A 72,089-nucleotide genomic window follows, 5' to 3' on the forward strand; every position below is an offset into this window, starting at 1 on the left:
CGTAGAATACTTATGATTATGAAAAAAACCCAAATTGAAATTTTAATTTTTGATAATCGGTAGCTTTGCAAATTTACGTTACTACTGATTTTTAAAGCTGCCCCAAATGAGAATTTTCTCCAAACTTATAATAATTGGTTTGTTTCATATTTTACAATCGGTAAATTAGAAAAAATTTCAAACTTCCGATTTTGATTGTCGCCCCAAAATCTACTTCCTCCGAAATTGAAAAATTTGTAATTTTTCAGATTTCATAATCAGTAGTTCATAAGATAATTTAACTGTCGATTTTATCGTAATCGGGAGTTTGTAAAAGAACAATGCCTCCGAGACTTTACATAGAATATTGGTGAGATATCAGAGTTACAAAAACAGAGAAGAAACAAGTCGCAGAATAGCACAGGGATGTCCGTTTATGTGGAAATGAATTTGAGACTTCAACGAAATCATGGAATGGAAATGACTTGAAATGTTACCGGAACGGAATCACAGTAGCATATGGATAACAAACATAAGACCATAGTATGGTTGAGAAAGAATTTTTGGGAGGGAATAATTGCATCTATGGACTATGGCTCATCTGGTGAAGAATCAGTATAATGATGTGGCTGTATTACATATTACTATCGGATAATCTCCTCAACTTATGAGGTGTGCTTAATCAATTAAAGATTTTTATAGAAAAACTTCAACGATCCCTTATTTCTAATGATCACTTGTTACGGCCTGGGTCATATACTGGTCTTTTGATAAAAATTAAAGTGTAAAACCAAAGTTTTTTTTTTTTTAACGAAGGCCTTCAAAAAGGCTAATGGTCCTCCTCGACTATTGGTAAGAGCCAAACAAGAGGGGTAGACCAGTACAGAGTTACAATAATGAGGTTGAAAACTAAAAATACATGCAACTAATTTAGACGAGAAGAGCTGGATGTCCTTAAAGATAGCATCCACGTGAGTTCCCTTCAAAATTTCCTGCTGAAAATTGGTCGATAAAGGATTTCGCATCACTCTCTATGATGATATGAGTGAATTGTTTCTCCACAGATTTCTTCAGTACTGCCCAGATGGTTCTTTCTTCAGCTTCTTCAGCAGAAAAAACTTCAAAGCCTAAGGACGCACAAAAGGTTGCTTTTTTTGAGAAACCTCGCATCACATACCCTGCACCATTTGCTCCAGAGATAATATCAAAAGCACCATCAGTATTGCATTTAATCCAACCAATCGAGGGAGGCATCCATTTATCACAAATACTGACAGAGATAGTAGTAGAGACAGGCAAGCTAGTCTTCCTAGTGAGGAGCATAGCTCTGGCTATAGCAAGGACAGTAGTATGGTTTTTCTTAATGTTTTGGAAAATGAAATTGTTTCTACTAGTCCAAAGAGACCATAAAATAGCCACTAAAAGATATTGATCATCCTCAGGGAGTTTAGATTGAGGATCAATTAACCAGAAAAGAAGCCAATCAATAAAAGACTTATTTTGAAAAAATTGAGTGCTTATGTTGAAATCAGAGATGAACCAGACTCTGCTAGCAAAGGGACAAGTGATCAGAGCATGCATAATGGTTTCCTGAGGATCAGAACACCTAGGACAATCCACACTATGCATAGGAATTCTAGTGTGAAAGATAAATCTGGAGGGCAAAGAATTTCTGGCTGCCCTCCATAAAAAAAAATGAATTCTGTAAGGAACTCTAACTTTCCAAATACGCTTCCAAAGGTTTTTACAAGAGGAAGGCCTAAGACCTCTGAGACCCAAGTAGGCATATTTATAAGAAAACTTGTCATTCTTTGAAATATCCCAAGCCCTCCTATCAGGAGTGCAAAGCTGGCTTAAGGGAATAGAGATAACCTTCTGAACAGAAGCATTATCAAAGTGGGTGTTAGTACTAGACACATCCCAACTTCTAGATTGAGGATCAATAAAATAAGACACTTTAATACTAGGATCAGGAAGAACTAAAGGGTTGGGTGTAGCAGAACCCGAAGAAGGTATCCATTTATCACAATATGGGTAAATAAATTGACCATCCCCAACAATCCAAGAGATTAAAGGCTTGATTAGTTCCTTTATGGCATGAAGACACTTCCAAGTCCAAGAACACTTATCAGTATATTTGGCATTCAAGAAATAAGTTCTTGAGAAGTATTTAGCCTTTAGAACAGTGGCCAATAAGCAATTAGGATTTTCCAGGATTCTCCAGGCATTTCTAGCCAGCATAGCCAGATTATTTAATTCAGCCTTCCTAAAACCCAAACCACCTTCACCTTTAGGGGAGCATAAAATATCTCAACCAAGCAGATGCAGCTTTCTATCTTTTGGGTCTAAGGTTTCCCCCCACCAGAATTTGCAGAGGTGAGAGTCCATTTGTTTACAAAGATGCTTAGGAATAAGAAAAGCTCTCATTTGAAAAAGGGGGATAGCCTGTCCAATGTGCTTAATAAGAGTAGTCCTAGCAGCTTATGATAGGAGCGCTTATGAAGCCAGATAGAGATTCTGGCATCAACAGCTTGGAGAATACCTATGTGAGTTTGTATTTTAGAAGCTTGAAACACAGTGGGAGTGCCAAGATATTTTTCTCCTAAATCCCTGCTGGAAATTTCTAGTATGTTGGCTAAAAGAGCTTTCCTATGTTCAGGAATCTTCCTGCTAAAAAAAATACCAGATTTTTCAAAATTTATTTCTTGCACAGAGGCTAGACAGTACTTTTGAAGATAGTCTTTAATGACTTGAAAATTTTGAGTAGTAGCTTTAGAAAATAAGAGAGAATCATCAGCAAACAAAAGGTGAGTCATTTCAGGGGCATCTTTACAAACAAAAGATAGAGCTTCAGAGCTAATGATGTAAAGATAGGGATATAGGGGGTCTCCCTGTCTAATACCTCTTTCAGGCTGGAAAAAAACAGTTGAGCTCATATTAAGAAGGACAGAGTAGGAGACAATAGACAGACACTGGTTTATGAGCTTGACCCAGTGGTTAGACAGACCCATTTTAGTTAAAACCTTTTCTATAAAATCCCATTCAAGCTTATCATAAGCTTTAGACATATCAAGTTTGATGGCAGCTATGCCTTCAACCTTGTCGTTATGGTTGACAACATATATGGCCTCATTGGCAAGCAGAATATTATCAGAAATACTCCTTTTAGGAATAAAGGCACTTTGATTTTGGGAAATTATATTGTTCATAAAAGGTTTGAGTCTATTATCCAGAGTCTTTGAAAGAATTTTATAGATAAAATTACAGAGCCCTATTGGTCTGTATTGAGTAACCAGTTCAGCAAGAGGGACTTTAGGAATGAGAGCAATGTTGGTATGGTTGAAGACCTTAGCTATATGCCCTGTTCTGAAGCAGGTTTGTGTCATATAAATGATAGCATCTCCCACAATATCCCAATGTTTTTGATAAAAAAGACCAGTAAAACCATCTGGTCCAGGAGCCTTTTTCCCCCCATTTGGAAAACAACATTCTTAATTTCCTCTGGAGTAAGAGGCATATTTAACAATGCATTGTCCTCAGCAGAAAATTTTATAGGAAGGTCAGCAAGGATTTCATCGTGAAACTGTTGAGGGTGGGAAGTATAAAGGCTTTTGAAATAGTCCATGAAAGAATTTCCAATACTATCTCTATCAGTTAGAATAGTATTCAAGGAGTTCTTAATCCAACTGATGGCATTTCTTTTTATCCTAAAGAGAGTTACTCTATGGAAATAGGGTGAACTTATGTCACCTTCCATGATCCAGACCTCCCTAGATTTATCTTTCCAATATAACTCTTCTAGAGTATAAAGGTACTCAAGTCTAGCTTTGAGTCTAGCAGTATTATTGGTATCAGTTGGGTTAGAGAGTTGGAGATCAGCTAAGTCTTTTCTAATGGAAGATATATTGGTTTGAATATTACCAACAGAGGACTTATTCCAATCTCTTAGACCTTTCTTAGTACTCAACAGTTTAGCTTTGAGCTTATAGGCAGGGGAGCCTACCACATTGACAGACCAAGAGTTAGCAATAATATCTCTGCAAGTAGGATCCTCAATCCACATAGCCATAAAATGAAAAGGTCTAGGCATACAAAAAACCTCATAATTAAAACCTATATGCATTGGGCAGTGATCATAAGAGTCCCTAGGGAGATTGTTGACACAAAGTTTAGGACAAAGATCTTCAGCGGTTTGGTTTATTAGGCATCTATCTAATCTTTCAAGAATTAAATCAGGATCTTGTTGCATATTGGACCAAGTAAATCTAAGTCCAGAGAATCCAGGATCATGCAATTTAAATACAGAACAGAAATTTCTAAGGTTTTCAAAGTCAGGATCATCAACTTCTAGTCCACCATTTTTATCTTCAGTGGCATTAAAGTCTCCTATGAAGAAAACAGGTTCATCTAAGGGAGCATTAGGTTGCTGACATTGTTGTTCCCAAAAGGCTTGTCTAAGACTACTATTAGGTTCACCATATATGAAATGAATATGACATGTCTTAGAGTGAATGATGTCAGTAGACGTAACATAGATACCCCTCATACTGGATGAAACAATGTTGAGATGAACTTCCTTCTTCCAGCAAGACCACCACTTCTACCAACACTAGGGATGTTAAAGGTACAAGGGTAACCCATATTTTTAAGTTTTCTGGCTGCCATATCTTTGTTCATTTTTGTTTCAGAGAGAAAAATAATATCTGGGTTGACATTCCTACACAGTATACTAAGTTCCTTATTAGCAGATTTCTTTCCAAATCCTCTAATATTCCAAGCAATCAGGTTGATGTTATTAACAGGGAAAGAGTTTGTAGTATTATTAGAAGTATCAATTAAATGGGTTGGTTGAGGTTGATTTACCCGAGTGGTAGAGTCAGATCCACCACCAAGATAAGCACTGGTATCAGCACCACTTTGAGAAGAATTTTGGGAGGAATCGAGACTAAAAGTAGCAGTATTGAGAAGAGAATTATTGCGGACACCATTGTTGTTTGGGGAACTATCAGCAGTTACATTATAGCTCCCAAAGGAATTAAACACTGGTTGGGTATTGAGATAACAGGTAGAGAGGTCAATGGCTGGTAAATCCCTTAATTTGGTAATTAGAGGACACAATTGAGCATAATCGGGTTCAGTATTGACATGTTCTTCAGGGATAACCACTATGCTTTCCAAACTAGAATTATCTCTTGCACGTTTTCTCAAATCTACCCTAGGATTAATCTTTCTTTTGAGATTTGCTAGAGCATCATGTTCAGTTGAGTTGAACGCTCCTCTATTGATGATTGGGTTGGTATTTGGGACATCGACAGTCTTGAACCTTCTTGATGAGTTGGTAGTACGAATCGGACCACTAGGGGTTGGCTCGGAACCAGAAATAGAAGCTTCAACAGTAACATTTTGAACGGTGACCTATTTGAGAATGATTGGTAAACCATTCTCCAGTTGAGTCGATTGTTGCTGAATAAGACCAACATCAAAGATCTTCAGAGTATTTTCCATTCTCTGATCAATATCCTTAGATTTTCCTTTGTTGCACATTTCATGAGTAGGAGATTTAATTTGTGTTTCTGGTATCGCCTCAGTTTGTTGCATGATGGTATCTATAATGGAAGCAGAAGGAGTGTCTACTTTCTTGGTTACCGTTTTAGGGGGCATCATTAGCCTTGAGACAGCTGGGAGAACATACTTTCTGCTAGAAGCATCAATTTCTTTGATCTTTTTTTGATTTAATTTCCAAGCAGGACAATTTTGATCTTTATGATCAAGGATGCGACAATAGGTGCAGAAATATCTTGGAACTATGATATGTCTACATTCAATCAGGAATGGTTGAGTTCTACCACTTGTAAAGAGAGGGATACCTGTTGGTAAAGTTTTCTGTACTGGGATTCTAATGCACACTTTAACATTCTTCATTAGAGGGTGTTTACCAAAAGGATTTTGAGCTTCAATGAGCTCCCCCATGCTGAGAGTAAGTTTTTGAAGATCCTCAAATTGTGTGCATTCGTTTGGGATGTTGCAAAAAATGAACCACAAAATTTCTCCATCCTTGAATTGGTACCACTTTTAACACCATTAGGTAGCCACAGACGAACCAAGGTTTCTGGGAGTTGATTCTGTTGAAGTCCTATTCAGATAGGTAACGAATAAGAACTTTGTTTCGCTGACCATTAAAGGTAGTGATAGTAGGATGTTGAGCTAAAGGACAATTATTGCATATATATAAACAGATTGAAGAAGTTGGAACCAAAGTTTCACAACATACATATCCCGCAATACACCATTTTCAGTTGCTATCAGCTTCAGCTAGAACAACTTTTTTGTCAATGAAAACTGGTTTGGCAAGTGCAGATGGTAAAGTTAATTTCTCATCCATTTGAGCAGAAAGGGTTTGAATATCTTGGTCCAAGTTTTGAGTGCTTTCTGTTGAGTTTGGGATTTCCATTAGGTAAGAGATATGGGTATATATGAATTTAGTTTGATTGAGATCAGTGTTCCAAGTAACAATTATAAAACACAGTTGTAGAGAAAAGAGTCTCTTGTTAGTACTGTGCTGATGTTGGTCACAGATAATATGAGTGAAAAAAAGGCATAAGGTGTTTATTTGTTTATGTATTTGAACCTTAAAAAAGGAATGAGAAGACTGTTTGACTATTATTTGGTAAGGTTTCAGGAGAAAATTGGTGTAATGTAGTTGTTGGTGTACTGCAAAGACTATGTTGGGGTGGGGGTTTATCATATGGGATGTCACTTTCATATCCATGCTTTTTGCATGCCAACAGATTTGAGATGTTCACGTGAGTTCGATGATAAGAAATCCAAGTGAGGACAAACCCAATAATACATTGTTGGATTTCCTGGGGTAGGGGAGGGTGGTGAGGTCTAATGTAGTCTGTGGTAGGTGGATAACTAATGGGTTTGTCTTTTATTAGATGGACATAGGTATGGAAGTACAAACTGCCAAAGGTAATAATGAAAGCGGGGGAGTAGAATGGATACTAAAGATGGGAATTGGGGGGGGGGGGGGGGGGGAGGGTGGTGGTATTATGGTTGAAATTGATGGATCTGAAGGGTTTGTTGTGGTTCAAAAGATGGCATGAAATTGGTTTCAGAACTAGTAACCCATCTGGCAGACATGACTCAGACCGCAATGGTGCCTCACAACTGATGCTGCATTCTTCTAGTCTGCATAAAACACAAAATTTTAATTAGACCCCAAAATACTTTGTAGAAGTTAGGCGACCTACCAATGCACCACTTGAAGGCAGTTCCATGGGAAATCATGAGTAATTAAGAGGTTCGATGTTGAAAATAGGGATTTATAGGGTAATTATGATGAGGAGGTAGGATGGAGTACGCATGGCCTTGAAGGGGCGTGAGTAACCAAGCGACGGGACTGATAACCAAAGGCCATAAATGACAGTTAATGAATGCATTTGTGCCTTTAAAAGGGTAGTTTTGTGTGAGATTAGCATCACCATTAACAATTTTACCAAAAAAAGGAAAAATTAGATATATGATCTCTAAGTATGGCAAGTTCCAGTAACCCCGTTCCAGCCATTGCTGCACCTTCTGATCAATACCAATTAACCAAAGTTCAAGCTTTTTAGATTCAAACGGATGAATTACAACAGTTGGGAGATGAAGTTCAAGGTGAGATAAACAGGCGTGCAAGTGAAGAGGCACAACGCCAGAGAGAGGAAGATGAGAGAGAGAAGAGAAGAAGAAGAAACTGAGTCACTCTATTGTGCATGGTTACCACATCATTTCGCACGAGAAGATCAGAAGGAGGATGAGCGATCTGAAAGGTATCAGAAAGGTCCCAAGTATGGTAGTGCGACTGAAAGTGATTCAGAGGGAGGATCTGATGTAGGATTTGAGTACCCCTTAGAAGAGATAAATACCAGTGAGGATGATTATGTTGCTGCTGAAGATAAGAAGAAGATGAAGAAATATCTTGATTGGAAATTACGAAGGCGTTTTGAGTTTGGGAGATCCAATCCCAAGATATTTATTAGGACCATGAAGAAAGGAGAACCCAGGGTTGAGAAGAGAGATCCAGTGATAATTCACCCTCAAGTTGCTCAGTCTAGCGTTTCTGATGAAGAACTTCCTGAAGCATCCAATTATGAAGAAGATGATGAAAGTTCGTCATCAGAGGATAGTGAAACATCCCCTTCTTCAACGGGAAGCAGCTGGGTGAACAATATGAAGAGGATGAGGAAGACTGGAGTTACGATGATGAGGACTATTAAAGTTCTCTTTTGGGGTATATATGGAAGCCAGATTTTCAGACTTTGAGAAAAGTTTGATTATGATTAACAAGTTTTTCCAAAATGGATGCCTCTATGCTTACTCATTGTGTTTTGAATTTTGTTACTGGTGCTCGTAAGCTTCTTCTTCTCTTTTTATGAATGTTGTTTCGGACGGTGTTGTTTTTGTTTCTGTTATGAATCGGTGAACAGTTAGTATGTTTCAGGGGAATATTTTGGTTGTGATGTACAAAGTTTCTGGTGGTTGTAGGAGTTTCAAGTTTGTGAAGGTGTTCTAAAGTAACTGAAGTTTGGGTTATGGTACTCTGATGAACTTGTTTAGTGAAGAAGAGTTGGTGATTTATGGTTTTTTCTTTCTGTAAGATTGGGAAATGGGTGGGTTTGTGGTACTGAAAGTGAAATTGGGAACTCTTTTTGTAATGTTCGATGAGCTGTTTTCTATTTAATTCAAAGATGTTTAAGTAATGCTTGGAACCACTGTTATTCAATTTCGATTCAGTTTGAACTATTTTTGAAATTTTAGTGAGAAAGAATAAAGATCTGTAGATGATATAACTGCTAAGAATAATCACAATGAAAGAAAGGAATTGTTGAGGATTAGTAAGATTAAAACTAAGGTTCAGATATTCAGTGAGCTTGATCATGAACAAAGATCTAGTTGCAAACGTCAGGGTGACGTTGCAGAGCTTTCTTTCTTGACTCTCTTCTACTTCAACTACCGTTTTTGACAACATTTCCTTGAATTAGTATATGGAGTATGAGATTAAATGGTAGAAACTAGTAAGATTGATTCATGAAGATTTTTTACTACTCACCTTTGTAAAACCAAAGTTATGGATCCCACTAGATTCGGTTATTATTTTAATCGGTGCCGGATATTTTTGGTTCCACTTTATAAAGTAGCATATCTAGGGCTGCATAAGACCCGCCCACTATACCCAAACCCATCCGTAGCCGCTAAATCCGTGGGTTTTTAATCCATACCCGCCCGTTGTGGGTGCGGGGTTGGTTATGATAAAAAAAACCCGCTGTCTGTGGGTGCGAGGTTGGTTTAAGCTAATACCCGCCCATACCTGCCCAAAAAACCCGCAGATTATATACCATTATATAAAACTAATCCTAGTCGTCCATTATGAAACCCTAATACTAGTAGATAGGATAACTGATAACCCTCATTCACTTTCTACACTCTTCTCTCGGTTCGGCCTCTCCTCTTCTTCCTCCTCAGTTCTTCTTCTTCACCTACGAACGACAATTACCAGAAATCTTCACCAGAAATCGACAACAACAACTTCGAATCTTCACCAGAAATCGACAACAATCGAAAAATCAACAGATTCAACACTTAATCTTCATCTATGAACTTCCTAGATATGAATATTTTGGGGGTTTTGGTTTTTTTTTTCTCACTTAATCAAGGAGAATAGAAGTTACTCTAAATACTTGAATATAAAGCGGATTTAAACCCGTTTAAACCCATATCCGCCCAACCCGTAGCGGGCGGGTAACAAAACCCGCCCGCTGTTTGTGGGTGCGGGGTTGGTTATGAAAAAAAAAACCCGCAGTCTGTGGGTGCGAGGTTGGTTTTAGCTTATACCCGCCCATACCCGCCCATGTGCAGCCCTACGTGAGAGTGCTGCATATCCCTCCTCTGACGAACCGATTTCATTTATTTTGTTTATCTCTTTACCTCTACTCTTTCCAAACCCTGAAAACCCCAATCTTCATCACTATTTTATAAACCCTAGATATCCTAATTCAGTCTACAGGGGTTTCATCATTCTTTCATGGAGTATTTTAATTTTCTTCCGGAAGAAATTACATTGGAGATATTGAGTAGAGTACCCGCCGAATCAATTCTCGAATGTAAATCAGTATGCAAAGCTTGGAATCATCTGGTTTCTCATCATCCATCGTTCTATAAGATGTATTTACATCATCTTTCTACGGCTGAGGATTTTGGTAAGTTGGGGTTTCTTGCTTTTACTCGTACCGAGATTGGGGAAATTGTAAAATTTCATTATTTTGAATATAATGAGAATCCTGAGTCAACAACACCAATTGAGAGAGTTAGAAGGCTTAATATCATCCCTCCGATTATTAGATATATCAATCGCTTAGACTTTATTGGTTCGTATAATGGTTTGACATGTATCGTTGTACATTCATCTGTTTATAGTTGTAACCCGGTCACCGGAGAATATATTGTTCTTCCAGAAATCAAGATAGATTATCGTGTTGTTCAGTGTTGGACTACCGGGTTCGGTTACGTTGCTGCAACCAATGAGTACAAAGTTATACGAGTGCTTATGTTGAGGAAAAAGTCTGTCGAAGTCCACATGTATACTCTAGGTAGTGGAAATGGCTGGAGAAACCTGGAAAATATCAATTTTAAGTTTGAGTTTCTGCCACTTTATTTGGGACAAGGTATCTTTGCCAATGGAAATGTTTATTGGCTGGACATGGATTTAGATAGGATAATTACCTTCGATTTGGCTGAGGAAAAGTTTTGTGGAGATCTTTTTCCACCTCCTTGTCCGCCGGAGAGTGAATATGCAAGAATAGGGGTCATGGATGGGTTTTTATTTGTTGCTGTTAATCCAGCTGATGGAGGAGCTAGATGTTATGACATATGGCTATTAAAAAAGAAGAATGACAATCATGACATGAATGAGGGAGATGAACATCAGTCATTGCTTTGGTGTAGAGAGTTTAGGGTTGACGATTGTAAATTAGTAGCCATAACTAAGAGTGGTGGTGTTTTAACTTCTATTTAGAGATATCTCAACATTTACGACCCAAAAGCTTCTACCTTGAACAGGCTTGTGGATTTTACTGAATCGTTGCTTCAAGTAATACCTCACAAGAACACCTTAGTTTCATTGGAAGAATTAGGGGAAGAAGATACGGAGATAATGGAGTCAGTTAAAATTGAGGACACCGAAAACTATGGTTAGCCTCTCAACCAGCTGTAGAAGGATGAGAGCCTGGATATCTACTTTTTTACTGGTAATCTCTGTTAAGTTTTGGAAGTAATATTCATATCGTGGTATATATTTATGAGTTTTATTTTGAAATTGGATAACAATTTACTTTTTTGTGAACCTAAATGTAGTTTTATTCTATCATTTTTATCATCGATCCAACTGTATGGGAGTGCTCTTTATTTTGGGTTTAGCCATACTATTTTGTAAATTGTGCATTTTGTTACTCGCTCAACCCTATTTCAATTTCGTTTGTACACTGTAATGACTTATTTTGTTAATACATGGGAGTCGAATAAGCATATGCAGGCAAAATCATAAACTTGAATAGGAATTTGCTTTGAAGTTTTATCTTCACCCATCAATAAATTTCACAGGAACATTAGAGTCAAACACGCACAGTTTTCTGTGGTAACGTGTTTCCATTCTGTCCCTGACTAGAACCAACCACATTGTTTGTCATCAATATGCTGCTTTTGCATCTCGTTGGGAATGACAAATAAGTTACCATGCAGGCTACAACCATGGTTTAGAACAATGATTGCGTTGGCAACGAGACATCTTCATCTGAATGGATGAGTTTGCCCATAAATTGTGGCTGTTCACATGCTTAATGCTTACTTCCGTATGTGTATCGATTTTACATTTGCTTAACTCTGGTTTAGTTATATCTCAACTTACACCATTTCTTAAGACTCGAATTTCTGGGGATATCCGAGTCTGTTAACAGTTGCATCAATATGTATCTAAGCTTTATTCAGTTGCATTAGCTCTCTACACAGTCACTACTGCCAAAAGTGTTATGGATATCTCGTTCCTTGTCCTTGCATACCATTTTTATTTTCCCTATCTTCAGCGTCGAGTGAAGAATCCTTAGCTCAGCTGTCCATGCTTTGCTTGTTGTTTATAAATAGTCAGCTCTCGGGTGAAAATGCTTTTGAAACTTCTTAGTAGCTACTCAGTGATACACTTTCACTGTTTCAGAAACATAGATATATATTAGCCTGCTACTGTAGTAATGCTGGTCTATATGACAAGAAGATATGCAAGTAATTGTAGAGAGGCCTCACAGAATTAAAAAATCTTTGATAGCATTGATTGCATAAAAATTGTGAATCGACTATGTAATATTATCAGTATCAGGTTTTATGTTCCTCAATTATGGCTTAAACAACCGGAAATATTTTGAAGAATCGGGTGGTGATCCAAATGGGACATCTTGTCTCCAAAAAACTATTGAAAGCGTTTGTGCCAATGTTACTTCAAGAAGACCCAAAGCTCATTCAAGGTGTGCCCAGGGCAGAAAATCTTGTCGATAAAGTTCGCTAGCTTTGCTCAACAATCGTACAATGTTTTTGAAAAGGTACGTACATAACCTCCCCTGCTTACGATGTTCTTGCATTCTACAGTTAATTCCCAATTCAAGCAACTTAAACAACTTTTAGGCCTACAGAGTTGTGGACTAGGATTGATTTGGCACGAAAATATACTTTTCTCTATGATGCATAGAATCATGTGTTGTAACTGCAGCCCCTTGGCTTTTGGAGGAGATCCATGTCCAGGTTCGCAGGAGCAAAAAATTTAAGGTGTAACAATTTGAGGCCTTTTTTCATAGTTTATTGGTGTTCGGTCACAACATTTGTGCTGTGTGAACTTGCGGTTAGCAGAGACTGGTCTATTTATACTACGTAAAGACGACTATTTACCACTGATTTGCCATTGCATTGACCTCTTTCTTAGATATCACCGAGTTTCTGATTACTATGTATATATCAGAGTCTTGCTGTGCGAAATAATGTTGATTTTCCTATTAAAATTGGGAATTCGTTGATTCACTTCCTAGTTATTTTTATTAGAACTTGCATTTCTGACAAAGGCCTTTGATTTGAGTGATTCATGTGCTAGACGAAATTGAACTTTCTCTCGTGGGTATTGCTTAGATATCACCTAATCTCAGTGTCCTATGAACTAAGCTCGATTATCTGGGATTCACTTTTCAGCTGAATTAGACGCTGTTCATATACCATGGCTCTCTCAAAACTTTATGTCAACTAAGACTATTCTCAGCATTATGCTAGTCTGGTAAGGCATAGGCATTGTTTTTGTATTATAAACTACTGGACCTATTTATCTGGTGTTTATGTAGATCTAATAGGGTAGGTGTTGTCTGTTTCGAGATTTTCCATGATTGTTTTCATTGCGTATCCGCACAGTGTTTATTCAATTTTTCGGCATGATGTCTATACGTGACATTAAGAAATGCCTTGTGTAAATCTTGTATAGTAGCAAGATATGGCGTAGACACGGCTGAGTCTTCCTCTTTTTCATGTTAAGTAAATTATGTTGTACGAAATTCAATTTCAGGCCGTGGATGTTACCATGCATCCTTTTGTTTTAGATTGGCTTCTACCGAAACCAGTCATGAGGACAGTAAACTAGCTGCAAAATTGACTTCTTATATAAATGACCGAGGTTGAGAGAAGGCTGAGAAACAAAACCTGGGGAAACAAGTTTCTGACTTGGAAGTCGGAAACAGATGGCTTCCGAAGGAGAAGAATGATTAGAACTAAGGTGTAATTATTTTTTTTTCCTCAATAGAATTAACCTTTTATCCTAAAACAAAACCACTTTTATGAGATGCAGACTAAAATAGAATATTCCTTTCCATATGACACACTGTTTGTCCGTACAACAGCCACTAATTGTTCTTCTTGTCTTGTTGGAAATTACCTTCCCACCCCACTGCGGAGTCAGTGTGAACATACTTCAGTCCACGAGTCCACAACCTGCAGAGTCAGTGTGAACATACTTCAGTCAGTCTTCAGTCCACGAGTCCACAACGTCGTGGAGTCCCAAAGAACCTCTAGCTAGAAAGCTTATAAATACCAACCTCCCCTTCTTGTTTTCTTCAGCTAGCTAATTCAGATTTTCATTCTACTGCTCTCCGTTATATTTCTAATTCCCCCCCCCCCCCCCCCCCTCTCTCTCGCTCTCTCGCTCACTAGAAGATAGCGATAATAAGCTCATTATATTTTCTTCATTGATTACGTACGCACATACCCACATACTAGAACAAAATAATTGAGCCAAAATGGAAAATGGTACCAACCGTGGGGAAGAAGAGAACAGGAGAGTGATCAGAAATCCACCCAGAAGAGGTAATAGAATCAAACTTGAGATTTGCAAGGTTGTTGCGAAATCAGTCAAGTCTCTAGTTACCGAAACTGCACTGGGTTGCAGAAAGAGAGACGAAGTAGCTCCAGAAAAACCAGCAGAAGATTAGTAAACACTCTGATTGAGATGACCATGAACAATATCATCACTCTCATTATAATGAAGTCATGCATATATGTATCTCATGCATGATCATCCGTAGTACAATCTTCTGTTTTCTTGCTGTTGTCTCCCTCCGTTGAAGGGGGAATGTGTCCAGTAGATATACGTGTATTGTGTTTCAGTTTATATGGAAATAACTTATATTAAGAGGAACCAGTACCTTCAATGTTTAAGTTCCATTTTGGTTTCAATACAACGAATAATAAACAACAGTACCCGAAACGATGGCCGAATGTGTGACATGTTTCATTTTATTATATGGAGAGAGTGCACTTCCAACAAAATATAAAGAAGATTTGTATAAACTACAAGAACATAGAGAAGATGTGAAAAACTCCACACCTATCTTCTTCTTTGCCGCACAGCTTGCACACCGTAAAAGGAGTGGGACTTTAAGAGAAAAATGCCTTTAAGGACTTTAATCAGGAGGTGTACTGTATGTACAGTATTCCGTGATAGTGATACAAAGAAACTGATGGAATCCGGAGACTGGAGAGGAAAAAGAAAGAAAACTAAAAATGTCAAGGAGTTAACAGTGGATTCCAATTTTCTTCGGTCACACATAAAAAATATATAGCTCAAGAAATTAGTTTGTAGTGCTACAAAAACATTAAATTCTTTTTAAAAACCAAAAAAGAAAATAGAAAACAAAGACCAACATGATGTCACGGAAAAAAAAGAAAAAACATGATGTCACGACCCAAAAGTAGAGCTGTCAAACGGGCAAGCTAGGGTCAACCCGGCCCTAGCTTGCCAACCCGTACTAGGGTTAGGGTCAACCCTAGCGCTAATACTATTCACGAACAAGCTCAAAACCCCAACCCTAGCCCTAGACGGGTCAACCCTGACGGGTTGGCGGGTTGGTTTGTTAATGTTATCAATTTAAAAATTAAATTTAAAATTTAGGATTGTTTAGGATTATTCATTTAGTAAAGGTCGAACCTAGGTCAATTTGGTGTTTAACTAAAAGCCCCACCACTGAGTTGTAAAGTGGACGTTTTTATTGCCATTTAATCAACGATATAGCCGGTTACGACGCTTTAGTTTTCTTAGGCAGAGAACCCTAACGTCAACTAAGCATTTTACTTTTTTTTTTTTTTATCATTTTATAAGTTTAAATTAATGTGAGTAAGACTAACTCATTGTTTAAATTATGCTAGTCCTTTTATCAATTTAGGACATCCCGAATAAATATGTGATTGATGAATCTAAGTTGTAATTTAATTTATTGATTGATTATTTAAAATCTAAAAATTGTTATTTGTTTGGGTAGATCCAAAATTAGCTTTATTTATTGATTTAAAATTAACTAATTCTAATATATGTTTGCAAATCATGGATTTTAAAGAGTTGGTGGGATTGAGGGATATATTTATTAATTTTGAAGGGTAACCCGCGGGTTGGTCCTAGCCCGGCTTGTTTTCTAGTAGGGTTGTATATGCCAACCCTAACCCAGCCCGTTTAAACAATAAGCCAAGCCGGACCGGGTTGAAACAAGCCGGGTTAGGATCAACCCTCAAGCCGGGTTATAAATCGACAGATCTACCCAAAAGAAACTAAAAGACTCTACAATAGACCAAAGGAAGGACCACTCCAGCAGAGTAGACCAAAGGAATAACTTCTAACCTAACTTCTCAACCCCGACACAATTTCTACACACAGCAGAGTAGACCAATAAGGAACCATGATGCGTTGAACTTGGTAGTGGGGCAGTGAATTAATAGCTAGTCATTGGTTGATAATATATCTTGCCATTATTTTGTTCTTTCTTGGGGACCATCTTTAAATGGCAAATGTGCAAGAGTTTATGCCAGAAAAAAAAAAGAAAAAAGAAAAAAAAAAGAGCAAAGCGCAGGTAAATTTATTATTCCTTGAAAAGGTGCGGTCACAGTCGAACTCTGCAACAAGGTAATAACTTTGTGCGAGTTCGACTCAGCTTGACTCAGTGAGTTGCCAAAGCCGGTTAATTTCTAACCTATCCCTTCTCAAGTGAATTGATATACCCTGGTTAGAGCAACCACAGTCATGAGACGGACCAAATACCAAAAGCCAGACTAAAAGCCAAAAAAATTTGGTATTCTGGGTGTTCAAGCGCAATGGGGGACGACCAAAATTTGGTGAAGCGTAACTTATACGAACGCTTGGTGCAGACGGAACTTATACTCACGTTTCTTGATCGAGCGTTCTTTAAAATATGCGTCTGAATGAAACGGAGTTATTACGTGCGCCTGATTGAGGCGTAGGTATAGTTCACGCCTAACATGGGACGGCGATGGGAAGTGCGTCTACTGGGATGGAGAAGTTATGTGCGTCTGATACATACGGATATAGAAAGTGCGTATGACTCGGGCGGACATAGAAGGTGCGTCTGGGTAGGGCGGATATGGAAGGTGCGTCTGTGTTGGGCGGACATAGAAAGTGCGTCTAGTTCAGGCGCAGATGGATTGTGCGTCTTTGTCGGGCGTTTATTAAAAATCCGTCTGAGTGGGGCGCTTCTAGAAGCAGCGTCTGAGAGGGGCGTTTATAGAAGCAGCGTCTGAGTGGAGCGTGCATAGAATATCCGTCTGAGTGGGGCGTTTTTAGAAAGACTGTCTGGATATATACGTTATTATCTCTTCTCCTCCTCTTTTTACATAACCTATGTTTACTGAAGAAAAAACAAACGACGACGAAACCTAAGTAAAAATCTAAGGCAAATTTTCTTCCTAAATCTCATGTGATGGCCATTAATCTATGTTCTTGTGAAAGAAACGAGTAATCTAATTCGTTAATTGGGTGCGGGGAAATTTGATTGAAGATTAAAGGTATGCTTTTTATTCCTAAGTAATTAGGTTAATTAGGCGTAATTTTTTTGATTTGTTTTTGGGTGGAATTTGATTTCTTTAAGCATAACAGATGTTGATTTGTTCATTTTCTGCTGATTTGCTAACTCAGTTGTTGCAAATATGTTAAAATGGAGGGTACTGTTGTACTGCTGAAAAAACAATCACTAACTTGTATTTATATCGTGCTCAGATGTTGAGCAGAATAACGTCGAGATTTGCACAAGGAAAAAAGATGAATAATAAGAAACGCAAAGGTAAAGGTCCAATGGAGCCTGAAATAGACCCTAATGTTGGAGATTTGGAGGTTCCAGATACCGGGTTCGATGAAGATAGCGAAGATGAAACAACACCGTCAGTGGTATCCCTAGACAACTACAATTGCCTGGAAGATAGTGACAAACACGCTTCTACAGATATTACATATTCAAGCGATCCAAAATTCAGGTACCAACATCGTGGTTCACTCTTCTCGGTCATTGTTTATTATAAGGAGATAACAAAACATAGTCCAAAAATTAAATACATTATCGAAAAGGCAGGATGGGGACGTTTATTAGCCATGGAATAGGAGAAGCATCACACCCAGTGATTGATTATCTTGTTGAGCGTTGGTGGGATACAACGCATACTTTTCACTTCCCTTTTGGTGAAATGGGATTCACGCCGCTTGATTGGGTAATGTTGACAGGATTGAGTATTGGAATTGGGGATGAGGTTCCGTATAACCCAGGCAAGTACAAATTTGATTATGTCCGTGAGCATATTTTTCCAGAAATAGAAGAACCCTTTGATTATGAAGATCCCCCAATTTCTGGAAAAAAACGCCCCCCGCCACAGTGGATTTCAGATGCAATCACAATTAAATTTTTGACTACATATTTCAAAGAAGATATCTTGGTTGCAGCTAATTTGGATGACAAACTTGCAGAAAAAGTGGCGAGGGCCTTTTTTATGTATGTTTTGGGAAATTTTTTCTTTTCCAATGCAAAGAACTACATTGATGCGGCTTGGTTAGCTGCTTTTGAGGATCTAAATGCAGTTGATATGTATGACTGGGGTGGTCCTGCTTTTGCGAAATTGTATGTGGCACTCAACGCCTCTGGTAGGGGACAGAAGTCATTAAGTGGGCCGTTCCAAATATTAGAGGTAAATTATTATTTATTTTTATTTCATTTAAATGTATATTTTTTGGCAGTTGATTTATTTGGTTGGTTATGATCGAGTAGTTTTGGGGATATGAATATCTGGGCATATGTAGACCGTGCGACCCAACTAGTGAAGAAAAATGGCCAAGAACTTCCCGGTGGAAAGCAAAGAAAAAGACTATTGATATTGTTCACTGTAGGAATGCGCTTAATCAGTTGACTGCAGACATCGTGACATGTAAACTGTGGGAATCCGCCATTTGTGTTCTTGACTCTGATGTTGGTCGCAAGGCTTTGGAGCTTTCAAACAAAAGGGTTATATTTACTTGGATTGGCAAGGTCAGTTATATGGTTCTATATTATAGAAGACCTATATAAGTAGGAAGTATAAAGGTCATACATAAGTGTCTGACCTTGTGTCTGACATAAGTGTCTGACCTATATGAACACAACACGAGTTATTGGTTCTACTTCTGAATTAGTACTTTGTTTTTATATGAACATTATTACTTCAAAGTTATCATTTTATCCTAAGTTGAAGAACTTATTTTCTCTGATTACTGGTAATTTTACAGAATATGTGGTACCTAGGAGAACGATCTTGGAGGCAAAATCATCCTACTTTTGGAATTCCTAGAAATCCACCATTTAAAATTGGCGAGGTCAGTCATGAGAAAGAAAAACTTGTGAAAGAAGCTGGATGGGTAGATGCAAATATGTTTGTGAAAGCTGTTTCATATAATATGTATCTTCGATATTGGCGACATGTAACTAACTTCCATCAATTCGTGACCAAAGTCGATTGGGTAGTTGAACTACATGGGATTGATGGTAACCGTATTAAACACCTTATTCAACGACCTGCTCAGCATGTACCTATTCCACCACCACAACTTTGGGTACTTTTTAGCCTCAACTTTGGGTACTTTTTAGCCTCCACTTTGGGTACTTTGCAATATCTGTTTGGGTACTTTTTAGGATGTTGATTAAATTTTGGTACTTTTTAGCCTCCGTTTTCAGTGAATCTACAATATATATTCTTATCTCTATATAGAGTCACTTTTTAGCCTCCATTTTCAGACTCCATTTTCATTATGACTTGTTGATTTCTTTTCAGCCTCCGTTTGGGTACTTGTAGTTTAATTAGTGTTATTTCTTTTTAAGCCTCCATTTTCAATCTGACCTATTGTCAGTGTCGCTTCTTTTTAGCTTTAGTCTTAGTTTTTACAGTGTCAATTCTTTTCACTCGCATTTTCAATCTGTAATGCCATAAGTGTCTATCATGTGTCTATAAAACCAATACTACATATCTCGGTGAATACAAACCAACACTGCAAATATTCTTCTTCTTCGAACTCTCCCAATCACTTCTCAAACTATACATTCCAATGGAATATTGTGACAATAACGCTGAATCTTCTTCTTCTTCTTCGGACTCCGAATTTTCTTCTACTTCTTCTTCTGCGATCTCTGATAACAGTTTTTACTCATCAGATGAAGATGCGGTTGCATTGACCCGAAATAACCTAGCAGTTAGTTTGGGAACTGCCATTACAAGTATGACATGGTCTCATACTCGTATAAAAATACCAAGAAATCGTGAAGCCGGAGATATACTTCTATGGAATGACTACTTTTCTGACAACCCCACCTACCCAGCTAACATATTTCGTAGGAGATTCAGAATGCGGCGAGAATTGTTCAACCGAATATTGGCAGATTTGGTGTCTAGAAATCCTTACTTCGCTCAAAAAAGAGATGCTTGTGGCATTCTTGGATTATCCCCTCATCAGAAAGTAACTGCATCAATCCGAATGTTAGCTTATGGATGTGCAGCAGATGCAATAGATGAGTATTTACGCATTGGAGAAACCACCGTTTTAGAAGCAACCCGTCGGTTTTGTAAGACGATTGTGGTACTGTATGGGAAATAATATTTACGCCCACCAACTGCGGGTGATGTTGAACTGTTGCTGAAAGAAAACAAAGACATGGGATTTCCTGGGATGCTGGGGAGCGTGGATTGTATGCATTGGAAATGGGATAGATGTCCGTCAGCAGAATCAGGGGTATACACCGCGTATAAAGGGAGTGAAAGTATTGTGCTAGAAGCAGTGGTGTCACATGATCTCTGGTTTTGGCATGCGTTTTTTGGTATGCCCGGCTCCTGCAATGATATTAATGTAATGAATCGTTCTTATATTTTTCGAAAGCTTATCAACGGGAAAACACCGCCGGTGAACTTTGAAATAAACGGGCATGCATATGATATGGGATATTATCTCGGTGATGGCATTTATCCACAGATTGCTACTATTGTGATGGCCATTAAACAACCAGATACACCGGAAAAATATAAATTTTCATCGATGCAAGAGGGTGCACGGAAAGATGTAGAGCGTGGATTTGGTGTACTGCAACAACAATTTTCCATTGTCAAACAACCTGCACGAATGTGGAACCCGGATGTGCTTGCCTATATAATGAAAACGGTTATTATTTTACATAATATGATAGTGGAGGATGAGCGTCTTCCCGGCGATTGGCCACATGAATATGACTCACGTAACAGGTCGGCACCGGTGAATATATCGAGGGTAGGTACTGAGGAACTTTCCAGAATGAGAGCTGCACATCGGCGTCATGCTATACACAATAAAGAAACACATTTTCGCTTGCGTCAAGATTTAATCGAACACATATGGTCAAATTTTAGAGATAATTATTAAGTTGGGATGGAAATATGTTGTATCGTATTTCTTCATTCAAAAATATGTTGTAACGTTGCTTACTAATGTAATATTTATCATATAAATATTAAAATTCACTAAAATTCACTAGTTTTTTTATTAGTGATAAATATTAAGGTTCAACTAATCCGGTAATGCTTTAAGATTGGTTTCTTTTGCGTTGTAGTATTTCCATCTTTCGAAGTTCGAAGTACTCTCTTGTTACAGGGTCCAATGCAGAGACATCCTTCAACATTATGGCTAAGTCATCGTCCGCTTCTTTCTTTAAATCGAGTTTTTCTTGCCTAGCTTGTTTCGCCGCAAACTTTGCCGCAGACTTAGCTTGTATTGCTTCAAACTCAGCTTGTCTCTGTCCCATCTTCATTAGTGATTGTGCTTTGTAATGAGCATTGAAACTTTGTTGCTCCTTAATTATATCCTCTAGCATTTCCTCCTGGGCATTGGATTTTGCTCTCCCTGTTTTCTTTAGTTGTTTCGATGCTTTCTTCCCCAACTGACGCTTACGTGTGTTCTCTATATCTCCAATATCTAGATCATCACTGGACTCGCCTGGAATTGTTTCCTCAATATTAGCGTTTTCCTCACCACTCTGAGAATCTTCCATTTGTTGGGCTGAATCAAACACAAACGTCGACCGTCCTGAATATTTGATACTATCTTTTAGAATTTCTTAGCACTCTTCGTGCTTAAATTTTTTGTTACCATTACTTTCATTGAATCGCTTTCTTATCTCTTCAACCTGTTATTGTTTTGAATACTCATCAGTTCATTTACATGTATATAATTATTAAGGGTGCAAAAATTGACGATTACTTACCTTCAAGACTTCATTCCAGCCATTATGATATTCACCATCAACTTCCAACACTTTTGCAGAATAAAGTGAAACCTCTCTACTTATTCCCTGAAATCGACTCTGGATAGAAGTCCAAGTACATTTCGGTTTACAAGGCAGGGCTTCTTCCAGCTTAGCTTTGATCCGACTCCATAATAATCTTTCTGGTTGATCGGTTCCAGTAGCAGAATCTTGAGATATGGATAAATGGATTCTACATATCGTTGTATCTTCTTCTGTTGTAAAATTGGGACCGCGTGGTGCCATACTTCTATATTTCTTGAAATAGAAATGATAAATGATAAGATAATAATGGATGCAGAAATAAGTTAGTACTATCAAATGCTATATATAGATATACGAAAGAGCCGTTGCAATGTATCAAACGGTCGGAAAATCAGAAAATCAGTTCCAAAATATACCGTTGGCGCACGTCTGGGTGTACGCCTGGTAACAGACGCTCGTAATACATGCGCCCAAAGCAGGCGTAAATTAAAGTTGCGCCTGCTAACAAACGCTCACAATACGTGCGTCCATTCCAGACGCTCATAATACATGCGCATCACACAGACGCTCATAATACATGCGCCTCACACAGGCGCACGTAATACATGCGCCCAAACCAGGCGTTTTTAATAACTGCGCCCCATTGGGACGTACATTCTAATTACGCCTGCTATGAGGCGTATGTTTTATCTCCGTATGGCCCGGCGGTGTTTATAAATACGCCTAATTCAAACGCTCTGTATACATCCGCCCCAATATCATACGTTCTTTATACATACGCCCGGTGTGAAGGCGCCCACTATACTTCCGTCTCGATTCATACGCTCGTAATAACCCCGTCCCACTATTGATCATTTTAGTCTGGGTTGGAGACCACATTTGGTCACAAACCCTAATTCTCTGGACTAAATATGGCTTTACTCCTCACCACTGCGGCACTTTCTGGGACCAAATTTGGGTTTAGTACCCAAATTTGGTCGTGACTGTGGTTGCTCTTAGGTAGGTTATACAGTCAGGTTTTGAGAGAATAAAAATGGGTTAGGTTATATCCCGTACCTCTATTCTCAAATTCCAATTTTAGTTTCAGTGTGTCTATCATCTTAATTTTTTGTTTCACCATTTTCATCTCCAATGAAAGTGTGCAAAGTCAGAGACCAGTGGATATGGATTCATCAAATCCAGATGGTACAAGTAAAGGTGATTATAATAGCAATTCTTTCCTGTTTGAAACCTTAATCCTCTTGTTACCGTTTAAATCCCTAATACCCCATGCTTCTTCTTTAGATTTCAATATCCTCATAATAGTTGATATTGAGGGAATCTAACAGAATTAGTTTTTCCTTCTTTATTGAATTTATCGATTATTTTCTTTTTATATTTTGGAGACTAAAAGAGAAATTGATCCATTATGGCGAGAACTCACATTTAGTCATATTTAGTCATATGAGAATTCTGTTATGTTAGTTTTAGGATTTATTGTTTCTCATATTCATACAATGGTATTCGTTTAGTATAAAAAAACATGCGAAGTATTACTGCTATATTATGGTACTTCAGAAACTGGGTAAAGATTTTCTAATGTCTCGTCGGCGCCTTAATTGCAGCACCCCTTTTGAGCTAAGTGATGGCAATTGCGATCTCACGTCAATGAACTTATGTAGAATACCATAGAGTAATGATGTAAATTTTGATGCCGCTAAAATTGGAGGAATTTTTAAAGGGGAACTTACGATGGAGATAGTGTTTTATGAATATACATGAGCTAGTCGTCCAAAACGAATGCAGCTAACCTGTTCACGATGATTGTTTTTGTATATGGAGCGGCGGGATCATCCATCTTTCTGTTTAATACTTCGTTGAATCCGTGTATAGAGTTTCATATTTTCACCTTTATATCCATGAGGTATGTTTGTTCTCTGACTTACTATAGTGTCTTGGAGGTTTTGAGCATACTCTTCATGGTTATGTTGAAAATGGCATGTCGTGTAAGGTTAACCAGAAAATTGGTGTGCAAGTTGGATGGAACGTAGATGAAAGAATTACTCTGGCATCTACGTATTTTTTTTGGTTCTATACACACTTTATCTCTCATATGTTATAAGAAAATACAAACAAGTTAATATGCCTACAAACCAATAAACCAATATTATTTGATACATTCATTTTATTGTTACCCAATTTATTATATACGAGACTTTTACAATTTACCTAGTTTATTTTATCGGATAGTACTGGAAATTACCCAGTTTATTTTATTAGATACTGGGAGTATATGTTTCATGCCATAGTTGGACATCATGTTTGAAAAAATATTATGTTATCACTGATCGTGTTAAGCATATGTCGTGTGTAACTATAGTATCATCCTAACAGATCGTACAACAGAACTCTAGTCACTTGGAAAAGATCAGTTGGAAGCTCTATGATGGAAATCAACCGAGGTTCCATAGGTGACATTTTCTCCCTTTAAGTTTTCTTGTTTTTCATTTATGCTGATATTTGCTGAAGATAACTTAAATTGTATAATCTTACATTTTATTGTGTTTATACTGGTGGTGTATTGGTGGACCCGGAAGTGTGTGAAAATTAAGCGAAATGAAAACGAGCCTACAGTAATACCGCAAGTGCACGGTCGTCAGTTGTAGCTCGTGCAAGTACGGGTCGATCCACAGAGACTGGGTGTGTTTGGAGTTCTCTAGCTATTTTGGGCTCTAATTTGTTATTGGGCTTTTGAGTTAAGGTGATAACAACGGGCTATGGGCTTTGGTACCAATGAGTTTTGAGTACCAATGAAGTGAACTGATCCTTTGTACTCAAGTGGTCTGGGATCAATATTCTTGAAGTGAACTGAGCTTTGGGCTCAGTTGGATGGGCCTCAGGTTAAGCTAGGCTTTTGGTTTACACCTGAACTTGGCCTTTCCTTGGAAATGAGATGAACTGAGCTTGGTAATGAAGTGGGCTTTGGTTGACTCAACAGTGGACTGGGCCTTTGGCCTTACAATGAGCTGGTCCTTTGCAAAACAGAATGCAATTAAGAGACAATGGCCAAAGCAGGGCAGTAAGCTAACAAGCCAAGACAATGACTCTAATGAGGCAAAGGAAGCTAGAGAAGACAATGCTATTTACAATGCAATGCTATTTACAGTGAAATGAAAACAGAAAAGAAAAAGCAGCCCAGTTGCAGCAGCAGCAGCAAGGAAAAGAAAGCAGTGCAGCAGCAGTACTGCACAGCAGGGGAAAGAAAGCAGCAGCAGCAGCAAGGAAAAGGCAGCAGGCCAAGGGGAAGAAAACAAGGCAGTAGCAAGTAGTAAAAGCAGTGAAGCAAAGGTAACAGTGACAGAACAATGAAACTAAACAAGAACAATGGAAGTAAACCAAGGCCTAAGCCAAGGGCAGGGGAGATGGTGAAGGTGAAATGGTGAAGGTGAGCCTAGGCATACTACTAGAATGGGAAGAGAACCAGCTTGCTCACAGTCACTAGTGAGCACTAGTTTCTCCCCACTGCTCAATCAATCCAATGCTTCACAGGCTTTAGCCTAACATTCACACAAAACAGTAAACAAGAGTGATGAAAGAACACTAGGATGTTGAATCCACCATTAACCTAAGGGATATTCTACTCACAACTAAGAAAATTACCAAAGTGCTAATTGTCTGATTAAAGCACAACTAGTCTAAGGGCTTAGCAACACTGAACATGAGCTGCACATGATGAAGACTATCTTATTGATTCATGGTTTCATCTAGTCCTAGCATTTGAGGTTTAGAACATACATAACAAGAACATTACAGAACATGATACAAACATTACATAAACATAACATAACAGAAATATGGGAGTGACAGCAAAGAACAAACATAACACAACAGTGGAGTTCATAACAGGAACAACACATAACAACATCACAGTGACATAAAATGGAGAAAATCAAAACATTAAAATGGATAAACAATGAACAGCAAAATGAACATTTAACAGAACTAAGTTCTGGACACTGGCTATTCCAGCATATCCTCTCGCACACACCCTCCAGTTCTATTTATACCCAAAACATCAAATTAGGGTTATCACCCATTTTCCCAAAATCCCAAAATAAAACAGTACAATTAGGTTTACTGTTTTTCTAATGTCATGGGTCTAATTGAGCCCATTTCCCTACTCTAATCCTCTCCTGGTACGGTCCCAACATGAATTAGGGTTTCTAGAGAAACCCCCAAATTACAGAGAAATTAGGGTTAGTGATACTCACCCAAATCGAGGAAATTTCTTCCATGTAGTCTCGACCCATGCTTCCTCTGACCTTCCTGCTCTTCTCGGCTGCTTCAATTTCTGTCTCTAACCTCACCTATTTCATCAACTTCTAAACTAGGGTTTTCGGATTGAGAAGTTGATGTAATAGATGGCTAGAGAAGAAGGGGACGTGATGGTGGTATCTGCTACGGTCGGGGAAGAAGTGATGGTGGTGGAGAAGGCGAGGTAGTGACAGTTTGCAGAGACAGGGCATGGAGGTGGTGGTGGTTCTGCAACTGATTTTGGGAGAAGGGGAAGGAGCTCGACTGTTTTGGGAGAAAGGAAGTGTTTGTTTGGGTATAGGGTATCGGGTTCTACGGTGTGAAGCGGGGATAGCGCGGTTTGATGATATGCGACAAGGAGCGATGGATGGGAAGATGGTAGGTGGATCCAACGGCGATACGGAGGTAAGCGTGGAGCGACCGTCGGATGAAGGGATGTAGCAAAACGGACGACCCAAGATGGAGATGGGCGTTGCGATGTAAAGCGGGGGCTTCGGAGTTTGATGTGCGATGATGGAGCGACCGTAGGATGCTGAGATGCTTCGATCTGACGGCTGAAATCCGAGACGGGCTTGGATAGTGGAAATGTGTTTGAGTAAGGGTTTTGGGCCTTGGGTATGTCAAGCCCATATCTTCTTTAAGCACAATTCTTCCTTCTTGAGCCCATTTCTAGTCTTTTGGGCCTATGCGCACCATTCTTCGCGGCTTCCTTGCGTAATCTCTTCCGGCTTTTCACTACTTTTCTGCTCTTTTCCGCTCCGCAAGTCATCCGACTTTATTTATTACCTAAAAATGCAAAATTAATTAATAAAAATATTTATTTTTGAAAACAATGAAAATGCAGAATATGGGATAAAATGTAGAATTAATGCGCAAAAAATGAGTTAAATGCCAACAAAAAGGGATAAATATATATACAATATTTGGCACTCATCATGTATCTAAAAATGATATGTGAATACCCGTAATTTAAATGGGAAACGAGTTAACTGCCATGTATGTTACTCATATATGCATTAGGTATTGAACTAATATGAGTCACATTATTCATTTTTGCGGGTATTAGTCTCTAGTGTTATTACTCTAATATTACGTTCCATAACAATAAGGTGTTTTTGTTACGACTACAGATTCAAGTAAATGATATATCTATTCTACTTTGGGCCGGATGATTGTTACAACAATCTAAGATATACAAGGGAAATTATTTCTTATTTGGTCTTGATAAGTTATCTGTAGGTGTAAATTCTAACAATCAACGACGATGCCAAGCAATTGGATGCAGGAGAATGAATAGTTTGATGATAAACCACCAATTATGGCTTGGCCAAGCAAGAGTGTAAACGCATTGGTTATGGGGAATTCTTGGGAGTCTATGCAATCTAAAATTTCATCTATGATACAGACTATATGGAACTGTTAATAATCATTTTTACGTTCTTATTGGAACGATTGCTGAAAATAGCCTGCAAAACGAACAAAACCAAACAAATAAGAATGTTATGGCTGAGTCACGACCAGGTCGCTCTCTTTAAGACGTTTCGCGGCTCTGTCCAAGATTGTGCAAACAGTCCTTCCATGTCGCGTCGTCCTCAGGATAAAACAGCCGAGTAAATCTCTTTCACAATCACTCTTGCACTTTGAGAGTATGTGATACTTGTACACTTCTATTCTTGCTCAGAATCAAATTTGTAGAAAACAAATGATGAACACACACTAGTTTTATTTCTCTCAAAAAATTCTTATTTTAGCTTTAGAACTCCAAAAAACATTAAAATGAAAACTCTCATTTCATTTCTCCAAAAAATCGGTTTTTGTTCTCAAGAGTTTCAAAAACATTTAATGAAAAATTTTATATACTTTAATAAGAATCATTTACTCTTTAAAATGAAACGGTCAAGCAATTTATAACAAAAAATAAATTGCTTTTATGAAGATCATTAAAACTATTAAATTTTTTTTTTAATAAAAATTAATAAATGGAAATACATTTTTGTTTTAAACATATATTTCCAACAATCCCCCACTTATATTTTTAAAACATTGAGCAAGATCTATATAGTGATGTGCATACACAAAGGTATCTTTCGATTTTGAACCTTTACATAGTGCTAGACTCTCTCAAAATCTAACCATAGAGTGAATATAAGTTTTTGAACTCTAGGAGATAAAAATATTGTTTAACACACACAACTATACTAGTGCAAAGTATAAAACCAACACATTACGGCCCTGTGCTTGAATCCTGGTTTAATGAATGATTTAGAGAACTGCCCATATTCTCATAGAAAGCGGCCACACTTTCACATCCATATAGGTGAGTTTATCAAGAGTACTCCTGTCTCTAAGTAATCCACTCTAAATAGATATATAAACATTATTAAGAGTTTTTAAAAATTAAACCTCAACCTTAATCAATTCTCTTCAGGATATCATGTCGTGGGATGAATTCTCTAAGACATAATTATGTGCTTACATATATTATCCATGACGTAGTCCCATTTGAACCTACATTTTGGGATCTCCATTTATAGGTAGGGATTACCTTTTGGACCTACTTATGGAATCTTGAGCTATAGGTTGAGTGTCCATCACGAACATATATGTTCATACCATTTATGAATCGTTATTCCCTTTGAATCTATTTCTAGGTGGATATCCATCACAAATGACTCAATTCTCAATGGGCATCAACATCATCCCATAAGATGTATTTACACCTTCTTATCAATCCTTTCGTCAAAGGATCAACGATAACTTATTTTAGACCATATATAATCCATTTCTCATATCATCAAAAATGCTCTCTATCACCTTTATATGTCGACTCTACCGTTGTAATTAACGGTTCTAAACTCTTGCAATAGCCGCGATACTATCACATTGGATTAATATGTATGTTCTTCCTCTACCTAGTAGAGAAATTAATCGCTCCATCCCGTAGAGGATTCATCAGAAAGTATTTCGAATCAGTTTCACAATATCCATAAAGGATTTCGGTAAAATTTTAGATAATGTATTTCTAGGTGTAAGATGCGTTTGAAACACCTCATAAAATTCTCAAAATTTTACCAATTTTCCATACTAGGATTGGTAAATCTGAATATAAAAACCCTCACTACGGAAGTAATATATTAAACCCCCACTATAGAAATTTCTTATATATAGTCAATCATGTAGCAAAGAAGCATACTAAGCTACCATACTCATGTCTAGTGCAATCACACACAATCTCAAAAGCATTAGCACTAAATCAAATGAGTGAAAACTAACTTACAGTCAGACTATATACATTTCTACCTCTTTTAAAATTCGATTTCCATTGAAATGAAATAGATTCAAAGAAAAATGAATTTCATCCTTTAAGTTAAAACAAAAATTCAACAAATCACTTATGCGTACAAAACAAAGAGTTTTGTGCATTTCACTTTCATTAATTATGAAATCATTCGAATGAATCAAGTAAACAATTTTTATTTTATAAATTGTTTTAAATTTTTTTTCCAGAATATAAATGATAACTTATCTAACTTATATGATTTCTTTTATTGTAGAAACTACACAGTTTTCCATGCTTAGTTTACATAGATTCTCATCTTTAACTTAAACAAAAGTATATGTTTCTACCTATGATAATGGAAAATCATACATCGTAGAAAGAAAATCAACAACACAAGCATGTAAGTTACTTTAGCGACATCAATGCAAGTTTTAACAATTTCTGTTTGCTTGTCTAAAAATAATAGGCTCACGAATTTATTTTTCCAAAGATTAAATTTTTGAAGAACAAAGTTAATTTCTATTAGATGTTATCTTTCAAATTAAAAGCAATAAAATAGGAATAATTAGAGTTTGGTACTCGGGTTTATACCAACACTAGGCTTTGGTCTAAAATTTGTCCAACGTTAGGGCTTGGGACCTGGACCCGACGTTGACTGTTGCTGACATTGTTTGACCAAACTTTAATTAATTTTATAAAATAACAATACTGAGTTTACTAATACACCCTCGAAGTATCCTAGGATCCACCAGCATTAATAACATCACCTAGCCTACGGTGCCCCCGTTTCTGCATAAAGAAAACGAAAACAGAAAAAGAAAAAGAAAAAAAAAACCTAATTTCTCTGCTTCTTCCTCCTCCTCTGTCTCTGCATAAGAAAACCACATGGATGTAACTTAAACATCATGACCTTCACATCATCCTTCTCCACCACTACGATAACCCTATTGATTCCATTAATTTGGTGTTGATCGAACAATATATGAAGAACGTAAAGTGAACCCTAATTACTCAAAAAATTAAAATTAGGTTTAATTTTGTCAGTAGATCAAAAGGGTTTATTCAAAATTATCATTTTTAACGAAATTTGTGTGATTGAGATGAGTTTCATTGTTAGAATCCCATTATGAAGACAACGGCGAAGAACACAAACTTTTTGCTAGGTTTTGTGAAAAAGATGATTTCAAGAAGCGCAGAAGTGGGTGTTTGATTATTTGTCTTGCTATCCATTCTCTACATCTTTGATTTCGGTTTCTTCCAATTTTAACAGATCTAAATTTGGTTGAAGGATTGAAATTAAGCTTTGTAGGGTGCAATTTGAGATTGAAATTTGTCAATATCTGGATAAAGATGAAGATATACCATTGCTCAATTTGGTGCTGTTTGTTTCTGGTGTTGAAATTAAGGTCTTGAATTCACTCAATATGGAGCTGATTTGATTTGGTGATTTGGGGGTTTTAATTTGAGCATAATATAGAGAGGGTGATTTCATTTTTAGGGTATTTCAATTAAAATTGAAATAGAGAGGGCTAAGTTCAGTGGTTAAATGACATGATGGTAATATGAATCGTTGCTGTGAAGAATAAGGAAAAGAATGATTCTGGTATGATGAGATTAAGTGGATGCTTGCTAATGGGATGATTTCAGAAAGGTTTGTGATTGATTTTTTATGACAATGAGTAAGTAGATGGGTTAGATTTGATAGAAGAATTGAAATAAGAAATGAGGAAGAGCTGGGTACAGATGGTGTTTTCTGGTTTAGCTCTGGTTGAATATTGCAGTCCGAAATTGGGTTTGATTTCAGTCTGAAATTGGTAGCAAATCAGGAAACTTGGTGAGGGTTACTGTGATGGTAGTAAGGTAAAATGGTGGTTGTGGCGGTGTTGCAGAGGTAGTAACAAGATAGCAGAGATAGTGATGATACTGGTGGCGGCGATTTGCATAAAGAGGAGGGTCAATATTGAATCTGTAAATATCAGTAAAGTGAAGGGTGTATTTGTAAATTCGCTTAATAATTTAATTTAATATCATTTTTTTAATAATTACTAAACAAAAATTCGGACTTAACCTAGTCAACATAGGTCAAAGTCGGGTCCAGGTACCAAGCCCTAATGTTGGACAAATGTTAGACCAAAGCCTAGTGGTGGTCTAAACCTGAGTACCAAACTCTAATTATCCCAACAAAATATCCATGACTACATTTTAGTCTCACTATAAATATGCTTTTCTAGGTTCATTCTTGGTGAATTACTTGTCACCTTCATTATTTCTGGTTCCTCTAATTTAAATCAAAATTGGTAAAACATAGGGTATGGAACCTCCACTATTTTTTGACTCAAATAAGAATTTCAAAATAATATCCAAAAATCTCAAAAATTGTGAAAAACTAATGAACCAATGATCTAATGGCAAAATGTTTTACATAATATAGAGAATAAAAATTCAAACTATTTTTGTCAAATCAATATTACCTAATTCACTACTCAAAAATCATATTTGATATCAAGACAAGTTACTCGAAGCATCTTTATAAAATTCTCAAATATTTTATTTTATCCAATATCATTGCAATTTGTGTAAGATTTGATAGTGTACATGCTTTTATGAGTTAGGTAAGATTACATACATGTTACTCAAAAAATTCACCAAGTTTATAAGAAAATATAACATGTTCATATTCATCACTAACTCATTGATTTCTTAAAAAGCATGACAAAATCTCATATTTCAAATATTCAAAATCCAATTCATGTTATGATTAAATTGTAATATTATATTCAAACATTTTATGCATAACCTATCATTTGTATTAGTGCAATGATAAAATTCAACAAATTTCTAATCTCAATCTTGTTAATAACTAGATAGGCGGAAACTAGAATTCTTTCTCATTTTGGAAATATGAACATCTTTAACAAGATTGTTCTACCCAAAGTAAACTTCGAGATCATACCAATACCGAAAATCCTAGTGATGTGAGTATATCTCAACACCACTTTCTTTCAAAATGATTCGGTTCAACTTTTGAACCATAGCCTATCAAAACAAACATAGTATAAAACACCAATATATACCAACCGCTCACCGTATCCACAATTCACATTAACTTAGCTTGAAAAGCGTTGTTAATAACATTTGATATCCTAACAGTGCCGTGCAAGAATATAAAATAATTCATAATCAATATTATGTTCATTTCTTGGTGAGAGTTGATATTCACATTAGTTTTGACTAGGTTTCTAATTGTTTCGGTTTTGGGTTCGTATAAAATTCCATCTCATAAGTTCCAAACTTATATGAGTCATATGTTTATTGTCATACACAGTAATTCTTAATATCTTGTTTTCCTAAAATTCATTTTATTCAATTTAGAATGTCATTTTTGATCACTAAAATAACTACAAATAGTTCACCAAACATACCTCAATTGCTTTTAAAGCTCAATTGGTTATAAACCATTGTCCATTCCTTGCGCGCCGACAAAGAAATCATCAACCTCATTGCTTCTCACATCGATTGATCTCCCGCAATTTTATTTCATTGGAAAACAAAAACTTGCTCAAGTAAGTGAATTTTCACCTGTCACAACCACTTACATGTGAGCATTTGAAACCGTAAAATAAATAAGGTATGCACTACATAATTACTTAAAAAATAAAATAAAACATAGCACTTCATGTTTCTCTTAAGTTTCAAACAACGATTCAAAGTTATATAGTTATAACATCATACGTATAGTAATAACTTTTTACTAAGCATATTATCAAACACATATGGTGCATTAATTTGATTTCTAACAATAATCTTCTTTTACCAAAACAAGAGTATGAAGAAATAATTAAATCCATACAAACTTTAATATAATTTATTACATTTCTCAAATCTCAATTATCATGTCTTATATTTTGAACAAACATACACAATGATTTTGAAATCACTACATTTCTCGAACTAAAAATCCAAAAGAAAAACTTCAAATTGGGTTAGGAAGATTAGTTCCGTATCCATAAATTTCATTTTACACGAATCCAAATTATCTACACAAAGATTAGGAAAAACGTTCAATCAAGATTAAATTTCTGCTCATCAGAATATTTCAGATACATTGTCAGTTTTCTAAAATACTTTAAAAATACTTTTCTGACTCCACAAATTCTGAAATTTCACAAGGAGGATACTCATGATGTCTAATATACTCTATTATAATTTCACGACCCAATTCATTTTCATTAAAGAGATGCACATAAAACTCTATAACATGTCAAAAACGTTCGTGTATGTTCAACAATATTTTTCTATGCTAAAAATTCATGAAAAGATAGCATCCATTTTACAATCCTAGTCCATAATATAAAATTAACTCTTGGCAGTAGGTTACCTAAAATATCAAGAATCATTTTCAATCGTCAAAGAAAAATTATACCGATTACAATTCTATAAAACGAAATCAAACAATGATGTTTATCGCATTTCAGCAATCGTTCTCTTTTGATTTCTGTGGCAGAATAAACGTCTTAAAATTGTTGGAAAAATTACTGAAAATAGCCTGCAAAACAAACAAAACCAAACAAATAATAATGTTATGGCTGAGTCACGACCAGGTCGCTCTCTTTAAGACGTTTCGCGGCTCTGCCCAAGATTGTGCAAACAGTCCTTCCATGTCGCGTCGTCCCCAGGATAAAACAGCCGAGTAAATCTCTTTCACAATCAGTCTTGCACTTTGAGAGTATGTGATACTTGTAAACTTCTATTCTTCCTCAGAATCAAACTTGTAGAACACAAATGATGAACACACACTAGTTTTCTTTCTCTCAAAAAATTCTTATTTTAGCTTTAGAACTCCAAAAAACATTAAAATGAAAAATCTCTTTTCATTTCTCCAAAAAATCTGTTTTTGTTCTCAAGAGTTTCAAAGACAGATAATGAAAACTTTTATATACTTTATTAAGAATTTACTCTTTAAAATGAAACGGTCAAGCAATTTATAAAAAAAAAAAATTGCTTTTATGAAGATCATTAAAAATATTAAAAATAATTTTAATAAAAAGTAATAAATGAAAATACATTTTTATTTTAAACATATATTTCCAACAGTTCTGGAAGTGGTTCAATTTCGTATCACATAAATGAGGTACAATATGTTATTTTTCTCTTAACATTTTCATTATGCAACTGCTAGACATTACCTGGAATATTTTAACCTTCCTTTGTTAAGTAGTACATTAGGGACTTAGAACTCTATAACATAGCGGTGATTCTGTTATCCATCGGTTCAAATTTTACATTTGAGATGCTTTAGAATAGACTATACAAAATACTTGAAATTTTAATTTCACTTGTGTGGTTGTGCATGCTATTTTGACTTCCTTGAAAATTGCATCTTGTGTCAACCATGTCTTTAAGTATCGTAGTACAAAAATATTTGCTCACTTGGCATGGAATCCAGCTTTAGATTTTTGGTAGAAAATTTGCAGCAAAAAAAAAACAAACTTCACGGCCATAATGAGCTCTTCTAATTCATCAAGAAAATCAATGATTCATCCTTATTTGTAACATAATCTAATGTTTGTTTTTTTTGATATGTTTCTCATGGAATTTATGATTGATTTTTGTTTCTTTAATTGTTACAGAGGCTCCTTTGCGCTGGACTCCAAAGATCCCTCTGCTATTTTCTCTTAATGATGTAAGGCGCTTACTATTCCAAAGAGGATTCCAAATTACATAAAATATTCAATCTATTAACATATATGATCATGTTTGTACTCAAACCAAGATTTCAAATTACAGAAAATATTCAATTTGCTAACATGTCTAATCCCGTTTTTTCATTTTTGAGACAGTCCAATAAAATAAATTGGGTCCCTAGATAATACGGTCGTATAAATTTTAATGAGTACCTTATTTTTTAAGGTACTATATATTATGATGGATAACTCACTTTTAAAGTAGTATAAAATTGACTAGGTACCCAAACCATTCCGTAACATAAAAAAAAATTGGGTAAATTGTTTTAAGTTCAAGTGGAATAGGTTTGTACTTAGGGTATGTATGTACTCCAACTTGATAGACTTAGGAGGTGATGGAATTGTGTTTGCAGTACCCGTACCTAAATCAGTACTATGTACGTACATAAGGCTCTTTATTCCTGATGCTGCGATGAAAAGCAAAAGATGGCATCTTCGTAGTAAAGATTACGGTTTGAACATGTGCAACGAGAACATATTGTGAAACTAGAAAGTGAACGGGTATCAATACTGACACTAAATTGGTCACACTGAGGCAAGTCGATACCTACTGACAAAGCTTTTTAACTTTCTTGTAAAAATCAAAAGAAAACCTCAAGAATTGGTTGTGAGATGCTTCACATATTTAGACACACAACCTTAGAATATCATACTTCTTTATAATAATTATAATTTTATAAGAACCACTAAGTTTGCTGATAAGCTGTTACATTTGTACATTCATCTGACTTGATAGACATCGTACTAAATAACAATTACATGGCCCCAAAATCAAAATTTTGATTTAGAGGTATTTGACACATATTTTAACAATTACGGCGACAATTGAATACGCACTTCCCAGCTCCACAACTATTTTTTTATCGGTGGTTGTCTCCGAACAGAGATTTAAGCTGTTTCGGATTTTCCTTTAGGGGGCATGTTGAACTATTCTTTCTCGGTGATGTTGGAGCTACACGATTGATGCATAAACTGACCTGCAAAATAATGACAATTAATTAAAAAGGAAGCCCTAGTTAGTTGTAAGAGTAAATAGTTATATCTATTTGTTGACAAGACCAACATGAATGTAAAACATCATTAAAGTACCAGAATCTGTTTTGCTAGTGCCCCAGGGGGTTCCTTTCCTGCAGTCTCTGGTTGGGTTTTATGTGATGTGATTTTCAATTGAGTTGTAGTAAAAAGTTCGTTGAGACTTGTGAAAGCAAAAGATTTTAGATTTAATGAAATTTAAAAACAAACAAAACTTAATTCAAGATTATTAGGAATAACCAAGACACTGATTCCACTATCACACATGAATAAATTATGGTAAATAATCCAAAACTATAATTATCTTTTAAGTCCCTTATTTCTTAATTCAGAAATAATCAAACATATTCTCAAATATTAATTGTATTCCCCAAGCATAGACTATGAATTGATTAAACAAAGTATAATCTATCAAATTGAATCACAAGTAATTAAGAAAATTATGTAAGCATTTAAAAACTCTGCAAAAGCAGTGATTGAGTGAATTATAATTAAAAATTAGAGAAAATGAAATAGTTACCCATTATTCATGTGTAAATAGCTTCATCCATTTCCTTGGTTAAGCGAGAATTTAGCCTCTCATCATGTTGGAAACACACTCAGAATTCGATTTCATTGCTCAAAAATGGTTTACAAATGATGAAAAGGGATAAATAATTCAAAACCGGGTTTGAAACAATTATATTTGTTACAAACCAAAGAACGATACAGAGGATGTGTCACTGTTACTATAGCTCTAAGACTGTCACTGAACAGTCGCAAATACTATAGCAAAATAAGACTGCTTCTTGAAGTCTTATGTTCTTCGTGTTCTTCAATGGCAGCAGCAGCAGCAGGTTTCTCTGGTGATCGTATTTCGTCTCTGTGATGTTCCAAATCCTTCCCAAACTCTCTGTTCCTCGTTATATGACCCAAGGGACTCTATTTATACCCGAAAGATGCATCGAATCTCCTCCATAACTTCCCAAATTCTCGGCAGTGAAAGAAAATATTTTCGGATATTTTCATTCCTGTTTTAGCTTCTTACGCGTTTTACAGCTGCAAACTCTCCTTGTTTAACTCTTACACGCCTCTAGAATTCTTTCATCACATTCCAAACTCCCCCAGCAACAGCAGACGCGTGAACATCTTTCCCCTTTGCACGTACTCCATGTTTTTGCTCCATGACACGATTCAGCCAATTCTGATCGACCCAAAAGCCCATACCAGGCCTGTTATGAAAAATCACAACTACCCACGAAGGTTCAGCCATTTAGTCTCTGTAGAACATCGTCAAAATCTCAACCCTAATTTTTGCAGTTCAAAAGATTTTTTTCCGCCAAAATCTGTTTAAACGTGGAAAAAGAAGAGGGTGCCCCTATCCAGAGTAGGGGTGCCCTTAGAAGGTGGGTGCTGAGAATGAAATTGGGTTGTACATATCCCAGGGTGCTCCTTAGCAAAAGTGGGGGTCCGAGCAACTTTTCGAGCCGAATTTTCCAACAATATTTATTTCCAGAAAATACCTACAAACACACAAAAAACCATAATAAGTACAAAATCGAGTACTCACAATACTGAACATTGAGGAAAAATCAGACACAAAAATGCGTCTATCAAATACCACCAAACATATTATTTTCTAGTCCTCGATCAAAACTAATCTAGAAAATAAAATGACTACACTAAGCACGTGCAGCAAGCCGTTAAACCGCTAGGTGGCCCTAGCGGCGGAGTGTTGTCTCCGGTGGGTTTATCATAGGTGTACCCACAAAACCTTTACTCTAGACCTTAGCTATCTACGAAGAACCTTGGAAGACACTAAAGAATCTCCTTGGTTGGTATACAATCATTGATTATAGGAGGAAGTACCTTGATGCGAAATTCCAATTGATGTACACGAGTTTGCACTCAGCATACTAAAATTCATATATAAGTGACAGATCTCTACTCATATAGTTTCTGGACATCATAAATGGAGTCAACCAATCACATGGAAAGATTAAGAAGATAAATAAAGATAAAAGTAAATGGTTTAAAGTGAACAGTGTTTCCCATATCTGTCTGAAGGCTTATGCCAAGATGAACCTATCCTAATGGACTGATGGTGTGATGATTAAGAAGCACACAAAACACTTGCAAGTATACAAGGTCAAGATTTATAATATAGTGATGAGTGGGGGTTTGTCCACAGGGAGAGGAGCATATAAGAAGTCTTCCTAGGCTAACAATGGTGACAATGCACTATGGCAGTGAGCAAAGCAAGGGAAATGGCATGAACCAAAGATGCAAGGTAAAGCAATAAAGAAACAGTTAAGAACCACAGCAGGGAAAGATAAGCAAAGAACCAAGGCTTGGAAGCCAAGGGAAAGGGCAGGATTGTGCACTGACTTCAGTGCACAGAAGCTACAAAGTGCAACAAAATAAAAGGCAAGAAAATTAACTGAATTGCAAACACACAGGACTGAAAATGCAAGTTTCTGAGAGGGAATTGGTGGGTAAGCCAAGGCTTATGATCCACCTTGTGTCCTAATCAAATGACATGTTTCTAGGTTATGTTTGTTCCTAAGCATACAACTAGAAATGGAAGAACACCAACTTGCTCACTAGTCTACCCCTAGCATTGGCTGTCTTTTGACAGTACAGCCAATCACAGGCTCTATGAGCATTGGCATCTCTCATTTGCACACTCAAAAACATACAGGGAAGAACTATCCTAGCTCATTTACACTTGACAGTGCACAAGGCTTCACTGAGCCTTGGCCTGAAGCTGATTAGCTCATGCTAACCATGTATAAAACATTCACATTCATCATATGATATAAATTAGACACAATCAGCAACATATCAAATAACTAAAACATATGCAATACTCCACTGTTAACTGACAAGCACTGAAATTTTAAGTTCATAAAAATTTGTCTCAAATTCTCTACTGGCTAGTCCAGAGAGGTATACAGTGTCCTTCACACACTCCCCACAACACCAATTTATACCCAATTACCCATTTAGGGTTTTCCCCCAATTTTCCCCCAAAATCAGTAGAACTAGGGTTTGGTGAAATTGATTTACCTACTGTTGATGAGATATTCGCTCCATCTCGTCGACCCAATCTTCTCCTGCTTCTTCTCGTTCCTCTCGAGCTCCAATTGATGCTTTAATCATCATATATATCCCCAATTTCTCACCTAGGGTTTCAGGCAGAGAGATGAGAAATTGAGGTTATTAATGATGCTAAAGAGATGGTACGTGATGGGTTTAGGTAGAATAGAGTTGGGGAGAAATTAGTGGAGTGATTTGGGGTGAGGTGGTGGTGATGGAGACGGACATGGTGGTGGTACGGGGCATGGCGGTTCTGCAGAGGGGGTGATGGAGGAGATGGTTCGAAGGAGAAAGGGAAGGGTGCGTTTGTTTGAGGTGTAGGTGCTCGGTCGCTAGGGTGTGAGGCGAGTGTATCGAGTTTGATGATCTGCGACGCTGAGCCGTGGGATAGGGAGATGAAAGATCAATCGGACGGTGAGATGAAGTGAAGCTTGTAGCGACCGCTGGATTTTTTTATACAACGAAGTTAACGGCTCTAGATGGGGTTAGGTGTTGTAGTGTAAGGCGGAGATATCAAACGTTGATGAACAGAAAGGGATCGACCGTTGGATGCTTCTGAGAACTGATCTGACGGCTGAAGACGCAAGCGGGTATGGATTTGGGTTTTAGGCTTTTGGGTATAAAATATGGGTTTGGGAAATGAGTTTGGGCTTGGAAAACCTTGAGCCCACTTCTTCTTTAAGAACAACTTTCTTCTTCTTGAGCCCATTTCCAGCTTTTTGGACGTGCGCTCCATTCTTTGCGGCTTCCTTGCGTAATTTCTCCCGGCTTTTCACCACTTTTCTGCTCTTTTTGCTCCGCAACTCATCCAATCTTTATTTATTACCTAAAAATGCAAAATTAAGTAAGAAAAATATTTATTCTTGAAAACAATGAAAATACAGAATATGGGATAAAATGTAGAATTAATGCATAAAAGATGAGTTAAATGCCAACAAAAAGGGATAAATATATACAATATTTGGCACTCATCAAATACCCCCAAACCTGAATTTTACTTGTCCTCAAGTAAAACAAAACTAAGGAAATCCTAACTATACCACTGTCGCTGGTCTCTCGAATGCATTTAGCGTATGCACTAAGCCTTTTAAACCACTAAGTGTCCCTAGTGGACGAGTTGAAGTCTCGTGAAGGTTTGCTTAGAACGTACCTACAAAGTTCTAGGTCAAAAAATAAGCTCATATTCCATCAAATGTGACATGTGCAAAACAGTTAAGCTCACAGCAAAATGGAGATGTCAATCTAGCTATCGAAGGCACAATCCTAGCACTGATAACAAAAAAAAGACATGTGATAAGAGTGTAAAGTGTATCTACACATGTGTAAAGAAAGATCTGAAGTCATGACTACTAATCACCAAGAGATAGTTTCTCAGGCTAAGAACTGAGGTCGAAATCTAGCTAGCTGTCCGGACTTTACGAGAATTGTGAATGAGTTGGAGGTATTTCACAATTACTCGCGTTGTACATCAATGGCATACACCCTCCTTGCTTATTACAAAAAACAACAAAATAACTCTTTACATGACTCTTATTTACATTGACTACTCTCTTTTATTTTTGGAACAAGAGATGATGGAATTGATAAATACTTGATTTTTTTGGTATTTTTCTGATATTTTTTTTTTTTCTGAATATATACATCGATTTTTTTTTTTTTTTTTTTTTTTTTTTTTTTGATAAGGAAACACTTTTGATACATGACAAAAAGAAACAAAAGATTACATGACACTTTGCAAGAGGTAGCCCTTTTTGATGCACCCAGTTAAATTCGATGGTTGTCTTTCTTAATGTAACCTCCACCTTCTATCCCAACCAACCAAAGAACAAGCTAGTCCAGTTTCGTTCAGTATTCTAAAGTGATTGGCAATCGTAACTTCCTATCAAACACCTTGAAGATCGAGGCCATACATGCATTGGTAGATCGTGCGCGTGCAAATTTCTTATCACAATGTGAATTGTGCTAGAATCAGGGTGCCTAAATATCTAGACTAAGACTCCTAATAAAAATACATATTTGCAAAAGAGTCAACATTTCAAGGTAAATGAGCTCCATTTTTATGATTTTTCATTTTTTTAATTAATTTTTTTTTCAATTTTGATTTTTCAATTTTTTTGGAATTTTTCAATTTTTTCAAAAAAGAAGAAGGAGTTCGTTTTCAATTATGGCAAATTATCATGGTATCTACTCTATACCCCCAAACCTAAACTAAACATTGTCCTCAATGTTTCAAAATATGGAAAGAATTATAAAACAATATATGAAGAGGAACATGCTGAGTAGAGTAAAAGGAGAGAGAATACCCGATTGTACGGCGAAAGCTCGATTAAAACTCCGTTATTCAAGGCAAAAATCCATCATATTAGGAGTCACAATGGATGAGCACAAAATACACAAAGGAAATTTAACTAACACATTATCTACAAGAAAATTTTGGTTTTTAATGGGATTGGACTTTTTGGAAAAAAATTTGGTTTTGTTGGGAAAAGAAAATTTTGGTTTTGATGGGAAAACGAAAAATTTTTTTTTAGGGAAAGATTTGGAAAACTTTTTGGTTATTTAGGGAAAGAGTGGACCAGTTTAGTCCACATAGACTGGGTCCTCCAGGTTGGTTGTTTCAATGTCGGGTGGAAATGGCTCAAGGAATGGCTTTAATCTCTGCCCGTTGACTTTGAAAACGTTCTTGTTGGAGACATCCTCCACTCTACAGCTCCATGAGGAAAAACTGTGCGTACTAGGTACGGACCCTTCCATCTAGAACGCAGTTTTCCTGGAAAAAGATGTAATCGGGAGTCATACAGCAAGACTTTCTGACCAGGAGTGAAGGATTTGCGTAGAATACGCTTGTCATGAAACATCTTCATCTTCTGCTTGTACAGCTTGGCACTGTCATAAGCCTCATTTCTCAATTCTTCCAACTCGTTGAGTTGAAGTTTCCTTTGAATTCCAGCTTCGTCCAGAGAAAAGTTCAGCTCTTTGATTGCCCAGTAGGCACGATGTTCTAATTCCACAGGTAGATGGCACGGCTTTCCATACACTAGACGATAGGGGGACATGCCAATTGGTGTCTTATAAGCTGTTCTATAGGCCCACAAAGCATCATTCAATCTCAATGACCAATCTTTCCTGGACGGGTTGACCGTCTTCTCCAGAATGTGCTTAATTTCCCTATTAGACACTTCCACTTGTCCACTAGTCTGAGGGTGGTACGGAGTAGCAACCTTGTGAGTTATGCCATACTTGCGTACTAAAGACTCAAAGTACTTGTTACGAAAATGTGAACCGCCGTCACTGATGATAGCTCTAGGGGTACCAAAACGTGAAAATATGTTCTCCTTTAGAAATGAAAGTACCACCTTGTGGTCATTTGTTCTGGTTGCTATGGCTTCTACCCACTTAGAAACGTAATCAACTGCAACTAGGATGTACAACTTGCTGTCAGACATGGGAAATGGACCCATGAAGTCTATCCCCCAAACATCAAAAATTTCCACAATCAAAATGGGGTTCAATGGCATCATGTTTCTCCTCGAAATGCTTCCTATCTTTTGACAGCGTTCACAAGCAACACAATAATCATGGCAATCCTTGAACAATGATGGCCAATAGAATCCACACTGCAAGATCTTTGCAGCAGTTTTCTTGGCACTGAAATGGCCTCCACATGCTTGGTCATGACAGAAAGATATCACATCTTTCTGTTCGGTGTTGGGGACACATTTCCTAATGATTCGGACTATAGGAGCGGTGGTGAGAAGGGTTTTTAATTCCTCCCATGCCTTCACACAAGCAGCATCGAAATTGAAGGCAACATCTTTGGAGAGAAGACTGCACAGAGGTCTGGAGATTTTGCTGAAATCTTTGATGAATCGCCGGTAAAAACCAGCATGACCTAGAAATGATCTAATCTCCTTCACAGAGCAAGGTTGTGGTAGATGTTAAATGAGGTCAACTTTAGCTTTATCCACTTCAATTCCTTTTTCTGAGATGATGTGTCCTAGAACTATTCCTGAATTCACCATAAAATGGCATTTTTCCCAATTTAGAACAAGGTTCTTTTCTTTACATCTGGATATCACGAGGGCAAGATGCTTCAAACATTCGTCAAACGAGGAACCAAAAACAGAGAAATCATCCATAAAGATCTCGAGAAAACTATCTATCATGTCGAAAAAATGCTCATCATGCAACGCTGAAAAGTAGCAGGTGCATTACACAACCCGAAGGGCATACGTCTATAAGCAAACGTCCCAAATGGACACGTGAATGTAGTTTTTCCTGATCTTCTGGAGCAATGTGAATTTGGTTATAACCGGAAAAGCCATCTAGAAAACAGTAGTGACTGTGTCCAGACACACGTTCTAGCATTTGGTCAATGAAAGGGAGCGGGAAGTGATCCTTCCTTGTTACTGTGTTCAACTTCCTGTAGTCGATGCATACTCGCCATCCTGTGGTTGTACGAGTAGGGACTAATTCATTCTTGTCGTTCTGAACAACAGTAATGCCTGACTTCTTAGGCACCACTTGAATGGGACTAACCCATTTGCTATCGGGAATTGGGTATATGATACCCGCATCAAGTAGTTTCAGGATCTCTCCTTTGACTACATCTCTCATGTTAGGATTAAGTCTCCTTTGCATTTCCCTCGATGGTTTGGCATTCTCTTCAAGGTTAATGTGGTGCATGCAAATGGTGGGACTAATTCCTTTGAGATCTGAGATGGTCCATCCTAAGGCCTCTTTGTGTTCCTTAAGTACTTCTAAAAGCTTACTTTCCTGTTCCGTGTCTAAACATGATGAAATAATGACAGGTAAAGTATCAGAAGAACCTAGGAATGCGTACTTCAACGTACTAGGCAATGTTTTCAATTCAAGCTTGGGTGGCTCAACAATGGATGGAATAAGCTTGGAATCAGAGAGTAAGGGTGGTTCCACTTCATATTTCCTTTCAGTGATGTCCATTTGAGGTACAGATTCGAGCAGAGATAGGACGTCACTACAGTATGCATCATCATAGGAATCTGGGTTAAAGTTCTCCATACATGCTTGAAAGGGGTCGACGGATAGAATGTTAGTCAACGAATCTTGCATCAATCCTTCAATCATATTAACTTCATGCACATCATCATCATCAAGATTCACAGGTTGTTGACTAATATCGAACACATTCAATTCTACCGTCATGTTACCAAAAGACAGTTTTAACACTCCATTCCGACAGTTGATGATCGCGTTGGACGTAGCCAAGAAAGGACGTCCTAAGATGACAGGAATGTGACAGTCTGGGTTTTGTACAGGTTGAGTGTCTAAGACAATGAAGTCTACGGGAAAATAGAATTTGTCAACCTTGATCAAAACATCTTCGACCACTCCACGAGGAATCTTGACAGATCGGTCTGCCAGCTGTAGAGTGATAGATGTTGGTTTCAACTCCCCAAGACCTAACTGCTCATAAACAGAATATGGCAGTAGGTTAACACTTGCACCTAGGTCTAATAACGCTTTATTGACCGTGTGTTCTCCTATAGTGCAAGAAATTGTTGGACATCCTGGATCCCTAAACTTGGGTGGAGTTTTGTTCAGAATGATGGAACTTACCTGCTCAGCTAAGAAAGCACGTTTTTGCACATTGAGCTTGCGCTTTTGAGTGCACAAGTCTTTGAGGAATTTGGCATAAGCAGGGATTTGCTTGATTGCTTCAAGAAAAGGAATGTTGATGTTGACTCTCTTGAACAGATCTAACATCTCATTGTAATGGGTACTTTTCTGTTGATAGATCAATCTTTGAGGAAATGGGGCAACAGGAGATGAGTTGGAAAGGGACATTCACAAAGCAAGTAGAATTGTCAGATTTTCCAACTTGCTCAGATTCTTTGGTTTTCTGGGGTTGTGGAGACAACGTGGAATTTGTATCAGACTCATTAGGTTCGCCTACGTTGTTCTCGATGACTTTACCACTTCGGAGGGTGGTAATGGCATGGATTTGATCAGGTGAGGTTTCAGTGCAGGATGTTGTGCCTGTTTGAAATATCCTCTTTGGATTTTGTTGGGGTTGGCTCGGAAGTTTACCCTTTTCTCTCTCACATATTTGATCCATCTTTTGATCTAGATTTTTCTGACTTTGCATCAAACTCTGGAACATTTCCTCTAGGGTGGATAATCTCTTGTCGGTATTGTGTTGAGGATATGATTGTTGTTGAGAGTTTGATTGTTGTTGAGGGTTTCTCGGGTGTTGATAACCTTGATTGTTCTGATATCCCTGATTGTTTTGATAGCTCTGATTGGGTTGAGATGGTCCTCCTTGAGTGGGTCCTTTTGACCATGAAAAGTTAGGGTGGTTTCTCCATCCTGGATTGTAGGTCTGTGAATAAGGGTTATGCTCTGGTTTTTGAAACATGGCATGTGCCTGTTCAAGCCTAGACTCCTGGACTGCAAGCAAATCTGGACAATTTTGGAATTGATGGTTGGGGTCGTTACAAGCAGCACAAACAGACGAAGCGACATGTTCTCGGAGAGTAGTGGTGGAAGGTTTTGAATTTTTATGTAGTTCTAACTCTTCTAATCTCCTAACTATTGATGCCATGTTTGCTCTCCCTCAAAATCCGCTTCAATCCTAAAAGCCTTTGCTTCGGATGTAGTCTTTCTGGTTTCACGGATGGATTCCCACTGTTGCGTCTTTTCAGCTACTTCAATCAAGAAGTCCCAAGACGCGTCAGCAGTTTTATCTACGAATAGACCATTACACATCGACTCAACCGTTGTTCGGGTGGACACATCTAGACCTTCATACAAAATTTGCACAAGTCTCCATTTTTCAAAACCATGATGGGGACATTGGAGCAATAATTCATTGAATCTCTCCAGGTATCTAGCTAAGGTCTCACCTTCTAATTGCACAAAGCTATTCAGACTTTGACGAATTGTCGCAGTCTTGTGGTTCGGGAAAAACTTTTTGAAAAACTCCTTTGTGAGGTCATCCCATGTCATGATGGATTGAGGCTGTAAAGCATAGAGCCAGGCCTTTGCCTTATCTTTCAGGGAGAAAGGAAAAAGCCTTAACTTCAGGGTTTCGTCGGTCATTTGAGTGAAACGCAGAGTTCCACAAATTTCCTCGAATTCTCTCACGTGGTGGTACGGGTTTTCATTCTCAACACCTCTAAAAATAGGAAGCATCTGTATTGTGCTAGATTTCAGCTCATAATGGCCATTAGCCTCGGGCAGCAAAATACAAGAAGGTTGACTGGCTCTAGTTGGGTACATATAATCCTTGAGGTACGTGGTTCTCCCATTGTTTCTGGTTGATCTGGACTGTCTCCCTCAGAACTTAGAATTTCGATAGGTTCGTCTGGGTTAATTCTAACAAGTCTGTTTGTCTGGTCTCTGTAGGTCACAATCATGTCCTAGTAGGTACCTTAACTAACATGTTGGTCAGACAGAGCAATCGGAATTTGGCCCACAAGGGTTATGAAGATTTGGTTTTGAATGGGTTTTGGTTTAAAGAAGGGGTTTTGTTTTTGGTTTAAAAATTTGGGCTTTGGAAAAAAATTTTGAACTAAACCTAGCATAAATTATCACAACTCATAAAAGAAAATAAAAACAATAATAATAATTAAACAAGCCCATAAAAGAAAAAGAAAAATAAAAAAAAAAAAAAACAAAAAAAATAATTACAGTCCCAAATATAAAAAAAAAGAAAAGAAAAAAAAATAAAATTATTACAATCCCAAATAAAAATTAAATTAATTATTACAAGCCCAAATTTGAATTTAAATGAGGCCCAAGTGGGTTAACTCATGGGTTAGGCTTACTTGGTTTTTGGAGGGAAGCCCAAAAATAGGCTTATAGTCCCCTTTTAGTTGTACAGCCCAGTTGGGCTTTAGGATCGTCCTAAGCAGCTCACGTCCAAGCCCAGCAGCAACAGGTGGAGCAGAGCCCAGCAGCACTTGGTGAAGCCTCAATTCAGAAAAGTACAAGCCCACTAGAAGAAGGCAGAGCCCAGCAGCTTCACTTCAGTTGGCAGCCCAGCAGCTTCACTTGGCAGCAGCAGTTTCTTTGGTTCACCAGCAGCAACAGCAGCAGCAGACTTTGGCTTGGAAGCAACAGCACAGCACAGCAACAGCACAGCACAGCAGCAACAGCAGCAGCAGCAACAGCAGCAGCAGGCTTTGCAGCAGGCTTGGCAGCAACAACAAATAATGCACAGCTCCAGCAGCAGTTAGCAAGTGAACAAGATAGCAATGAACACACACAACTATGCAAGCACAACAAGGCCACAACAGCTATGAAAACTTCAAAAATATGGCAGCCAGCTCCCCGGCAGCGGCGCCAAAAACTTGGTGTGATGATTAAGAAGCACACAAAACACTTGCAAGTATACAAGGTCAAGATTTATAATATAGTGATGAGTGGGGGTTTGTCCACAGGGAGAGGAGCATATAAGAAGTCTTCCTAGGCTAACAATGGTGACAATGCACTATGGCAGTGAGCAAAGCAAGGGAAATGGCATGAACCAAAGATGCAAGGTAAAGCAATAAAGAAACAGTTAAGAACCACAGCAGGGAAAGATAAGCAAAGAACCAAGGCTTGGAAGCCAAGGGCAAGGGCAGGATTGTGCACTGACTTCAGTGCACAGAAGCTACAAAGTGCAACAAAATAAAAGGCAAGAAAATTAACTGAATTGCAAACACACAGGACTGAAAATGCAAGTTTCTGAGAGGGAATTGGTGGGTAAGCCAAGGCTTATGATCCACCTTGTGTCCTAATCAAATGACATGTTTCTAGGTTATGTTTGTTCCTAAGCATACAACTAGAAATGGAAGAACACCAACTTGCTCACTAGTCTACCCCTAGCATTGGCTGTCTTTTGACAGTACAGCCAATCACAGGCTCTATGAGCATTGGCATCTCTCATTTGCACAATCAAAAACATACAGGGAAGAACTATCCTAGCTCATTTACACTTGACAGTGCACAAGGCTTCACTGAGCCTTGGCCTGAAGCTGATTAGCTCATGCTAACCATGTATAAAACATTCACATTCATCATATGATATAAATTAGACACAATCAGCAACATATCAAATAACTAAAACATATGCAATACTCCACTGTTAACTGACAAGCACTGAAATTTTAAGTTCATAAAAATTTGTCTCAAATTCTCTACTGGCTAGTCCAGAGAGGTATACAGTGTCCTTCACACACTCCCCACAACACCAATTTATACCCAATTACCCATTTAGGGTTTTCCCCCAATTTTCCCCCAAAATCAGTAGAACTAGGGTTTGGTGAAATTGATTTACCTACTGTTGATGAGATATTCGCTCCATCTCGTCGACCCAATCTTCTCATGCTTCTTCTCGTTCCTCTCGAGCTCCAATTGATGCTTTAATCATCATTTATATCCCCAATTTCTCACCTAGGGTTTCAGGCAGAGAGATGAGAAATTGAGGTTATTAGTGATGCTAAAGAGATGGTACGTGATGGGTTTAGGTAGAATAGAGTTGGGGAGAAAATAGTGGAGTGATTTGGGGTGAGGTGGTGGTGATGGAGACGGACATGGTGGTGGTACGGGGTATGGTGGTTCTGCAGAGGGGGGTGATGGAGGAGATGGGTTCGATGGAGAAAGGGGAAGGGTGCGTTTGTTTGGGGTGTAGGTGCTCGGTCGCTAGGGTGTGAGGCGGGTCCATCAAGAGGTGATGTTTCGTGAGATGGGCCGTGGGATGTGAAGCTGGTAGGTGGATCGGATGGTTCCTCCTGAAGAGGTTGGTAGCGACCGTCAGATTTTTTGATACAACGAAGTTAACGGATCTAGATGGGGTTAGGTGTTGTAGTGTAAGGCGGAGATATCAAACTTCGATGCACAGCAAGGGAGCGACCGTCGGATGCTTCTGAGAACTGATCTGACGGCTGAAGACGCAAGCGGGTATGGATTTGGGTTTTAGGCTTTTGGGTATAGAATATGGGTTTGGGAAATGAGTTTGGGCTTGGAAAACCTTGAGCCCACTTCTTCTTTAAGAACAACTTTCTTCTTCTTGAGCCCATTTCCAGCTTTTTGGACGTGCGCTCCATTCTTTGCGGCTTCCTTGCGTAATTTCTCCCGGCTTTTCACCACTTTTCTGCTCTTTTTTGCTCCGCAACTCATCCAATCTTTATTTATTACCTAAAAATGCAAAATTAAGTAAGAAAAATATTTATTCTTGAAAACAATGAAAATACAGAATATGGGATAAAATGTAGAATTAATGCATAAAAGATGAGTTAAATGCCAACAAAAAGGGATAAATATATACAATATTTGGCACTCATCAACTGAGATACCGGTCTGATTAATATCAACACAACTGGCATATACAAGGGGACCAGTAGTCGATAAACCTAACTCTAGGTCAACACAACTGGCATATACAAGGGAAATAGTGGTCGACTTAATTGAATTTATTCCGGTTGGTCTGATGGTCTGGTCTCAATTTTTTTTTTGGTGGTATCTCAGTCACCCTAATTCACCCTAGCAAAGGTAACAACTTGAATCGTGTGCCCCACCAAGTCACTTATAAAATAAAACAGAAGGATTAAGATTCAACGAGATATGGAGAAACTACCATGTTTTTTCTTTTAATTCTAACACCTGAGCTCTGTGTTTTTATGAATAGACTCTTTAGATGTTTCCATCTAATCAGATTGGTTCCTCAACTCCTACAACCAAGATGTTCCCATCCACTTAAATTGGTTAGTGACAACCTTAATAAGCATAAATTTCTAGGCTCCGGATTTTATTTATTGCAACTAAAAGCTAACAAAAAGTTTCTTCCCCACCCCCAAACTTAAATCTAACATTGTTCTCAATGTTTCTAATGAAAGAGCAATATCAAAAGTAAGGTAACATGAGGAATCAGTAAAGAGAGAAGTCGAAAAGATAGTACTTGGGTGAAGAAAGAAATCAAAAACTAATATACAACATACAATCGCCTCGATGGTCAATCAAGGGTAAACAGGGTCCTCCAGAGGGACCTCCTCAACATCACATGTAGGAAAGGGCTCTAAAAAGGGTTTCAATCTCTGACCGTTAACCTTTACTACCATCCGGTGTCTCGATCTCAACAGCTCCATGAGGAAAGACAGTGTGAACAACAAAAGGACCCGTCCACCGAGAACGTAACTTCCCAGGGAAAAGATGCAAGCGGGTATCATACAGAAGAACTTTTTGACCTGGAGAAAATGACTTTCTTAAAATATTCTTATCATGCACAAGTTTCATTTTGTTCTTATACTCCTTAGCACTATCGTATGCATCTCTACGAATCTCTTCCAACTCATTGAGATGGAGTTTCCTATGGGATCCTGCCTTGTCTAGTGAAAAATTTAGCTTCTTAACAGCCCAATATGCTCTATGTTCTAACTCAACAAGTAAGTGACATGCCTTTCCATACACAAGTCGATAAGGTGACATTCCAATGGGGGTCTTATACGCAGTACGGTAAGCCCATAAGGCATCAGTAAGCCTAGACGACCAGTCTTTCCGATTAGGATTAACTGTTTTCTCTATTATACGTTTTATCTCCCTATTGGAAGCCTCTACTTGACCACTAGTCTGTGGATGATATGGGGTAGCTACCTTATGTGTAATACCATATTTATTCATAAAAATCCTAAAAGGTCCATTACAAAAGTGCGACCCTCCATCACTAATTATAGCTCGCGGTGTACCAAAACGTATAAGTATATTATTTTTCAAGAACTCAATCACAACCCTATGTTCATTGGTTTTACACGTAACCGCCTCAATCCACTTAGATACATAGTCTACAGCGACAAGGATGTAAAGTTTACCAAAAGAATTAGGACCCATAAAGTCAATACCCCACACATCAAAGACCTCAACAACTAAAATAGGGTTCAAGGGAATCATGTTCCTACAGGAAATGGTTCCTAACTTCTGGCAACGCTCACAAGTAACACAGTGACTATGGGAGTCTTTAAAGAACGAATGCCAATAGAATCCATAATGCAATATATTAGAAGCAGTCTTCTTAGCACTAAAGTGACCTCCACAAGCATGATCATGACAAAAGGAAATAATACTGGACTGGTCACTCTCAGGTATACATCTCCTAATAATCTGGTCTGGACAATACTTTAAAAAATAAGGCTCATCCCAAAAGAAGTGCTTCACCTAGGCAAAAAACCTAGAACGATCTTGTTTATCGACCAGTAACAAGATAGTTCACTATATTTGCGTACCAAGGTAATTGGGTAGCAAAGAACAGTTGTTCATCAGGAAATCTATCCCTTATAGGAAGGGAATCATCAGGGGAATCAACAACTAGCCTACACAAGTGGTCTGCTACTACATTTTCGGCACCCTTTTTGTCTCTAATGTCTGGAGAAAACTCTTGAAACAAAAGGATCCACCTAATCAATCTAGGTTTCGTATCCTTTTTAGACAGAAGATATTTTAAAGCAGCATGATCAGTATATATTGCGATCTTAGAACCTAAGAGATAGGGTCTAAACTTGTCTAAGGCAAACACAATGGCTAACAGTTCCTTCTCGGTAGTGGTATAGTTCAACTGGGCATCATTCAGAGTTTTTCTAGCATAGTAAATCACATGAAGTAATTTGTTTTCACGCTGACCTAGCACAACACCAATATCATAATCTTAAGCATCACACATGATCTCAAAAGGTAGGTTCCAATTGGGTGCCTGGACTATGGGGGCGGTAGTGAGTAAATTCTTAAGCTTCTCAAAAGCCTCTAAACAAGTATCATCAAAGATAAACTTAACGTCTTTTGCAAGCAAATTGCAAAGAGGTCTAGAAATCAAGCTAAAATCCTTAATGAATCGGCGATAAAAACCTGCATTCCCTAAGAATGACCTAATGTCTTTTACGGTTTTTGGGACCTGTAAAGTTTTAATAAGGTCAACTTTGGCTCTATCTACCTATATACCCTTCGAAGATACGATATGCCCTAGAATAATTCCTGAACGAACCATGAAGTGACATTTCTCCCAATTAAGCATTAAATTCTTTTCCTTACACCTAGTCAAAACTAATGACAAATGATGCAAGCACTCATCGAAAGATGAACCAAACACTGAAAAATCATCCATAAAGACCTCTAAGAACCGTTCTACCATGTCAGAAAATATTCTCAGCATACAACGCTGAAAGGTCGCAGGAGCATTACATAGCCCGAAAGGCATGCGTCTATACGCAAAGGTACCAAAGGGACAGGTAAAAGTGGTTTTCTCTTGGTCTTCTGGGGCTATGACAACCTGATTATAACCGCAGTATCCATCTAAAAAGCAATAATGGCTACGTCTAGCTAATCTCTCTAGCATTTGGTCGATGAAGGGAAGGGGAAAGTGGTCCTTCTTAGTGACCTTGTTCAATTTCCTATAGTCAATACATACACGCCAACCCGTGGTCACCCGGGTTTGGATTAACTCATTGTTATCATTCTGAACTGCAGTAATACCGGATTTCTTGGGAACAACCTGAACGGGGCTGACCCACTTACTATCTGAAATGGGGTAGATAATGCCTGCATCTAACAGCTTAAGAACCTCGGTTCGAACTACTTCTTTCATATTAGGGTTCAGTCGACGTTGCATCTCCCTAGAAGGTTTGGTGTCACTCTCTAAATAGATATGATGCATAAAATCAGTAGGACTTGTACCCTTAATGTCTGCTATGGTCCACCCTAAAGCTTCCTTGTTATTCTGAAGGACGGTCACTAGCCTACTTTCCTGATCACTATCCAAGTCGGATGCTATAATCACAGGTAAAATTTCAGATGGGCCTAAAAACATATACTTCAGGGAATCTGGTAATGGTTTAAGGTCCAACTTATGAGGCTTTTCTAACGAAATAATTAGGGTAGACCTAGAAACGGGTAGATGTTCGAACTTAGGTTTCCAGCTATTACTAGTGTCTATCAAAGGGGTTGAATCTAACAAAGCATTCATCTCATTAATCACATCGTCATCATCAAAATCAATCCCAAAGTGGGCTAGGCATTTCTCTAATGGATCTTCTAACAAAGTGTTTGGTAATGACTCCTCGACTAATGTTCCTATCATATTCACCTCTTCTATGCTCGAGTCATCTAGTTCAGAAGGTAGCTTACTAATATTAAAAATGTTCAGCTCAATAGTCATATTACCAAAAGACAAATTCATAATACCATTTCGACAGTTAATGATCGCATTGGATGTAGCTAAAAATGTTGGGTATTTTTAGTTCTCTGGGCAAGGGACAGGTTGGGTATCTAGGATAACAAAATCCACTGGATAAATAAACTTGTCGACCTCAATAAGAACGTCCTCGATCACACCACGAGGAATTTTAACGGACCTATCAGCTAACTGAAGTGTCATCTGGGTAGGTTTCATCTCACCAAGTCCTAGCTTAAGGTACACATGGTATGGGAGTAAGTTCACACTGGCTCCTAAGTCAAGCAAAGATTTCTCGACACGGTATTTACCTATTGTGCAAGAAATAGTAGGGGATCCTGGGTCTTTATACTTAGGAGTAGTGGTATTCTGAATAATAGAACTCACGTGACTAGCTAGGAAGGTTTTCTTCTGGACACTAAGTTTTCGCTTTCGCGTACGCATATCCTTAAGAAACTTGGCATAATCGGGAATCTTCTTAACCGCATCTAACAATGGGAGGTTGATAGTAACCTGCTTAAAAACCTCCAATATAGCATTAAAGTTGGACTCCCTCTTAGTTGGAACTAGCAGCTGGGGGAACGGGGCTCTGGGAACAAAGCCGGGCTCAATAGGACCCTCATTGGTCTCTTTGGAGACTCTATCAGTCTCCTCATTTTCTGGCTCAGAAGGGTGAACTAACATGTTCACTATCAGGCATGGCAACCTTATTGTCAACTTTCTTTCCACTCCTAAGGGTTGTTATAGAATTCACATGATTGTACGATTTCTCTCCTTTAGGGTTAGGATCAGTTTGACTAGGGAACCTTCCATCTCTTTCACTAAGAAACTTAGCTATTTGGCCGACTTGAAGTTCTAAGTTAGCAAGAGACTGGGAATTATTCTTAAAATTCTGCCTGGTTTCTTCTTGAAAACCATAGTGGTTCTTTGATAACATCTCATGGTTCTTTGCTAACATAGTAAGGGTTTCTTCTAAGGTGGAGATCTTTTTCTCATTCTGAAACTGGGGTTGACCTGAAGAGTTCTTAGCATAACCAAAACCTGGGGGAGGCTGAGAATTACTAGACTGTCCTTGATTCTGACCCTTAGACCAAAAAAATTAGGATGGTTTCTCCAACCAGGGTTGTAAGTCTCTGAGTATGGGTCAAACTTTGACGGTTCTCAAACCTAGCATTGTTATAGACAGCATGGGCTTGCTCTTCACTAACCTGACCTTCCCAAAACGAGTTATTGGGTTCTACTCCACAACTAGACACTTGAGAGGCTCTAAACCTATCATCAGGTTCAACAAGAGACCTATGTTTAGGATGATTCAATTCCAAAGCTTCTAACCTTCTAGACAAAGCAGCAAACTTAGCATCAGACCCGAAGCTTGTATCTACCACATTGGTGCTACTTCTATTGACCAAGAGTCTTTTGGGAGGTTCAACACAAGACTCCCACTGTTGGGATTTTTCAGCGACAGCTCCTAAGAAGGTAAAAGCATCATCAACACTTTTACTAGTGAACTCACCAGCGCACATAGACTCAACCATGGCTTTGGTTGAATAGTCTAAACCATCATAAATAATCTCTACGAGTTTCATCTTATCAAATCCATAGTCAGGACACTGGGATAAGAGATCATTGAATCTCTCTAAAAACCTGTAATGAGACTCTCCCTCTTGTTGCACACTAGCACTAATTTTCTGCCTAACAGACGCAGTTTTATGGTTAGGGTAGAATTTCATATAGAAAGAAGCAATAAGTTCCTACCATGTTTCAAATGGATTCAAATGATAGGTTGTTCAGCCAGGTCTTGGTTTTATCTCTCAAGGAAAAGGGAAACATCTTAAGTTTCAAGACTTCATCAGTAAGGTCTTTTATTCTAACTGTCCCACAAATTTCCTCAAAGTCCCTAATATGAAAATAAGGGTTCTCATCATCTTTCCCTAAGATTATAGGGATCATCTGAAGAATACTAGTTTTATCTCGAAATTAGCCGTAGTAGATGGAAATTTAATGCACGAGGCTCGGGTGGACCTAGTTAGGAACATGTAATCTTTCAAAGTTTCCATCGCTGGCACAGCTGAAGTACTAGGGGTATTTTCCTCACGAAGAGACAGATTCTCAAAACTGAAGTTTCCAAAAAAAGGGCTCTCAAAAGAAGAGTCTTCGAGCTCCCCGCTTCCACAAGAAGAACTACTAGGTTTTTCACTGATCAATCGACCTAGATTATCTCTTTTACAAGCCCGTTATCTAATGACCTCGGGCATACACTAGAAAAAAAAATAAAAGAAATCCTAAAGGAAGGGAGTTCTATGCAAACACAAACAGGCTGACTCCACCAAAGCAAACCTAAAGATTTCTAGCAAACAAAACATGATGGCTCCACTTAGATTTTTTAGACCAGCTTCTAATCCTTCGAAAGGAATTCGTTACAATTGAAACCCTCTGGAATCAATCCGAGTTAAAATAAGTTGAATCGAGACGAGGGAAGCTGGAGCTTTGATACCCAAGGCCTCACCGGCGTTACAAGGCGGCGTATTCAACTCACAGAAACCATCATGAACTTTGAAGCATGCTTAAAAGAGTAACCAATATTTTTCGAACGACTTTCCTATTAAGCTCGTTACCCTATAGGTCTCGTTCTAGTCAAATTTTAGGCTTAGGTTCGCGTTTGGTTTCGTTTTCCTAAGGCGGGCAAGAAGGAACGGTGATGAAATATCTTGTATGGCCAGTCCTTGCCCTTTACTAGGAAATTAAAGCAGCCGTTTTCAAATCCTCAGCATATATGCAAACGAAGGAATACAGTAACTCGCTGACAGGGGATTCGCGAGTGTTTCGACAAACTTACCTCCCGTACCAGACGGATGAACCGCTGAAGTCGACTCGGGCCACGACTCCTATGTCATGTACGAACCCGAGGGGCCGAGGCGATATCGTAATCGCCGTCCTTCTCTGCAAACAGTTTATATTTAAACTACCCTTCCGTAGGGTTTAAAAAAAAAAGTCCCAAAGTCCACAGTCCAAGTCCAAAAATAGTGCAAAAGAAAAAGATAATCTAAAAAAATCTAAAAAAAAAAAAATGTCTCTCTCTCTCTCTTTTTTTTTAATTAATTTTTATTCTCTTTTCTTTCGCTCCTTTCGCTTTGCTTTTACTCCAAATCTTTAAGTATTCACCAAAAGCTTTGGCAAATTTTTCTTTCGCTCCAAATTCCAAAATCTGTAAGGAAAAGACAAAAAAAAAAAAAAAAAAAAAAAAAAAAAAATAAAAAACAAAATAAAAACCTAAAAAAAAAAATCTAAAAACTCTAGCCTAAAGACAATCCGCCGGCTCGGCGCCAAAAATTGATGTGATTTTCAATTGAGTTGTAGTAAAAAGTTCGTTAAGACTTGTGAAAGCAAAAGATTTTAGATATAATGAAATTTAAAAACAAACAAAACTTAACTCAAGATTATTAGGAATAACCAAGACACTGATTCCACTATCACACATGAATAAATTATGGCAAATAATCCAAAACTCTAATTATCTTTTAAGTCCCTTATTTCTTAATTCACAAATAATCAAACATATTCTCAAATATTAATTGTATTCATCAATCATAGACTATCAATTTATTAAACAAAGTATATTCTATCAAATTGAATCACAAGTAATTAAGAAAATTATGTAAACATTTAAAAACTCTGCAAAAGCAGTGATTGAGTGAATTATAATTAAAAATTAGAGAAAATGAAATAGTTACCCATTATTCATGTGTAAATAGCTTCATCCATTTCCTTGGTTAAGCGAGAATTTAGCCTCTCATCATGTTGGAAACACACTCAGAATTCGATTTCATTGCTCAAAAATGGTTTACAAATGATGAAAAGGGAGAAATAATTCAAAACCGGGTTTGAAACAATTATATTTGTTACAAACCAAAGAACGATACAAAAGATGTGTCACTGTTACTGTATCTCTAAGACTGTCACTGAACAGTCGCAAATACTATAGCAAAATAAGACTGCTTCTTGAGGTCTTATGTTCTTTGTGTTCTTCAATGGCAACAGCAGCAGCAGGTTTCTCTGGCGATCGTATTTCTCCTCTGTGATGTTCCAAATCCTTCCCAAACTCTCTGTTCCCCGTTATATGATCCAAGGGACTCTATTTATACCCGAAAGATGCATCGAATCTCCTCCATAAATTCACAAATTCTCGGCAGTGAAAGAAAATATTTTCGGATATTTTCTTTCATGTTTTAGCTTCTTACGCGTTTTACAACTGCAAACTCTCCTTGTTTAACTCTTACACGCCTCTAGCATTCTCCCAGCACATTCCAAACTCCCCCAACAACAGCAGACGCGTGAACATCTTCCCCCTTTGCACGTACTCCCCTATTTTTGCTCCATGACACGATTCAGCCAATTCTGATCGACCCAAAAGCCCATACCAGGACTGTTATGAAAAATCACAACTACCCACGAAGTTTCAGCCATTTAGTCTTTGTAGAACATCGTCAAAATCTCAACCTTAATTTTTGCAGTTCAAAAGAATTTTTTTCCGCCAAAATCTGGTTAAACGTGGAAGAAGAATAGGGTGCCCCTATCCAGAGTAGGGGTGCCCTTAGCAGGTGGGTGCAGAGAATGAAAATGGGATGTACATAACCCAGGGTGCTCCTTAGCAAAAGTGGGGGTTCGTATAGCAATCGTCCTCCTGGGGTGCTCCGAACAACTTTTCTAGCCGAATTTTCCAACAATATTCATTTCCAAAAAATACCTACAAACACACAAAAAACTATAATAAGGACAAAATCGAATACTCACAATACGGAACATTGAGGACAAATCAGACACATAAATGCGTCTATCATTATGTTTACTTGATCCTCCCCTAAAAATGATGCAACATCAGTAAATCATTAGTACACCTTAAACGAGACATCGTTTGGAAAAAAAGAAAAAAAACACTGAAATTTGAAACACTAATATACATTTGATCTTCTTTTCCGTGGCATTTTTCCTAAGTGCTAGATTCTTGAACTGCTGTAGCTTTTCCCACCGACCGCTGACCGATCGCTAACTATTTCATTTACGTTGAACATATTAAAAAATAAATAGACCTCCTATGTTCAACATACAATTCATCAACTAGGTAGTTCAGACTAAAAATAAATTTTCTAGATGAAATGTGTCATCCTTAGAATAATCAGGTTTCATAACTTGATAAGCAAAAACGTTGCATATCCTTTCCATCAATTCAAGCTCATAAATGTAATGGATTTATCATATTTTCTTCAAAGTAGTGTCCAGTACGCATCAAACTAGAGTCACATCTGCCCTTAACTCACAGTAGTAATTCACTCCGAGTACAATAGGCATATACGATATAGATAACAACCTTAAATATAACATGTTGATGCATACTACATGTACGATTTTACCAACATACAAATCTAAGTATAAGGTAAAAGAAAATATGAACATGACAACATAGCCATATACACCTGCCCATTCTCGATTCATTTACCATTTTCAGAACTACTGCATTTGATAATTAATAAGATTTGTGTATCAAATTGTACATAGTAAGTTGTGACAAGAGTGGACACCGTGAACCAACCAGCAATTGAGTGATGGATTTCGATTTGAACACAAAGAAATTTAACATTATAAAATTTAAGTTATCTTCAACAAATATCAGCATAAATGAAAACCAAGAAAACTTAAAAGGGAGAAAACCTCACCCATGGAACCTCGGTTGATTTCCATTATAAAGCATCCAACTGATCTTTTCCAAGTGACTAGAGCTGTTTCGAATGCTCTGTTAGGATGACACTATAGTTACACACGCCACATACTTAACACGATTAGTGATAACATAATATTTTTTCAAATATGATGTCCAAGTATGGCATGAAACATATACTCCCAGTACCTAATAATATAAACTGGGTAATTTCCAGTGCTAAAATAAACTGGGTAAACTGTAAAATCCTCGTATATAATAAATTGGGTTACAGTAAAATGAATGTATGAAATAAATATGGTCTGTTGGTTCGTGGGAATATTGACTTGTTTGGATTTTCTTATGGCAGATGAGAGATACAGTGTTTATAGAACCAAAAAAATACATAGATGCCAGAGTAAGTTCTTTCGTCTACGTCCATCCAACTTGCACACCAATTTTCTGGTTAACCTTACACGACAGGCCATTTTCAACATAACCATGAAGGGTATGCTCAAAACCTCCAAGACACTATAGTAAGTCAGAGAACAAACATACCTCATGGATATAAAGGTAAAAATATGAAACTCTATACACGGATTCAACGAAGTATTAAAATAGAAAGATCGGTGATCCCTCGCTCCATATACAAAAACAATCATCGTGAGCAGGTTAACTGCATCCGTATTGGACGATTGGCTCAGGCATATTCATAAAAAACTATCTCCATCGTAAGTTCTTGTAGCGTCTCCTAAACTAACAACTGACTAATCCAAGAGGTTAACTAAGTAAGAGACACTAAAATCTAAATCATTTACTTAAACATTCAATTAAGAAATCTACTACAAAACTTAACCCAAAATTAGCCCCGCTCAGAAATATATATATATATATATATATATATATATACAAGAAATCCTCTCAAATGATACATATACAATGGTCATTTGGTTAACAAATATAATATGCAACATAATAAACATAACTGACGATAACCAACTAACGAAATCAACACTTGAAGCTTTCGTTGCGCCACTCTGATCTGTCTCTGAAACTGAAAGTGGGAATGGGTGAGCACATCATCCCTAAAAGGGTGCCCAGTAGGAATAACATTTAACTTTCAAGTGATCATAAGCAAGAATTGGAAGACAATACATGTTTTTCCGAAAAATTAAACAGTGACCAAGTCACCGAAATGAACGTACATGTATATGGACAAACTCCTTCTTCAAACAATGTATAATATGGTTGTGCAATTCCGAACTCGCAAATCCTCACTAAATCGTTTGTATGGATGTCGATAATTCCGAACTCGCAAACTGTCGACCAATATATCATAAAAGCCATAGGTATAAATGTGAAGGAGCGTATCCTATATACCATAGGTGGAAATTCTTATTTCCCATAAAAATTCATATTGACATTCAAACATCACAAGTCTTTTCCATTCCATGGAAAGATTAACAGAATCAACAGAATTACCGTAATGCAATTTAAACAAAGCATGGATGCACAAATAGACAACGCATGAGTTTGTTAAGCATAAACTTTTGTAAAAGAAACAACAATTATTACAAAAGAGTCAAATGTATTCCCACCTCTTCTGATGACAAGCCACGCCTACCTCGAGATCCATGATCCACTGGTTCGTCCTTTGAATCGCTCGTTGTTAATACATACTAACTGTTAATCATACAAGAAGTCTAAGAATCTATCCAAAATGGCTCACACAAGAATCATACAAGTCTATATAATGTTTCTGAGCTCATTTATGACTTTACACCTTTCCATTCTCTATCTTTATCATAGCTAAGGTTACCAAATCAATTAGGTTGATACTATAGTCCACCAAATAAGTCTTATGACTATCTACAACTTTGTAGAACAAACCAAAGGTCAATTCGGACCATAGAGGGTCCAAAATATCAAACTAAGTAAACTAACTCCAAGCCCAAGTCTACTAAAATCAGCCCATTAGTCTAAGGTCTAGTCCACTTAGTCAACTAACGGTCACTAACGGTCAAAATGACAGTCAAGGGTCAATTAACAGTCAACGTCCATAGTCAAGTCATGGTCCATGTCAAATGGTCAAAGGAACCAACTCAGTCAAGGTTCACTGAGTCAGTACAGGTCAGATACGGTTACTGAGTTAACTCAGTCAGATACACTGAGTCAGCTGAGCTGACTGGGATGACTAATATGTCTCAATCAATGATTCAACAACAGACTTCCATTCTTCTTCATAACTAGACAAATACTAACACACCTATTGACAAAACTACACAAGCCAATGTACAATTAAATTATTCTTAAATAAAACTTCGAACTTCAATTACAATTTCAAACTAGGTTTACCTGCAATTGCAGTTATTCCAAGCTTTCACAACAACTGCTATCTACACCTCTAAATCACCATTCTAACTTTCTTCCTGACCTGAGCCACTAACAGCTTCACCTGCACCTCCATTCCAGTACTAACATACCTATAATTTCACAGCCTTGCAATACCAGCTCAACATTCGCCGATTCCCCATACATCCAAACTTCATCATATACTTCTTCCATGCCCTGTGACTGGCAACAACCACTACCACCAATCAACAACTCATACTACTTCCTAAATCATTCATCTAAACCAGTTTATAACATCTGTAATTAGTATAATCACAAACAACATCACCATCTCATTCCACCTGCATCATTACACAATATTCTCCCAACTGCATCTGCAATTACCAGTACTATTTCACAATCACCAGCAGATCCAATTCAAGCAACTCTTAGCATTCAGCACACCCAACCACTTTCTATACCCACTTAAGGTCTAGTTCACACACTGAAATACTATTCCATTCTACCTGTAATATTTCATAAAAACCCATAACCATCACCAACAACTTCAGAATCCCAAATACAGATCTCCATACTAACAACTTCAGAATCCCAAATACAGATGTCCATACTACCAGCATCTTCATATTCTACAATCTGCAACTGCACCACTATTTCAGTCTTAGCCATTTCCATTCTATAGTTATCTCAATCTTAGTTTCAATATATCTTTATTAACATCCATAGTTCATAATTCATTGGACAACTGTTAAGGAGGCCTTCTATGTGATGGCAATATGTAGTCTCTGTCAGTCACAAAGAATGTACAAAAAAAACTGAAATCGTTTTTGTTGATTTTCCAATCTCACAAAATTGAGATTAAATCAGTGACAATCAATGAACTTGATCACCAATTTCCTTCAAATAGAGTCAACAAAACATATTATCAGTTCAAGCTTCTCAAAGTATGAAGAAGATGAAGAAAATAATGCTTTGAATCAAATTCGTAATTTTTAGAGATATAACTCTATATTATAGTAAATGGGTTTTTACCTGAACTGAAGGTAGTGCAAAATATCATGTGAAGGAGGTAAATTTCTGAATTGAATTCTGCCATTAACAAAAAGTAAAACTCTTCAAACCGAACAGACAAGTTAACCTTAACTCATAATTTCTTTATTTCATACTTTGTCTGATACGTAGCAAGCTAGCATCTGAATTATATTTTTCCTTCCGTAGTAACTTTAGACTAGAGAGAATATGGATTCATGGAGATTGCGATCTGCGTAAAGATGATGATGAGGGTGATTAAAACTAAAGAAAAGATGGGTTGTACACCATTAAGCGAGATATTTACAGAAATGCCCTTTTACTTGGTTTGGGGTACATCTTGGCATACGACTGAAGGTCAGGTTCAACATTTGATGATTTGGACCGAACTCTTGGCTTGAGTGCACTTGAAAATTAAAAGGGAAATCAACGCGAGTCGGATGTGACAAATTTCTATAAGAACGTGTAGAACAAAAGAACACAAACTTTACATTCATTTTACGTATAAGTCTAGATTTTGGTCCAATTTTGTGTAGCAAATTGGACCAAAGCTGTTGTTGTTGATTAAGATATATTTTGTTTAAGCTATGATAGACCGAGAAATTACATGAAATTTCTGTGTATTTGATAGTGTGCAAATTTATACCATGAACAAAATTTGATGAAGGTAGAGCCCAGCTGGAGCTGTAAAATTCGAAATGAAGTTATTGAAGGCCGGAAAAATTTGTCGAAGGATTCTTAATATGCACGACAATATATATGGAACAAATGTGGACAACAACTTGAAGGATTCCCATTATGCATGGAAATATATATGGATCGAAGTTGGGCAATAACTCGAAGAACAATATCAGTTTTCGTACATCGGTACTGATTAATGGGCCAACCGAAGACAAATTGTAAAATATATTGTACAATATAAGTTAAAATCAAAAAACATCAATTACGACATAATTTTTTTGGTCGGCCCCCACCACGCGCGGTCATCTAGTTTAAATGAAATCAAAAAGCTTTGCTGAGATACTAGGAGATAAATTACCTCAAAAAACTTTCTCCAGCAATTGAAGTTAAACTTTTCTTCTTACATGTAACTTGATTCAACAGACCATCTTACATTTAATCCTTCATCTGAAGTTGTTTCAATACGCAAATCAACACCAACAACCACTTCGTCGCCTTCTTGTTGACATGATTAAGACTTAGTTTCATCAACTACTTCCAATTATCAACCTCAGTCCCAAATGCAGAACCCCATATCATTAGCATTTCCCCCTGAGTCTTGAATCAGCTTCAACACCTTCTTACTAACAAAATTAAATCCTCACTCTGTTAACAGCTTCAGTCATGAGCTTCAATCAATCTCAGCTTCAAAACCCTGACTTCTTCAATTTCTAATTACTCTTCATCTGAACCCTAATTCACTCAAACTGATGAAAACCCATCTCAAATCTCCCCTTTAAAACCTCAATTTCAAATGAATCTTCGATCGATTCCAAATCTAAGAAACCCTAAATTCTAATTCACTTCCACCTCCAAGTCTGAATCAACAACAGACAGTAACCCCTTCACAAACAACTACCCCATGATCTTTTAAAGCTTCCTTCGATCACCAATCTTCCATAAATCTTTTGAATCACTCGCAGAGAGAAAGAACAGGGGTAGAAAGAAAGAGAAGAAGAAAGAAAACTGAAGAAGAAGAAAAATAGAATGAGAGTTATCCTCTCGATTGACTAGGGATAAGGTCGTCCCCGATTGTTAAAGGAACCCAAGAATCTGATAAGGGAAAGCCACAACTATCCTTGTTGCATCAAAAGCATTTTTCCGGAAAGGAAGATTTTACCCTTTATATGAATCCAGTGATATCTTCTTTGTCTGGTATCCAAATGACACGTTCAAGTAGTCCATCTTGCGTAACTTTTCGAGATCTATCCAGTGGTACTAATTTTGTATCTAGAACGATGTTAGATTAATTTCTATTAAATAACGTTCGAGTTAAACTAATCGAGTCGTTATCGGCTAAAACGTCACTTGACTGGTCTAATAGAGTTGACGAGCTTGAGGGTCTTTACAGTTCCCCTTTAAGAACTCAAAATTTACATCATTGCTCTATGGTCTTCCACATAATTTCATGGACGTGAGATCGTAATTGCCATCATTTAGCTCAAAAGGGGTGCTGCAATTAAGGCGCCGACGAGACATGAGGAAATGTTTACCCAGTTTCTGAAGTACCGTAATATAGCAGTAGTACTTCATATGTTTTTTTATACTAAACGAATATCATTGTATGAATATGAGAAAGAATAAATCCTAAAACTAACATAACAAAATTCTCATATGACTAAATGTGAGTTCTCACCATAATGGATCAATTTCTCTTCCAGTCTCCAAAATATTAAAAAAAAAACCCGATAAACCCAATATAGAAGGAAAAATTAATTCCGTTGGATTCCCTCTACATAAATCTAAAGAAGAAGCATGGGTATTATGGATTTAAACAGTAACAGGAGGATTAGGGTTTCAAACAGGAAAGAATTGCTATGACAATCACCCTTCTATGAAAAATTAAATAGAAGTACATACATGTACCATTTGGATTTGATGAATTCATATCTATTGGTATCTGACTCTGCAAACTTTCATATGAAGATAAAAATGGTGAAACAGAAAATTAAGATGATAGACACACTAAAACTAAAATTGGAATTTGAGAATAGAGATACGAGATATAACCTAACCCATTTTTATTCTCTCAAAATCTGACTGTATAACCTAACCTAACCAGGATATATCAATTCACTCGACCACGGGGTAGGTTAGAGATTAACCGGTTTTGGCAACTCACTGAGTCAAGATGTTGTTACCTTTTTACAGAGTTCGACTGTGACCGCACCTTTTCAAAGATTAATAAATTTCGTACGCTTTGCTCAAAAAAAAGTTACAATATGGTAGTAGTATAAAATATGAACCAAGAACTCTGGGATATGAATTAATTGAATAAAACAAAGTAGTAATGGCTAAACTGCTCTTGCACTTTTAATTAATTTTCAGTTTTTTTTAATTTATTATTTTTAATATTTTTTATCATAGTCGAAATGGGAGGGAGAAAACACTTAAAAATAATTTAAATTGAAAACAAACAAATAAATAAAATTTTAAAATATAATTATAATAATAACTTCGATTTTTTGTAGACATCCCTTAAAGGGATAGTTTAAATGGAAAAAATAGTGTTCTTATCCCCTTTTCTCTCTCCTCTCTAGCTCATCTCGAAACCCAAAAGAAAAACCTCACCTCTATGAAAGCTTACTGCTCAGATCTAGTCCATTTTGGGCTAGATCTGAGCAAATTTCTTTCTTTTTTATTATTTTCTTTGGTAGCTAACAGTTTAGGTTAGATTTGTTTAAGTTAATTTTTGTTTAAATCTCCATTGTTTTTGGGAGATTTTTATGGTGTTCTTGTGGGTTTTTTTCACTTTTGTTTATGTCTTCTTCTTTATGGAGATTCTCTATGCGCTCTCATGGCATTTCTTGGGGATCTCAGTGGAGATTTTGGGTGGAAGTTCAAGTGTGGTGATCAAAAGACTTTGGGCATATTAATTACTCTCATAATTATGAGAAGATCTCTTTTTCGAGAAGAAAAGCCCTATTAAAATGGTTGGATTTTTTTTCGAAACAAAAAGGTTATATTAAGAAGAAAAAGAACCAAGCCAAGGGCTGGTTACCATGAGTTACAAAAAACAAAGAAAACAGCCGAAAACTTCATACTACAGCGCGAAAAATATCGCTTACACAAAGACTGAAAGCCGCTAACCTACACCACAGTCCGTCTATCTCGGAAACACGACGAAAACCATACTTAATACTTCCACAGAATCATGAAAGATAACCAAAAACATCATTGCAGTTCGTATAAAGGACTGCAAACCTCACCACCCGTCTATAAACAAAGGTTGCAGTACAAATCTACTTCCAGCTACTGCTAGAAACTTCAAGGGAGACTGCAAGACAGGAACTTGCAGAAAAGGCCAACACTTCAGAAATAAATGCAGACCAATCCAGGATATGGAACAAAGTTGTAGGTTAGTGCAAAAGAAACTGCAGACCTCAATCGACTTAAGAAACAGCTGGAACAGAACATCTCCATGACTGCAATGTACTGCAAATTGAAAACCGGAGTTAAAATGGTTGGATTACAATCCTATAACCATTCTTTCAATCTTTGGATTGCTTGGTACTCTTATTGGTATTTCGTTACTTTTTTTCACGGACTACTCTTTGTTAGTACTTTTTAATTGTATTTCGATCTTTAATTTTGATGTTCTTGAAGTCCATGTAACCTCTATTTTATCATGAGTAAAACTTTACGAGATTTATCAACACAAAAAAATGGAAAAAATAGTTCATATCTCCTAACTAATTTGCATGCCCCCAGTTGTGGGTTCAAAAATATTTAAAAATTCTATTTGAAGGTCACTTTTGAACTAACGAAAAACCACGTAGACTCAAACGTCAAATGCAACCCCCACCCCGTTTTACCCAAGAAGGACGGGATCCACCTAATTTTTGTGTGTATGCAGTTTTGCAGTGATTCAAATGGACGGTGTGTCTAGGACCACCGTAAATATTTTTGAATTAATTGAGCCTCACTTAGTCCCCGGTGGCTTTTTCTTTGAACCCACACTTTACACTCAACATGGTGTGGAGTGTGGACCACAATGACATGGTGTGTGTAAATATCCATTCGTGCACTTATGTTGGCGGCTATAACAACTAAGCAACACATCAAATGGCTCTTTGTCCTGCTTCATCTCTTAATAAAGTCTTGAAAGATATAAGAATAGTAAAAAAGGGTGTTTCTATTTTCAAGACCTCTTTGAATGAGATCTCCATTTTCTGACGGAGACTTTTCTTTCCTAGATTGAAATTTTCTGATTCCAGTCGGAGCTAACCGTACTAACTGAGCTAACAGACCATTCTCTTCCATTCTTTAACCCATAAGTTAAAAGACATGAAACGGGGTTAAAGGACATGAAATATGGACTGGTCTGCCAAAGACCATAGCCAAATTATCCTAGCATTTTTAGGGGCTACTCAAAAGGAATTAGGGTCCAAGAATTTACACCCAGCCAAGAACACTAGTTAAGGGATACCCTATAGGACATTGAAGTTATCTAAATGCTCTTCCAGTAATAAAACCTAAAAACTTAAAAACCTTTCATTTTCATTTCAAAATTAGTTTCACTTCTTCTTCTCATCCTCTTCACTCCCGAATGTGGAGGAATTTTTTTCCCTCGTTCTTCGATTCAACTCATCGTCGTCGTGAATCGTAAAATCAAAACATAAACGCAAAGGAGGAGCTCGAACGAAAAACGTAGTTCACGGTGTGGATCCACATATTGGAATTCTAGCAAGAAATAAAGAAATTGTTGCTGGAAATGAAGAAGAACACGAAGCCGCGGATGTAGTTGGTGGTGGCGAATCTGATAGTCAAACACTCCGGAAACTTCAAATGGCCCCAATTAGGTAAGCTTTCATCAATTTCTGGGTTTATGTCGCTTTAATTCGACGAATCGCTAAAAAAATTCTAGGGTTTTCTGAATTTTACCATATTCGGGAGATATGTATGTCTCTTAAACTTCCGAATATAGTCGTGTTCTTCTTTTCTGAAGAACATCGACAATATTCGGGAGATAGTTGTATAGGTTTACTCCCGAATACGTTAGGTCATTTCTTCCTGTAACTTTAGAAGGACATATTCGGAGGTTAATATTCATTTTTACTTCCGAATATATTGATGTAGGGACATAATATTCGGATATTCATCTACTACTGAATATATTTATATGATGAAAAATTCTCAAAATTGTAATTTAGGCAAAATCCCATTTTGGAGCCAGCATATATTCGGAATACAATAACATGTTTTATACGTCCGATTATATAGGATGATAAATTTAGAGTTTCTGAGCTCCAATTGAGGAATATTCGGTAGCACATACATTTAATTATCTTCCGAATGTTTTTAATTCGGGAATAAAATTTGTCCTTTTACTTCCGAATGTATATCTTCGGGTGTTATTTGTGTACTTTGTCTTCCGATTGTATAGTTTGTAAAAATTGTTCCATTTTTTGTTGTTTTGACAAAATCGAGCTAAGCAAGCCCCCAAAACAGGCGATTTAGGGCCTCGTCGAGAAGGGAGTAAGAAAGTGTCAGCTAGTGCTAGGAGAGAAAGGAGTGCAAAGGCTAATTCAAGTGCTCAACAAATTGTAGAACAACAAGGAAGTCAACAAGGTGCGCAACCAAGTGCTCAACAAGCCACTCAGCAAGGTGTAGAGCCAACTGGTCCACAAGGCAGTCAACAAGGTGTGCAACCAAGTGCTCAACAAGCCACTCGGCAAGGTGTAGAGCCAACTGGTCCACAAGGCAGTCAACAAGGTGTGCAACCAAGTACTCAAGAAGCCACTCAATAAGGTGTAGAACCAACTGCTCCACAAGTTACATCCCGCGATGAAATTGAACCAATTGATCCAGTGCCAACAGTACAAGGAGAAGGACAACCAAGTGGTACCCAAAAAACCAAGAAAGGAAAAGAAGGTGATAAAAAGGATATTGGTAAGAAAGCCAAACATCTTGTCCCTGAACGTTTAAGGTGAAGAATATTCCAGCAGGCAAAATCGTTGGGCTACCCATCAAATGGCTCTTTGTCCTGCTTCATCTCTCTTAAAGTCTTGAAAGATATAAAAATAGTAAAAAAGGGTTTCTACTCCCAAGCCCTCTTTGAATGGGATCCATTTTCTGACGGAGCCTTTTATTTCCTAGATTGAAATTTTCTGATTCCAGTCGGAGCTGACCGTACTAATTGAGCTGACCATTCTCTTCCATTCTTTAGATGCATTTTTTTTTAATCCATATGTTAAAATTTTAATGTAAAAACGGGGTTAAAGGACATGAAACATGGGTTGGTCAGCCAAAGACCACGGCAAAATGATCCAAGGAGATGCCCTGAAATATGTGAAGCAGAGAGATATTCCATCAACCACTCCTTGCACTTAAACGGCACAACCGGATCAAGGTAGGCAGGTCCGGTACGAAGGTTTCCTTGGATTTTCATTTCCATCATCCAAACGGAAATGGTTGGCGGATCGACTCAGTCATGCATTGCCTAGCCATCTTATTAAAATGCTGATAAATTTTTTTTTTTTAAAGAGACGTGTCGGCTAAGCTGAAAATAGAGACTATGTCGTTGTTGAGAATCTCGAGATGTCATCATAAAAAGTAAGAAATCTGAATTCCGTACCAAAAGAGTTCGTAATTGGACAAATTATCACGTCTCAAATATTTGCCCAACAAAAAAAGAATAATTGGTCCATCAAATTACTTAAATTATTTTACATAAAATTGGTTGAAAATACTAAAATCAATAATTACTGGATGAAAGAGACATCTAGATTTTGATACTGTTTAAATGGATAAAAATGTAAAAATAGCCGGGATGTAAACAGTTTCGTCCTACCTATTTTCAAATATTTTTTCTTATTTTTAATTTATATCAGGATGCATTCAGTTTCATTCTCTTTATTTTGTAAGTTTAAGCTAGGATGAATACAGTTTCATCCTTACTATTTTTTTGGTGTCCATTTCACCCATACTAATTTTTACTCGTCCATTTGAATCATGTTTTAAAAATATTTGGACAAATGACCCATTTTCCGAAGTATACAAGATCCACCAACAGACTACAAACTGTATTTCAGAAGTTTTCCATTAAGAAAAACACTATATATGTCCGAAGTATTACACTAAGCAGTTAAGCATGTTATATCTGATTTAATGATGCAATATCCGAAATAATGGACGACTGGTTTATACGTATTATGTTTCAGTTCATATGGAAATCGTACACGTCACACCAGGGGTTTATTAAATTTCTTAATATTGGTTTTCTATTATGGTATGTCCTAATTCCATGATAAAAATAGGATTGAGCGAGTCACAAAAATATAGTCAGAGAAGGAGATGGAGCCTGGAAAGACAATGAATATATGTCCAAAAGAAACTAGTTTATTCGGGAACAAACAAAATTATTGGTGCTAAAATAGATTTGGTTATGTCATAATGATTTCCGAAGTATATTGAAATCGTTTATGATTGGTGATATGACCGCGCACTTGGGAATGAGGATTTCCAGAACACTTGTGATTGGTTGATGATGTAGCTTGCCAATTACTGCCTCCGTACCACATATATATAGGTGGAGGGACCAAATTTTTTAGATTAAGATTATTTTTTTTGATTTCATAAATATTCATGGCCACTACACCAAATATGGGATTTAGTAACTCAGATTTGCAACAGTTTTGAAGTTGTTGCTAATTTCAGTTGCGAAAAATTCGCAACAGCTGAGAACAGTTACGAAACTCGCAATTGTTTGACTTTGTTGCGATTCGCAACAGAATTCAGATGTACGCGTGCGACTTGTGTGTGTGCTGCCCACACTTTCAAGCTGACTCGGTTTCAGCCCATTCAGATACTTGGAGTCAGCTTCAAAACTGATTCGGTCTTTATTATTATCGAGAACATCTTTTCTTATCTTCTCCTCTACCTTTCATTCTCTTCTCCCTTTCTCTCTCGTTCTCGTCTATAAATCTCTGCTCATTTCATTCTCTTCTACCTTCTTCTATCGTTCTCTCTACTACAAGCATCATCGTTATCAACATCAGTAAGTATCGTTAGGGTTTTCAAAGTTAACTTTTTCATGTTTCTCTTTTTGATTTCAAGGTAGAAATTAATCTCTTTTCAGTTCTTTTTCAACAGGATCTCAGCATAATCCGTAGGATGTAAGATATTTTGGTATAATCTTATAATACTACTTCTTTTTCAAATCTTGATGATTCTTCATATTTCTGTGGTTTGCAGCTTGTTTTAATAGTTTCATTTTGATTATAAACTCGTGTATTCAATGATGAATTATCAATTTTGTATGTTCCCTGGATGGCCTCAACTATCAATTTTGATTGCAAGGAGAAATTAATATCTCCTGTCATTCTTTTACTGGACTTCTAGATTGTTACGACAGCGTTTCTTATAAGCTTGGGTTAAGGAGATTTTGAACTCAGGGTTATGGTTTCAACTTGGGCTCATTTGTGTTCGTCGTAATCGACTTGGTGAGCATGTCTGAAGAGAACTACTAGTTTTTTATTGTAGTGTAATTTATGGTACACATGCATTTTATGGTGTTCATATTATCTGGTTTAGAGTTCAAGTAGGTAAAGAC

The 72,089-nt window shown here is 37.3% G+C and overlaps 2 protein-coding genes across 2 annotated transcripts; one reads left to right on the forward strand and one right to left on the reverse strand.

Annotated features, from left to right (window-relative positions):
• Positions 1-933: 933 nt before the first annotated feature.
• LOC113306390 lies at positions 934-4,525 on the reverse strand. The gene is made up of 5 exons (XM_026555334.1): positions 4,236-4,525; positions 3,416-4,124; positions 3,003-3,215; positions 2,522-2,891; positions 934-2,267 (listed from the first exon to the last, which is right to left on the reverse strand). The coding sequence occupies exons 1-5, from the start codon at positions 4,523-4,525 to the stop codon at positions 934-936; spliced, it is 2,916 nt and encodes a 971-aa protein (XP_026411119.1).
• A 5,658-nt stretch (positions 4,526-10,183) lies between these two features.
• Positions 10,184-11,035, forward strand: LOC113306391 (F-box/kelch-repeat protein At3g06240-like). The gene has a single exon (XM_026555335.1). The coding sequence runs from the start codon at positions 10,184-10,186 to the stop codon at positions 11,033-11,035; it is 852 nt and encodes a 283-aa protein (XP_026411120.1).
• Positions 11,036-72,089: the final 61,054 nt, after the last annotated feature.

This window comes from Papaver somniferum, chromosome 8, assembly GCF_003573695.1.
Source record: "Papaver somniferum cultivar HN1 chromosome 8, ASM357369v1, whole genome shotgun sequence".
NCBI classification, from domain to species: domain Eukaryota; kingdom Viridiplantae; phylum Streptophyta; class Magnoliopsida; order Ranunculales; family Papaveraceae; genus Papaver; species Papaver somniferum.

Excerpts from the sequence above, each read along its gene's own strand:
- LOC113306390 (XM_026555334.1), bottom strand. The coding sequence starts at position 4,525 with ATGAGGGGTATCTATGTTACGTCTACTGACATCATTCACTCTAAGACA. Across the intron at positions 3,216-3,415 it reads TGGACCAGATGGTTTTACTG|ACTCTGGATAATAGACTCAA; the intron begins GTCTTTTTTATC and ends ATTCTTTCAAAG. Across the intron at positions 2,268-2,521 it reads TAAAATACAAACTCACATAG|GTGAAGGTGGTTTGGGTTTT; the intron begins GTATTCTCCAAG and ends GCTCCCCTAAAG.
- LOC113306391 (XM_026555335.1), top strand. The coding sequence starts at position 10,184 with ATGTATTTACATCATCTTTCTACGGCTGAGGATTTTGGTAAGTTGGGG.